General features: G+C 37.5%; 1 pseudogene; it reads left to right on the top strand.

Moving 5' to 3' along the window:
• Nucleotides 1-47,762: 47,762 nt before the first annotated feature.
• Nucleotides 47,763-47,861, top strand: LOC138832765 (U6 spliceosomal RNA; annotated as a pseudogene).
• Nucleotides 47,862-72,089: the final 24,228 nt, after the last annotated feature.

The following is a 72,089-nucleotide window of genomic DNA, read 5'->3' as shown; positions in this document are numbered from 1 at the left end:
TTTTTTTCCAATCCTGAAATGCTATAATCCTCTTATTCTAGGGATGTATATGGATATTTATGCAAGAAATGCATAATTTAATAATAACCTACTCTGCTTCTTGTGGGCCTCAGCTTAATGCTTTCCTCCATGGTTCCTGGAAGAGAAACAAGCATTGTCTGGCCACAGGTGTTCTGTGCCCTGGCTTAGTAATGAGGAAGGAGGAATTCTCCAGACAGGAGAAGTAGAAAGTAAATTATCTGGTTTTGTTCAGAGACCATAGCTCAAATAAGAGGCACCATCTGTGCAGCTTACTCCCTACTTCTCAGTGTTGAAACCCTATTAAAAGAGCCACTAGAGCATTGGCATAAATATTTCAAATAGAACTTCACAGGAAGACAGTATTGTCGGAAAACAATGGGCGTGAAAACTTGATCAAGCCCTAAGGTTGTTCATTTAAGCCAAGACATTTTTCAATGCAATTTGTTGGGCAAGGATTGTCTTGCTTCATTTTGTTTAAGCCGTATGACTCTCTTAAAATCCATGCATTTAGTGCCTACGAACTAACTGAATTTATAACCACAGAACCAATCTTTTCTGATTTTGTTTCCAAGAGTCTCGCAATTTGTAAACATTGCCTCTAAATTGGGCTGTGTAGGGGAGCTGGTTGAAGCCATTAGGGAATTTAACCCTAGATAAATCCTTTGCCACCACAGCCAGCAATAAAAACACTATAAATTGAATAGAGATTTGTCATTTTTGCGATTCGTTCTCTAATGGGCTTAGTGCTTGTTGCAACGAGTCCTCAGGGGCCCTCTGGAGTGTAATTGCAAAAAAGGCACTGGCCCAGCGTTATGGCCAAGCTAGGGCAGCCAAGGGACAAGTCAGGTCAGGCCACTGTCCTCTCTTGGAGGGCTCACGGTAATCTGGTTCTGCTGTCACACAAATATAGATACTGTTCTCTGACACTCTGCCATTGGTAATCTCACTCTCCCAAACAGTCTGCTACACTGTAGAAAATGCACGGTGAAAATCACTGTGTACATCGATACGACACAAGAGAAAAGAATATGAGCTGTTACAGTCAAATCAATGACTTCCCATTTGGACATTTAAGCATGTTCTTTTCCAGCATTAGCTTTTCTGCCTTCAGGGCATTACATTAAACATTTCTTTCCTACGTGATATTCCACAAATTAAACTGGGGTTATCTAGGCAACGTTTGGGATTCAGAGGAAGAAAACAAACAGCGAGCGTATTTTACTGGTGTCCTTTCTCATGCAGAACTAACTGTAAGTCATCAGATCTTTCCAGAACCAAGTTTAGAAGAGGACTCACTGCCCACCAGTGCCCATCCCAAGGCTGAACCAGGTGCCTTAGTGTAGGATTCACTAGGAGCAATTAGAGCTGAGGTCTCACAGCTGAAATGGCTGCCCCCCGCCCCCCCCGCCACACACACACCTTGAAACAGCATCCCTTCCAAATAGAACTGCCCATGCAACACAATTTTCAATCATGACACATACATGACAGTGTGCTGGGCATTTCCCAGGAAACTTCTGTGGTTTTTCATGGAAGAAAACAGGTCTGGCTAGAACTTAGCTCTCTTCCTTCTTCCTACCATCAGCTGCGGTTTGATATCTGAAACCACATCAGTGTTGTTTGCTTGCTTGTTGGTTTTTGACCAGATGTCCAGCCTGAGAGGAAAACAGAGCACAACGCTGTTGCTTGTGGTGGCATGATGAAAATGTCTGAGTGTTCCGTCCCTCACTGGCAGAGGCACACCAGCAGCAGACGCTCAGAAGAGAAAGGAAGAGATGGGCTCCTGCTGACACGATAAACCATTTTAGACAAAATAAATAATGTCTGTGGTTCCTGAGAGTTTATCCTAGAGATACACTCCTAGGCACAAAGATATTATTTCTCTATACTCTGTTTTTTGTTTGTTTGTTTTGGGGTGTGTGTGTGTGTGTGTGTGTGTGTGTGTGTGTGTGTGTGTGTGTGTGTGTATGTATGTGTGTGTGTGTGCGCGCGTGCTTGAACTCTGGGCCTGATCATTGTCCCTTACTCTATGTAGCATTTTTGCTCAAGGGTGGGTCTCTACCACTTGAGCAGTTGAGCCACAGCTCCACTTCCTCCACTTCCGGCTTGTTTATTTTTTGGTGGTTAATTGGAGATAAGTTTCCTGTGGACTTTCCAGCCTGGGCTAGCTTCAAGCTGCAATCCTCAGCTCTCAGCCTCCAGAGGAGCTACAAGCATGAGCTGGCCATTGGCTCCCAGCTACACATGCTCTGTGTTAAGAGAAGTAAGTTTGGAAGGATATGGCTGATAGTCTTGGCCATAAGGAAGGATGAAGGAGCTCTGACTTTGAAATATTCCTGGCATGAGACTGAAGTCTTCCTTTGCCTGTCATCACTGTGGGGGCTGGGACACATGCGTTTCCAGACTCACTCACATCATCTCCATGATGTGTTCAGTAATACTGCTTCTCAGCAAAATTGCTGAAGCTGCAGATAAGGTATACAACACATTCAGACAATGACGCTGCATGGCATCCACTACAAATATACAGGCCTGAATTTTCAGGCTTTTACCATGTTTACTATTGACTTGACTTACCAGTTTGTTGTCAAGAAAGCATATATAAAAGGTCTGACTTCATTATGCATTGAATTTCTACATGACATAACAATTATTAAAATTTCTAAAATATTTGCATTGCAGGAGCTATAAATATTAAAAGACATTGCATTTGGTTGCATTTTCTTAAATTTAATAGCTCATATTTTAAGTTCCACTTAAAAGAACAAATACTCTCTTTTGGCTAATAGTGAACCTCTATCCTTGGCAATTTGCACTTGAATTTGGAAAGTTATTAGACTATAAGGGATATGGGTCCTCTTTGTACAAACCTATTATTCAGATAAACATTGTCATAAATCATAGATTTGCTCCATTCACTCTGTTCTTATTCATGGTGATTAAAGTCCTTCGGGAAATACATTTCTGTCATAGCAAAGAGAGATGTACCTTATTCAATCCCAAATTTAGTTTCTTATATGGCTGTCTTTAAGCATTCATATTTTCAGCTTAATTGTAGAAAATAATATACAGATTAAAAAAGATATTATGAATATACAGATTAAAAAAGATATTATGAATTAATTCTGTAATATAGTGGCTTGCAAGAAGCTTTGGTAGGTAGCATTATTGTCAGCCTAAGAGTGATTGGCAGCATCTTCATGCCCCACTACATGGTGTCATAGTTGGATGTCAACACTATTTCTTGACCTCAAAATAACAACTGTTAATCATTCATCTTATTGCATAGACATTGTTCTAAGTCACTTCAAGCATTCTTGAAAGCTCAATTTTATTTTATTTTATTTTAAAACAGGTCAGTAATGAATATAGTTGTTAACTTCAAATGCAAGCACATAAGAAGTTTAAAAAAATATTCACCAAACTATTTTATGTGGTGGCATTACTGTTAAAAGGCAAATAAACTCTCTCAAGTCACATATTGAGAACCTGAAGTAAATCAAATAGGAAACAATATATAAAAATTAATAAACTGAATTCAACTACCTTTTTCTTCTATGATCTACCAGTATGATTTTAAAGAAAATAAGGGAGCTTACCTGGAAGGTACTGCCTCAAACAGCCACAAGTGAAATAGTATGAGACAGCTACAGGAACCAACTACCAAAGCATGTCTATACTTGAACAGAAAAAAAATGTACATTGGATTGGCCATGAGGAAAACTAGACTGGTGGCAAAGCCTTACTGTCAGCAGCAGAGACTGCTAATTCATTGTTCTTGATTCTTGAAGTATGCTGAAAATAGAGAAAACCTACCATTTAGTACTAAACCAACAGCGCATGAGCCCTAAGGACAAATACGGCCACCAATGCCCAGCTAATCATAATTTTAACTTCAATATTTTCCTCTTACATTCCCATGTAACAGAACAAAGAAGACTTTGTATTTTAATTTTACAAAAAATATGTATTCTAAATAATGTCTTATCCTAGTACGAGATGCCCAGAAATATTTTCTAGTGATTGCATGTAGTGTATTATCTGTCACTGAGCATTTTAATGCACCATTGATCTGTATATTGTTGGATATTCTTCTCATGGAAAAGTCAACAAAACATCAAAGTTAATTGACTTGACTTTCTTCAGATATAGTTACATAAGGTAACTCCTCTTAATGAACATATGCTCTTCAAATAGTCTACCATAGCACTGAGATGATCATCAAATGGGAAAAGCAAATAAAAGGAACTAAATATAAGTCTTAAAGATTGTCAGTGAGTTATCAGTCATCTAACTTTTCCCAATGGTCTAAGCATGGTCTGTCCCATATGAAGAACTTGTTTGAGTTCAATTTAATTTAATTTTAATTTTCATTCCACTATGCATATTTCAGGTGCTCAGTAGCCACACATGACCAGGGGCCACAGAATTGGACAGAGCTGATATAAAAGCGTGATCACCCCCACACCCTGAATTTCAATCTACTTCTCAACACAAGCCCGGATGATCTAGGAACTCAAAGTTTGAAAACACTGGCAAGCCCACTGAATTACTTATCATTGTCTTCACTCTTATTGTGGCACAAAACACTGAGTTGATTTACAGCATGCTGAAATATTCACTTCTGGGCCAGAGACAAAAAGGCAAACTTAAATTACTTGATAGTAGTAAGAAGAACACAGTCTTCTTAAAAAGAAAAAAAACTACAAATTTCCTATTTTTCTCTGGTTTCCTATCAATGAATCAGCCTGTATGTATTGTTACTGCTCTTATAAGGACTTGTAAGAAAGTTACTAGAAATTAAATGTGAAGTCTGTGTTCTCCTCCTTGCTATTGATCTACTGGATGTTTTGTTGTTTTGTTGCGTATTCTTTTTTTTCTTTTTTTCTTTTTTTTGTCAGTCATGGGGCTCAAACTCTAGGCCTGGGTGCTGTCCCTGAGCTCTTCAGCTCAAGGCGAGTAATCTACCACTTGAGTCACAGCACCACTTCCAGTTTTCTAGTGTTTATTGGAGATAAGAGCCTCACAGACCTTCCTGACCTGGCTGACTTTGAACCATGATCCTCAGATCCCAGTCTCCTATGTAGCTAGGATTACAGCTATGAGCCACCAGCGCCCAGATTGTTGGGCATTCTTTATGTTAAAAGTTGTTCACATGTTTAGAAATAATACTCCTATAAAAGTGCATGTAAATTTAAGAAGGCTAAGAAAGTCTGGGAATGTAGAAAATGGTGGTGACCCATAGGAAGTTTTGAAGCAAAACATAGGCGCCCTACTCAAGGAAAATATTGACATAGATTCCCATCAAGACATTTTCAGAGCTTGGATTTTCTGCTGTTCTAGGAAGCCAGGGAGAAAAGAGCTGGTGAGTTCTTTTTGCCAATATAAGGATATTAATCCAAATTTGAAAGTAGAAATGGTTTAAAAATCAAAACTGATAATGTTGGTGTTCTAAGAAACACAAACTCTTACAAGCCAGGCGTTCTTCTAAGAGACAGATGTCTTTGAGGATAGCTTCTATATATCAAGTGCCCATGCTAGTGCTTATAGCAGAGCAGACATTCATTAAATACCATTGTCTCCTCTAGAAAGAACTTGCTACTCTATCTTGTATTTTCACATAAAAGACAGGCATAATCAAGCATTTGTTTTCAAATATTCTAAAATAAAATTAGTTTCCTAGGGTAAAAACTGAAAACTTCTATAGCTCAGAAAATGGAGTAAAAAGTGAACTACCAGCCCTTAACCAATATAGTTGAGATGCATCATTTACATCCGTGAACACTTCTGATTTATGTCCAATATATAAAACTCACTGAAAATTTGTTGGAGTTCCTGCCCTTCCTTAAAGAAAAACATTGAGAAAATATTATTAGGGAATTTATTCTTGATGAAGTAAGGTTTGAATTTTTAAGCAAAAGTTCAGTGCCTTCTTCTATAAATTTGACTTTTACTATGAGATGTATTTAGATATTCTCTAAATATGTGAGCATCTGTTGTTTTTCTATTTTTACTGACCACAGTGCTTGACATGTAGAAAGGTTAAACATGAGGCCAAATGTCAGCACCAAAGATGGGTCTGTGATGCATCGCCTTTGCTTGGTTTGTTATTGATGTTTCCCTCTTGACATATATGATAATATCTTCCCTATGGATTCCCTTGGAGACCTTGGAAGAGTCACAATTACTTTAATTTCCTCATCTGGTGAAGAATACATGACAGATTGGACAAGGAAATGATAAGAGGAGAGGACAACATACAGTAATCATCTGTGGAATGGAAGAAGGTGGGTCCAACTAATTTTTCAAATGGTTCATTAATACCATTATCTTATTTATGTTACAGGTTCTAAGAGTCTAGAGTCTAGACAGACATTAACACCTCCCTGGGTTCTGGTCCTATCTCATTCTTTTTTTTTTTTTTTTTGTCGGTCGTGGGGCTTGAACTCTGGGCCTGGGTGCTGTCCCTCAGCTCTTCAGCTCAAGGCGAGCGCTCTACCACTTGAGCTACAGCGCCACTTCCTGTTTTCTAGTGGTTTATTGGAGATAGGAGTCTCACGGTCTTTCCTGCCCGGGCTGGCTTTGAACCGCGATTCTCAGATCTCAGCCTCCTGAGTAGCTAGGATTACAGGCGTGAGCCACCGGCGCCCGGCTCATATTCTTTTTGAAAATGTAACACAGAAGGTAAACAGACAGATGGGATTCTGCAAAGAAGAATAATGAACATTAGTAGAACTGGCTCTCAGTTCCCCTAAAGCAGATTACCCTTGACAAATCTTCACTGCAAAAACAATATTCCACTTCACTGCTTACTTTGCTAACAGCTCACATCTATTTACCCTTAACTTGGCATGTAGCCGGCATTCAAGCTCCAAAGTCGCTTAGAAATGTGAAACTCATAGAGTGGAAAGGAAAGAGCTTTTTAAAAATCAACTTGGCCTATCATCAATCCAAATGACTCTCAGATGCTTGAACAATCCCACGGATGTACAACTCACTACCTCCTCAGGCAACTATTCTATCTCTGGACCAAGTCCTTGCTCTGGGAAGAATAAAAGTAATAGCTGTTCTTAAACTTTATTTTTATGTTAGATTGATAAACTCTCCTCCCCCAATCCATGGTAGGTTTCATGGAGGAGTTGACAGCATTCTGTGAAGAAATGAATAGTTTCCAATTCAGATTGCTTTGACAAAACTCCAAGTTGTCCAAAACAATCACATTGTAAATGAAATTTTCATAATATTACAAGCAATCGTTTATCAATAATGATAAAAATTATTGCCCATAACTGACATCAAGAATTATTGAAGACATTATGTGTGGCTAGTGATAGTTTAGTTTCATTCTGCCACTTTTAGCAGGCCTTAAGATACCTCTTCTCAAACCAGCTTGGGCAGACAGGTAACTGGAAACTACTCTCTTCTTTCTAGGCTTCTGCAAGAATTCTTTGTCTACTTGCTGTAGATTTAAAAACTCAAAATGCATCTCTCTTTTTGGTGACATAGCTGTTACCAGTGAACCTTGTCTAGACAATAGCCTAGAGAAAAATTGTGTCTTTACTTGTCCTATACACTTGTGTCTTCCACACTGATTTGTTTTGAGAAGTTGAACATACAAGCCAACAATGACCAGAACCTATGTAGGAATAGAAGTAACTCATAATCTTCAGCAAGTTGTCCTGGGAGCCAGCTAGTATCCACACAGCCAGGTTGTAGAAAGCCAGATAGTTCATTAAAAGCAGGGAGCTAGTAATCTTCTACCAGTTAGTGAGGAAGTCGAAGAATAAAGTCTGTAACAATCAGAGTCAAATAGGTGAGACTTGGTTAATAACGGAAATCTTAGCTTTGTCCTTGCTTACAAATGAAGACCAACATGAGGAAGTACCCCCTCTCCAATGATATGTAATGACTCTTCTAGTAGGCCTCCCTCAGGTTCATGATGACCATCGTATCCCAGGAGGTCATGTCTGCTGCCTGCCATTTTTCCCCCTACCATCAAGTTTTCCACTCCTCCAACTGTGCTATATCTCTACAACAAAGCACAGTGATGCTAATAGCTCCCTTCTCATAGCAGACTGTTTATATACAGACTTTATATGTTCTTCATTTGGTTGATAGAATTGTACTAGTGAATTTCTAAATCTCTTGGCATAAGTAGTAACATCACAAATGATATTATCAAAACAATTTAGCTTCTATAAGTGGTAAAGTACTTACTCTAGCTCTTTTGCCTATATCCTAATCAATATATTTAATGCAATATTTTCCAAGGCATATAACACATGATAAGTAAATGATGGAAATTGGGTCTAGGAGCTCAATTCTTTGATTCCTTTTTTTTCCAAATATTTATCTGGATCTAATTATTTATTCTCAATAACTGCTTGGCAGGAGTTCTTATCTCTGTTGTACCAGTGCATATTTTTTCAGTGAAATTGGCAGGATGTTGTATCATCATGGTTTTTCAACAGATTAATATAATTTACTGATGAATAAGCATTAGTGTAGATCACTTCTTATTGAACCTCCAAATGCTTTTCATTCAATAATTTTCCATAGATATCTATCTATGAACCAACCAGTTTTTTGAGTGGGGGGAGAGTTCTTGAGCTCAGGGTCTGAATGCTGTCCCTGAGCTCTTTTTGCTCAAAGCTAGTGCTCTCACATTTGAGCCACAACTCCATTTTCAGATATTTGGTAGTTAACTAGAGATCAGAGTCTCCTGGACTTTTGTGCCCAGACTGGTCTTTGAACCTCAGCCTACTGAGTAGCTAGGATTACAGCTATAAGCCACTAGTACCTGATGCAACAAGCTTTTTTTTTTTTTTTGACAATCTCAAGGAAGTACCTTGTTTAAACAGTATTATACCAAATCTGTTCTCTACTGTTTCAAACTTTGCAAGATCAAGTTCTTGCCACAGAAAGAAGGACATTCATTTCATTGCTTCTTTTCTTGGTTGCCTACTGTGACAGTTCTGCCTGATTTCAAATGGAAGATTAAACGATGATAGGAGCAATAACTCCCATCATGCTAGCAGAGCAGCATCTGTTGAATTTCCTCTAGCTTCTCCGAAGCTCTAAGAGAAGGATATGTCGATCACATATCCTATGTTCATTTCCACTTCGCATATATCACAGGACTTTGTTTGCTTCTATTAAAATGTCTACAGCTAATAAGTTGGTAAAAAATGAAGAAACTGCACAATCAATGACATTTAATTTTTTTATCTCATTGGTTTTCTACATTTCAGAAAATATTAACAATAAAGACTTTACCATCTTCATTTTCAGTCAATTTACATCCCAACAGGTCGCTGTTTTAGGAAATTGATGTAACCAAGTTGTTTGGGGTGTTCAAGTTGGAAAAGCAATAGAGAAAGACTTTGAACAATAGCTTGCAGTGGCATGAAAATAGACTTAGAACATTTCTATTGCTGTATGAGTGCATGTCTTGGTGGAAATGTCAGCCAAAGTTCCTGCGGGGAAGAATCAATTATATGCATCTATAGATGGGTCAGACATCTACATTTACTTGTGAAAGTCAGGGAGGCCAAGATTTCTGGAAGAAGTAGCTATTATCCAAAACACTTTCTCTATAAAAAAAAAGTTCTAATTATTATGGTCATCCTCATTCTTTTCAGTAGTAGGTTCACCAACTCAATAATAAACTAAATCAACTCATTTCTTGGATTCCTTTTCTCCAAATGTTTACTTCCATCAAATGATGCATTTCCAATAAATGACAGGAATGCTTTGATGGGAATTTTGATTCTCAAATTTGGTTCTTAGATGTTTAAATCCTATGGCATGCGTTCCTACTTGTTTAAATGTTTTTTTTAAATTATCTTTTGGCAGGTGTAAGCACAAAGTGTAAACTCTGTGGACCAGTGCCTACTCTCTCCTTTTTGCTTGTTTTCAGAGCCTACATGACATTTATTTGTACTAGTAGCAGAGGAAGAAACCACCTTGTGCTCAGAGCAGCCCAGAGATCACACTAGTCCCTGTGCTCACATTGGCTGGCAGAGATCTGTATACTGGAACCTACCTGAGGGCCTCGGCACCTTTAGGAACTGAAGAGCTGATGCTGAAGAGACAGCCACAGCCAAAGCCAGAGACTTGGTTTTACTGAGTCTCAGCCTTTAGCTGGCAGAGCCTGAGACCACTAATGATGTGGACATAAGCAGGCTCCTCAAGCTTGAGGTGGGCAATCGAGGCAAACTGGTCAAACTCAAGGCTGATGTCCATTGATTCCTTGGATGTGGCCTCTTTACAAGAGCCTTCACAGCCTTAGCACTAGTACTCCTGGCCTTGGCATGGTTTGTCTGTTGTTTTTACTTCTCCTGTTATTCCTCTTCTCCCTTCCCCTCCTCCTCTGCCTCCCTCTCCTCCTCTGCCTTCCCCTCCCCCTCCTCCTCTGCCCTCCCCTCCCCCTTCTCCTCCCCCTCCCCCTCTCCTCCTCCTCCTCCTCCTCTTCCTCCTCTTCTCCTCCTCCTCCTCCTCCTCCTCCTCCTCCTCCTCCTCCTCCTCCTCCTCCTCCTCCTCCTCCTCCTCCTCCTCCTCCTCCTCCTCCTCCTCCTCCTTCTCCATTTAACAAAGCAGTTTATGAATACAAATATCCTGATCAATGCCACTCTGTAAACTTTCTCATCCATCCCTCCCCTACCTACCTTTACCCTCACTCTTCTTAATTTTGCACGATATATATTGGATTCTTGTCTCCATTTCCCCTCTCTCTTCTTCATCCTCTGTGATGAGATTCACTTTTTAAAGTGAATTTGTGATTGAGATTTCTTGATGCTGTTACTGGGTCATTTCTAAGACTAATTGTGTGTGATTTAATCTTTGGACTTGGTCTTTTCAGCATTCTACCCTGTGGCTTATATATCACATCCGAGAATGACATATTTAAATAAAAATAAGGCATAGGATATGTTTATATCCAGTGAAAAGCAATTGAAGAGCATAATATTCTAATATAATCAGAATAGAGAGGATACAACAGTATAGTTTCAGTTGTACAATATGAAAAGAGTTTTAGAGACTGGCTGAAGTACAAGGTAAATATATTTAAAATTATTGAACTCAAAATTTATGAAAGTGGTAGTTTTAAATTTCATATACTTTACCACATAAAACATAAGAAAATAAATAAAAACAATTAGAATGTAGTATTTAATAACTACTGGCTTAGTAAAGCTCTTCGATATAACTCTCCCTGGCACACATGCAAATGGCCAGGAGACCATTAAGTCCTAGCTGTCACCTGTCTCAATCTTCATTAATCTTGAAAATCATCTTTTTCCAAACCACTGTCAAATAAACTATTCAATTGACATATGCAGGTTATCCAGCAATTGGGGAAAATTCCTTTTAACCTAGATCAGCTACGTTTTTCTCTTTCAGAATATCTTTCTGCCCTCTGTGAAGTTACTGGGTTATTGATGAGAAAGAAAATGAAATTGTAGTAGAAAGAAGAGCAAGGGTGCAGGGGAGATTTAATAAAACACTCAAAGAGTTTCTTCTTTCCTTTTGGGTTCCCATCTGGCTTATCCAGAGAAAGAGAGACTCATTAAAAAGTTTATTTCCCACAGAGTTTAAAGTCCTGGGGAGCTACACTCTATCTTTCTTACCCAAAGACAGAAGATAAATGTGTAGAAAAACTGGGTTATAGCACTCATTACTCTGGTTTTTCTTCAGGTTATACTATTTCTATTTTGTGGTCACATATTTTATAAACTACATTTGCAATCTGTTATTTCAATTGATTTCATAGCTTCTTTATCACAATCTTGAGAGATAGATAGTATTGCCTTTATCTTACAGATAAGGTAACCTACACTCTAAAGAATTACTTATATGACTTAGATCTAGGGAGTGGCAGAAGAATCATTTTGGGTGTTTTAATTCCAAACACCCTTTGTTTCTAATCAGCTAAAAATAACGCATGTTGATTTAGCCTTAGTTTTTAACATTTCCCAGAAACTGCAAAAATGGCCTGTTCCTTAGTTTGTTTATTTTCCATAAAGTCCTAATACCTTTGCTGGTAAAAATGACTTTTCTATTCAAACAAATAAATTAACAGGTTGGGGAGGGGGCTAGGTACAAATCACCACGCATTTAATGTAGCATAAATTAAGAGTAGTTAATGCAAAGCCTTCAGGAGAGATTGTCCAGGTGTCAGTTACAAAAGGTATGTGTTATAGCTGGGCTGTGCCTTGACCTATATCTAGAATTGGAGCTTGAAGGACCCTTGGTGCCCCTGACTTGACTGTGCCTAGGGACTACCAGGATGGGGGTAGCGCTCCATTCCAAGCATCGACATTCAAGTTTAGTTACTCACAATGAGAGACATGTGCTTATCATGTTCTAATCCTCCATTTCAGAGAGAAGAAGTGCTGAGAACCAGCTCTCATTGAGACTCAACAACTCACTCAATATGTGTTGACCATCGTGATCACAGTAGATATTTCACTTGTTGGTAAGTAAGCAGGTGAACAGAATGAATGTGCCTTCTGGGTTATGGCTTGTTTCTACATCTGTGTATCAATTTAAGCTGACGTGCAGGTTGCTCTTAAAAATGAAACAAAAAGTCTCTGCTAAAATATACATCAGAAATATGCAAGTTGAAGAATCCTACTTAACAAGCATCACTTTGGCATACACAGAGAAGTCTAAATATGTCAAGCATGCAGGGAGACGGAAAAGGCAGGAACTTTAAGCAATGATGCATCACGTTAACAAGACATTTCCCTATAACTATAAAGCTGCAAACCAAAAACATTCCTTCTGATTGTAGTCCCTGGTAAAATTCTTGCTCCTGTGCTTTGCATGCATAGGCTAAATCTCTCGGAATGGTGCCTCAGGAAGTGGAGACTTTGGAAGTTGAGGATGAATAAAGGACACAAGTGTTTTGTTTTACACTTTTCATAAGTAAACTATTTAAAGATATAATACTAAGATGTTAATGTACTAATTGAATGGTGAACATGAAATCCTTGATGTAGTCAATATATACTTCAGCATTTTGTAAAGTTGAAGATAAAGATAATGGTAAAAAAAAAAAAAAGCAAGTAAAATAAACAGAAAACACTTTCCCTTTCAGAATACAAAGAAGTCATGTTTTCTCATCCATCAATAATTTATCAAGCATGATACCCCTCTCCAAACCTGAAGCTTCATCATTAGGACCACCCCCAAGGAATTTCAACATGCAAATACGCATCAGAAGTAAAAAGGACCTGTAAAGAGCCCATTGTTCTGGCTTGCTTTTGGGGGGAGGTTGGGGTGCATGATCCACTGATTGGTATCTGGATACCATAACTAGTAGGAACTAGCTTACAAGACCAAGCTCCTAATGTATATTTTGCATTGGTTCCAGTGGGATTTCTAGCTGCCCCAAGCCTGAGTTCCAGGTAGCATGTATGAAGTCTCCATATGAAGTCCTTCATATGAGTATGAATACTTCTCTATCAGGTAGTTATGCCATACAATCTTAACATTGCTTTTGGACATGTAGCCTCAAATCTAGAACTTCCCTTCTCTCAAAAATTAATGAATCATACAATTGTCATTTAACTTTTCTATTGCAAAATATAATACAGATTCAAGAAAGTAAAAATCAAACTAGAGTTTAGTGAATTGTTACTCTTTAAAATACACTTAGCCACCACTACCTCAGTGAGAAGAAGCACCATTCTTCCCTGGCAGCCAATCACTACCTCTCTTAATTAAGAGTTACAGCCAATGTGGCTTTTAAAGTAATTACTTGCTTCCTTTCCTTTATAGATTTATCACCAATGTTTATCCTCTATGTACAGTATATGTGTGTGTATATGCTGGTACTGGTACTTGAGATTCAGGCCTGGGCACTGTTTCTGAGCATTTTTGCTCAAGGCTAGTGCTCTATCACTTGAACTGCAGTTCCACTTCCAGCTTTTTTGGTAGTTAGAGATAAAGATCTCATGGACTTTTCCTGCTTGGACTGGCTTTAAACTGACATTCTCAGATCTCAGCCCCCTAAATAGATAGGATTACAGGCATGAGCCACCAGAGCCTGGCATCTCTGGATTTTGAATGCTTGTCCCAGACCTCAGGAATCTGACATTATTCCAACATGCCTTTGTTTGTTCATTTGTTTTAAGAGGAAAATTGTGTTTGGTAAACTCGACCTGGGTTCCTTCAATGGGCAAGTTAAGATATTCTCTCTCTCTCTCTTTCCCTCTCTTTCTCCCCCCTTCTCTCTCAGTGAGGAAACACACCTCATGTTGTAGTTTGAATATATCATGTTTCCTATGAAACTTAGTGTGTAACAGTGTAATAGTGTTTGAAAATGGAGCCTTTTAAAGATGATTAAGTTACTAAGATTGTACACGATTAGTTACCAAGAGAGCTTCACCATACAAAGCTGCTCCTCCTTGTATTTTGTCTCTTCTGCATGCATCCTCTTTCTCTTCCACCATGAGGTCTGCACCAGAAACATAACAAATGCTGCTCCCACATTGCACTTCCCAGGCAAATAAACTTATTTTCTTAATAATGAGCCAAATCTTAAGTGTTTTGTTATAGCAACAGAGAACACTCTATGAAATCTAATTATTCCAAAATAATATTTTCAATGCAATTTCAGGAAGAGAGGGTGTTGACAAAAGTTTATTTTAGTGTTGACAAAAGTTTATTTTAAGTGTATATCTCATTTCTCTATCCTGAGGAGTTGGTTTTTAGATCATGAGGAAAGAGAAATAAAATGTAACATTTTTATTTTTCTTGTTCAAATTGACATTGTATTTACAAATATCCCTGAGGAACAATATGAATAGCAATATGACCAATCAAAACAGTTGCTGTTATAATCCCCTACTCAGGAGGCTGAGATCTAAGGATCACAGTTTGAAGCCAGCCTGAGCAGAAAAGCCCATAAGAATCCTCCATCACAGGAAAAGTAGTGAAGTTGAGCTGTGGCTCAAGTGGTAGAGCACTAGCTTTGAGCAAAAAAATGTTCAGGGTTAATGTGTAGATTTGTAGACATATTCTAGTTATTATGAATGAGGGAAACTATGTAGCCTATGTATCTTTGGGTCTGTCTTACTTTGCTTAATAATTTTTTTACAAGTCTTTCCATTTCCTTACAAATGGGGCAATGCCATTCTTTCTGATGGAAGCATAAAATTCCGTTGTGTATCTATACCACATTTTCTTAATCCATTCATCCACTGAGAGGCATTTGGGTTGATTCCATATCTATGGTAAAAAATGCTGCAATGAACATGGTTGTACTGGTGGCATTAGAGTAGACTGGTTTGTGACCATTTAGGTAAATGCCCACAGTGGGATTGCTGAGTCCTAGGGGAGCTCTGTGTGGAGTCTTTTGAGGAACCCCCATACTGCTTTCCAGAGGGGTTGAACAAGTTTGCATTACCACCAAGAGTGTAGTAGTGCTATTCCCTTTAGATGACATTCCTGCCAGCATCTGTTATTATTAGTTTTCTTGATAATGGACATTCTAACTAGGATGAGATAGAATCTCAATATTGTTTGGATTTGCATTTCTTTTATGTTGAACATTTCTCATGTGTCTATTGGCTGCAATTAACTAAACAGTACTCTAAGCATTTACACAGTGAGAACAAAGGGGGACAATCTTAGGAGAGGATTGCAATAGCTTAATAGCTATGTGTATATGAATATAAAATGATGTTTATTAAATGAACTCCAAGAAATGAAAATAAGAGCTTTTTTATTGAACTGCTTCAGTTATTTCTTTTTCCTTTCTTTTTATTCTTTTAGTTTATTTCCTGTTGTCTCTGTTTTTGATGTTTGCACCCTTAGTCTTTTTTTTTTGGTCCGGTTCTGGGGCCTGAACTCTGGGCCTGGGCGCTGTCCCTCAGCTCTTCAGCTCAAGGCTAGCCCTCTACCAGAGCCACAGAGCCACTTCCAGCTTTTTTATTTTTGCTTATGTTTTGCTGAGGAATCAAACCCAGGGCCTCAGGCATGCAAGGCAAGCACTTTACCACTAAGCCACCTTCCCAGACCCAAACACCCTTAGTCTTGATATAAGTTTATCTGATTTGGGGAAGGAAGGGGGAATCACAGAAACTGTGGGACAAAGGGTGAACCAATTCAATAGTGACACTCACTAGACACTACGCTGGAAATCAACTTTACAACTCTGGGGGAGGGGTGTTAGTTGGGGAGCATGTGGAAGAAAATGAGCGAGGGCATAACACTGTTCAAAAAGAAAGGTACTCATTACCTGACTTATGTAACTGCAACCCCCTGTACACTACCCTTACATTAAAATTTAAATTAAAAAAATCTTAAAGGAGCTCAGGGACAGTGTCCAAGCCCAAAGTTCAAGCCCCAAGATGGTACAGAAAGGGAAATTACTTATAGAAACCTAAAAATCATCACAGAGAACACAGCATACATCTAAGCTTATTTTTTTAAAAAACCTTTATTTTAACCTCATTGCCCTGTTAACTAGTTTATTTGGTCATAAATTTAATTTCCATATCACAGGAGAAATTGGATATACCAGATTCTAAATTAACAAATTACTTGGAGATCTAAGGAAACTGATAACAATTTCCTTTATCTATGAGCTAATTCTCTTCTTTAACATGTCTCACATTCTCGATTAAGTATTTTCTCTTTAAAATGAGAGGCCTCTGTTACTTGTTTTATTACATTACAACACTGTGTGCCATGAGGGATGGGCAAAGACTTGGAATTCATCTGGAACCTTGCTCTGTACTCAGCCTCAGGTCTGCTTGTCCCTAATAGCCTCCCTCCTTACCCGAATCTAGTTCTTCGGGATTGGCTACAGACAGATTTAAATATCACTATTTCTGTGCTTTCAAGTTTGCATTTGCTAAGTTCTAGTGGGGGTCTCTCAGAGTGGGAAATATGAATCTGTACTTTGTGTGGTCATTGAGTCATGTCTGTTCTTCCTTCCTTCCTCCCTCCCTCCCTCCCTCCCTTCCTCCCTCCCTCCCTCCCTCCCTCCCTTCCTTCCTTCCTTCCTTCCTTCCTTCCTTCCTTCCTTTCTTTCTTCCTTCCTTTCTTTCTTTCTTTCTTTCTTTCTTTCTTTCTTTCTTTCTTTCTTTCTTTCTTTCTTTCTTTCTTTCTTTCTTTCTTTCCTTTTCCTGGTCGTGGTGCTTGAACTCAGGATCTAAACACTGTAGTTGAGCTGTTTTGCTTAAGGCTAACACTCTACCACTTTGAGCTATATAGCAACTTTGGGTTTTTTTGAGTGGTTAATTGGGTATAGGAGTCTCACAGGGGCTGGGAATGTGGCTTAGTGGTACAGTGCTTGCCTAGCCTTGGGTTCAATTCCTAAGTACTACATAAATAGAAAAGGCTGGAAGTGGCATTGTAGCCCAAGTGGTAGAGTGCCAGCCTTGAACAAAAAGCAGCTCAGTGACAATGCTCAGGCCCTGAGTTTAAGACCCAGGACTGTTGTTTTTTTTTTAAAGAGTCTCACAGTTTCTGCTCAAGCTGTCTTTGAACTATGATCCTCAGATCTCAGCCTCCTGAGTAGCTAGGATTATAGGTGTGAGCCACCAGTGCCCAGTGAGCAATGTCTTTTTAAGTCTTTCTTGACTGGATGTGGCACTCTAAACCTAACAGAAGTGTTCACAGAAATAATCTTAACTTAGTGTATTTGTTATTTCCATTCCTCCTCTGCAATTTCAAATTGCTCTATTTCAAAATTTGCAAAAGTGGTCCTTCATCTGTAGTCTTTCCTGGGTATCTCATCTTAGCAGGGCTCAGAATGTTTGTTCATTGTTCATTGTTCTTTTGTGAATCTTCAAATTGCAGATAATAGTTGCTGTTATCAGGAGTTATAGGACACAGTCCGGGTTTCTAACACATCAGCTCTAGCCCCTGGCTATACTAAGCCAAACAAAGAAAAAAGTACGAATGACGATCAGAGAAAGGAGAGTTATTATACACTCTGGGCAGGAGAATCATGATTGGAGACCAGTAGAGGCAGAAAAGTTAAATGATAGTTTAGTGGTGTGCTGTGCTTCAGTCATCATACTTACATTGGGAAACATGCAATAGGAAGACTGGTTCAGGTGTATACCCAGATAGGAAAGAAGACCACATTTCAAAACATAACCAGTTCAAAAAAGAGCAAGAAGGGCTAGAAGCCTGGTTCAAAGGTAAAATACATGAGTTTAAACCCTCTAAAAAAATTAAAACACACTATTCTGCAGATATAGATGTTCAATTCAAAATGCAATGAAATATGACAGAGTAAACAGGACTCAAGAAACAAAGGACTGCTTCTTAATTTGTTGCATGGTTTTTAGATGACTCTGTTCTTGACCCTACATATAATATATACATATCCATGTAAGAGGGAAGGTAGGTAGAGGGAGGGCACAGAATCAGAGGAAAATACAGCAGAGAGGCCCATCAGCTGCACTGGACATTGATGAAAGTCAGCTAAGCAACTTAAGGGCAGCAATGGGAGAGAGGGAATGAGAGAGAAAGAGGGAACAGCTTACACTAAGCAAAAGGAAAGAAATGTACATATCACCCAATTTGGAAGAGATAGTTGTATTGTCAAAGTTCATAGAGTTCATAAGCTTTATATACCAAGAGAATGACAATCTACCCTGTGACGGTTAAAATGTGTTTTTAACTTTAGCTAAGTATCACTATCACTAAGTATCACAATACTGTAAAATTTATGTAATTACTTAATCTCAATAAAGAAATGGAAAAAACACACACTATGTTGTAGCTATACCACTATAATTTTAAGAAATGTTGAATAAGAGAAGAATAAACAATTCAAAAATCCAAAACCTTTTCTAGCTCAAATAATGTGTGTGTATGTGTGTGTGTGTGTGTGTGTGTGTGTGTGTGTGTGTGTGTGTGTGTGTGTGTGTGTGTGTGTGTGTGTTACTGGTCTTGGGGCTTTAACTCAGTACCTAAGTGCTGTCCCTGAGTTTTCCTTGCTCAAAGCTAACTCTGCCATTTGAGTCACAGCTCCACTTCTTCATAGTTAGTGGGAGATAAGGGTCTCATGAACTTTCCTGCCTGGACTGGCTTTGAACCATGATCCTCAAATCTCAGCTTCCTTAGCTAGGATTATAGATGTGAGCCTTTGGTGCCTGGCTAACTGTAGTATTTTTTTAAAGTTATGGTTACTGAATTGTCCCTACTCAAGGGCAATACAACTTTCATTGCTATATATTCATGGTCTAAAGCTTCATTATATGAATTAAATAAATGTTTGGTTAGTTAAATCATGAATTTACAACTTTATAGTAGATTTATGACTACCCACAACATTAAAAAATGACTCACACCTGCAATCGTAATCAGGAGGCTACATTTTGAGGATCATGGTCCAGTGCTTGACTAGGCAGAAAAGTCCAGGAAGCCCTTATCTCCAATTAACCAGCAAAACCTGGAATGGAGACTTGGCTCAAATAGTTGAGAACCAGGCATGAGTGAGAAAAAATAAAGGTAAGCATAAGTACAAAGCCCTGTATTCAAGCCTTGGTACCAGGAGAAAAAAGCATAAACAGAAACAAAAATATTTGTTCTTTATTTTCAGCTTAAAGTTTCCTGGGGTTAATGAGGTAAGAATATCTCATTTCCTGGGGTTGTGAGATAGGAATCTCACAAACTTTTCTGCCTTGGCTGGCTTCAAACTGCAATCCTCAGATGTCAGCCTCATGAGTAGGATTACAGGCATAAACCACCAGTGCCTGGTTCCATGAAACTCTTTTCTCCAATTAACTACCAAAATAGCTGGGAGTTGCAAGCTGTGGCTCAAGTGCTAGAGCTTTAGACTTGAGCACAAAAACTCAGGGACCCAGTCCCTGAGTTTAAAGCCACCATCCAACACCAGACAAAGAAGGAGAGGAGAAGGAGGAGGAGGAGGGGGAAGGAGGAGGAGGGGGAAGGAGGAGGAGGAGGAGGGGGAAGGAGGAGGGGGGAAGAGGAGGGGGGAGGAGGGGGAGGGGGAGGAGGAGGAAGGAAGGAAGGAAAAACTGTGAGAATCAATGAAAAGAACAGTATTGAATTATTTCCTTGAGGAAACAGAAGGTAACTGGAGGCAGGGACCTATTCCTTTGTTCTGGTTAAGTTAAATAGTATCTTGTCTATTCTCTACTACTACAAAGGCATTTCATTTTGTCTTTTTCATAAGTAACATTTTAGAACTAAACGCAGAAGTCTTTCTCCCTCCCCTCTTAGCGAAACCTTCTGCTTAGTTTCTCCTGGGAGAGTTTGTGTGAAGAGACTGGCATGAACCCAACAGGTAAATCTGGCTGACTTGTCACCAGTCAAGATGATTTAACGCTTTAATCTGACATGAACATTATGTTTAACTTTGCAATGTAAAAATTCCATATTTTCTGTGGTAAACCAACAGAGATGCGAGGGGTTTTTTTTTGAGTATGTATTAGGGTGCCCTCTCGCACAAACCACTCTTTTGAGTTCTAACATTGTCGCTACATTAACAACATCTGTCCAACTTAACTGATTGTATTAATAAAAGAAGAGATGATAAGAAGGAGGAGAAATGGATAATAGTAAGATATGAAATTAATACTAAAATTCTAACTGTCTTGTCAACATCAGAATAGTTATAAATCTTATTTGTAGCACATCAAAAGTAACATACAACCAGAGGTAACTCTTCTTATAAATATGGTATTAAAAGGTGGTTTCCAGGCCCAGCACCTGTGGCTTACGTCTGTCATCTTAGCTAATCATGAGGCTGAGACCTGGAGGACTGCAATTCAAATACAGCCCAGGTAGAATTTTTTTTCATCTTAAATAAATCAGCAAAAAGTCAGACTGGAGACATCATTCAAGTGGTAGAGCATCAAGCATGAGCAAGTAAGCTAAATGAGAACACAAGGCCCCAAGTTCACATCATAGACTTAGCAAAAAAAATTTAAGAAGTTTCCAGAAAATATTAAAATCGTGATCTCATAAAGATATAAAGATTAATATGTGTTAAAGATTGTATTTTACTCATTTACTATAAATGAACCAAACTAATAGTGTTACTTGTTAAAAGAAAATGAAACTAACACAAATTCACATGAAGTAAGGGAATGCTAATTTTGATTTACAAAAGTGAAATGGTCCAAATAAAATCACTACTGAAGCCAGGTGACAGTGGCTCACACCCGTAATCCTAGCTGCTCAGGAGACTGAGATCTGAGGATTGTGATTGGAAACCAGCCCAGGAATGAAAGTCTATGAGACTCTTATGTCCAATTAATCACCAAAAAAGGGCCAGAAGTGGAGCTGTGGCTCACAAGAACTTAGAGAACCCAGGTCCTGGGTTCCAGTACGCAGGACTGGCACAGAAAAGAAATTAAAAATAAAAATCACGCTAAAACAGACCAGCAGTTAGAAATTAACCAGATATCTAAAAGTAATAAATAATTGCAAAAAATATTTCAAACAAAACGTGCAGGAGTAAAATCAGATGTCCTGGAAGTTGATGCTGTAGATAACGTATCATTTTCTATTGAAACATATACAAGATCATTCTACAGTATTTACTTATATTAAGAAAATGGTACAAACAGGGGCCATTGATACCCACTTCTCAATTTTAATGTGCTAAACACACTCAATTATGGATATTTTCAAAGAACAAAAGATGTTTTAATGTTTTATTCATTCTTATCTCCATTTTTATCATCCTCCATGTTTCCATATTTGGCTTCATTATTTCTTCTTCTATAATATGAGGGAAGGGAAACTAAGGGACAGGAAGATAATCCAAAATAAAATTGAAATGAGAATGTATCTAAGTAATAATTAATGCAAATACATAGGGTTATTGCAATGTTCTGGATTCAAAATATTGTTCAAGATAAGGCTTTGTCAAATCTTATCTCTTAACCACCAAAAGGAACTCATTTTAAAAATCAACCAAAACACAGGGATAATTAAAACTTAGCCATGCTAAACTATGAGGGAATTTAATATTAACTGAAACTAGATGAGTTTACACAAGATCATGGCTTATTCAGTTGGATGATTTGTTATAGGTTTTTTTCCTACCATAAAAAAAAAAATCTGTGCCTGGGCTCCCATTTTACTTAATAACTTCAAAGATATTAGCTAAGGAAATTGGAATACATGGAGAGAATTTGAAAAAGACCAAGATGTATGCTAAAATACTAATTTTATTGTGGAGAGCATAAAAAAATCGGGCTCAGAAAGAATTTAGCTTTACTTCAAACAGATCATTCAGACTACTTCACAACTGATGTGACAAGGCCTGTGTTAGTGGAGGAAGCAGAGGCTGAGGAGAAAAGCACAGGCATGAGTCCATAGGTTGTAGATGGTTTCCCAAATGGATCATCACAAGTAGAGCGATCGTGACCTTGTAGTATTTTATTTTCTGTGACTCACAGATGATTTCAACAAAGCACCTGAAATATGAGAATTTCTGAGTGAAATTTTATATACTTCATTTTACTCTTACCATAGAAATGATATGAAAAATAATCTATTTCTCTGCCTGAAAATTTTTTTAAATATCCAGGAAATAGGGGAGGATTATTAGAAATAGAGTGGCAACATGGTCCACATGGTTCAAAGCACGTATTCTTCAGATCTCAGAGTTCTGTATTGGTTAGCTGAGATGTGGTATCGGTCTATTATCTTTTGCAAGGTCCCAGGCTATTTCTACAAATTTGGGGGTGAATTAACAACCAAGGTGAAACCTATTTGCCACCATGGATTTAGATGATCAATTATTGATTCTGTACTGCAGAGACAAGAAGTTCAAGGAAATGGTAACTCAAAACCTAACTGGGGGGGAAAATGAGTTCTCTTTGCTACATTTCCATGAAGTTTTTTACTGGCTTCATATCACCTTTGGTTTAGGGTTCATTTGGCTGCTCGAACAATTATGACTGATCCCATGGGATCTCCTGAAGGGGTCTTTGAGTATCTTAGGAAACTTGAAAAAGAACTCAATTGATGTAAGTGGGTAAAGTTGACAGCTCCTATGCCGTTAATACCTATATTTAGCTTCTCATAATGGGAGACCACATCTTCTAAAACTACTCAATTTCACACTTAAGTGCTTTCCCTTGCTCTGTGTCTTTCTTTCAAACTATAGTCAGACTCTGTCTGATGCTAGCAGATATTGTCACATTAAGTCAGCCCCTTGTAATCACTGTGCTGATAAAGTCTGTCTTTAGCACAGTGCCTACAGCACACTTCTTCATCTCCTAAACTGTGAAAAACATGGTATCCAACTTGATTTATTTGCTGCCACCTTTATAAAGCCATTTCTTGACTTTAGAGCAAAGCAGCTCAGCCGTTATGTTTCTCTCTTATGGTTTTCAATCCTACAGTACCATTCCTATATGCTATACATAATTGTAAGCATAATTGTAGTAGCTCATAAAGACTTTTCTCCCATGTTCATTTTCCAGTCCTACATTTCCCAACAATTACAGATAGTATGAGACATGAATCTGGGGCTCAGTCCTGAGACAAGGGGGCTGACAGAGAGATCAGCCATGATGGAGGGCAGGAGGGAGCTAGTGGATATCCTCATTGCATAATACTCAGGTTCAAGCTTTGTCACTGAAGAATAATTCAGGCCTTGGGTATGTCTCAGGAGATTTTGCCTTGCATCCCCTTCTTACACTCTTCCATGCTCAGCTCTTTCTTTTCTCCATTCATTTGTTCGTCTTCCTCATTGTAAACATTTATAAGGATATAGAATGTGCTAAACATTTATAAAGATATAGAATGTGCTTCACACCCACTTCATAGAGGAGATAATGATGTCTTTGCTTCTATCATGCCATCGTTCAGTGGAAGAACACAGATTAAAAAAAAACAAAAACACAACTAGAACTTGAGGCAAGTGATGCACTGCTCTCATAGAAACCCTAAAAATGCTAAGATTACAATGCTGTAATCCTCTAATCGACTAATAAACCATTTAAACAAAGCACTTAAATGTGGGGTTTTGTTTCCCCAAGAGTGAGTATGGCTAAAGGGAGGGAGGAGATAAGGGCAGAGAGGAAGGTTGGTGAATACAGTAATTATATTCGGTGTATACAGGTAAGAAGGAGCCAGGTGATATGAAGGTATGGGTGTGTTTGGGAAAGATGAGGGAGAACAATCAAAGGAATCAAGAGATGCATTGTACTCCCAAACGAGTTTGTTGAATCATATTCCTTTTGTCCTGTTGTATAAAGATCATAATTAAAAATTATATAAATATATAAGTGGAACTGTTTGAGTGGGAGGCCACAGAGAGAGGGCAAAAGAAGAAAGCTGTAGGCCATGGGTAAAGTAGAGGACACATACTCACACTCACAGACGTGTGCACACAAACCAGGGGTGGCTCAGAGTAGATAGCTGAATAAAGCGAATGTCCCTCAGGCTTAGGATCACCGGCCTGTTGTAGAGCTCTTTTTCTGGGAAATCACTGTTTCTTTAGGCAAGAAAAGATGGAAAAGCTTCATTTCGCTTCCATTCTAGGATTATTAGTTAATTGCCCCAAGTGTTCAATGCAAAAACAGCTATAAATAGCTGAACACCAGTGGCTCAGGCCTATAATCCTAGCTGCTCAGGAGGGTGAGATCTGAGCATCACGGTTTGAAGCCAGCAGGGGCAGAAAAGTACCCGTGAGACTCTTATCTCCAATAAACTACTCAGAAAAAGCCAGAAGTGGAGCTGTGGCTCAAGTGGTAGAGCACTAGCCTTGAGCACAAAGAGGCTCAGGGATAGCACCCAGGCCCTGAGTTCAAGCCCCACGATCAGCAAAACAAATAAAAAATAAATAAAAATGAGAATACATCTATAAATTGAAGTAACAGTGACACAAAGAACTGAACCAACAAGCAAGGAAACAGCCCTGAGTTGTAAGTTCTACTCAGGGAACCCTTGTAGATGTCCCAGACTGCTGGTATTAATACACAAATACAGCCCAGCAAATGTAGAAAAAAAATGATATCGCAAACTGAAGAGCCCTTGGACACCTTTAAGAGTTCCTTGAAACATGTAATGAAGCCGGCTAGCTTGACTGGGACAAGGATTCTGTGAAGGCTCAGAAGCAAACAAAGGCAAAAAAGCCTTCCCAGTATACCACAGTGCATTAAGGTGTTTTGTATTCAAGTGTTGTCAACAGGAAATTACTACTGATCTCATGTAAAATGAAAACAATGTGAATCATCAACCATCATTAAAGCCAAAGAAGATGGAAATAGATTTTTTTTTGCAGAATCAAAGAGCCATTTACAACCTGAAAAATACACCTGGCCATCTCATCCTGCTGAGGAGGTTTAAGGTGAAGAGGATCTATGATTGTGAAGTATGGGTTCTCCACTTTACCACCAGCCAAGTCAACCCCTAACCTGGATTTGCAATTACAAATTAGGTTGATGGAATGGATAAATTGCAGAAAGCAGGTTCTTTTTCCTTCAGCTTTACTAGTGGGTGGGTTGAGGCCAATCATTTCATCTATGTTTCCCAGTTATTTCACGAGAAAAAAAATACTGACTCCTACACTATAAATTGGAAAGTTCTAAGGCATTATGATTTTCCTCTGATTATATAAATTTATTAAAAAAATAAATCATGTTATTTGGATTTAGAAAAAGGCATACATTATGTTATTTAATAACTTTCTAATCTCTTAAAGCAATTCTAAGCTTTTCATAGCCCTGTGACATCTTTCAACAAATCTTGTTTCTCTACTGGCTACCAGGCACTGTAGGAAGGAATCTAGAAGAATAATGTCATATCTGGTAGTTGAGATCAAATAGTTCAGTAAGCTTTAATTATTAGGAAAGATGGAAGAGGCAAAAAGGCAGTGGAAGTTTGGAGGGAGTAAGACAGCAAACATGGCATTCAATTATTTTCTGTAAGAGATATATGTGTATATTACATGTGATTTCATATTTTTTCTCAAGCACTCTGTGCACATTAACCTTGATTCTCTCATTGGCATTAGTTCCTTAGTAACTGAGAATAGATTGCACACAGTGATGGTGACAGCAGACTTTCAGGTTCTAGGCCCAAATTCTTAGAATTTCACATGTCAGGTCTAACCGCTCACCACAGTATGTCAGACCTATGAAGACAGACAGAGAAAGGAGGTTTGTTGCAAGCCACAGCCATGGGAAGAGGCAAAGAAAGCACTTCAATTCTGTTGCAATCTTTGTGGTAGAGACATAAGCATTAGGCTGAAGTAGACAAAGAACTGAGGAAAGAAAGGAGAAAGATGCATAATTATTATAGACTCCTGGTCAAAGTGTGGTCTGCTTGATCACTCTGAAGGGGTTCTGAGAAGTTTCTTGTACTTCCATTGCTGGCTAGGATAAAGAAGTCATCATTGCCTAGTGGGTGATCTGTGCTATGGACCTCTGCTCTTTCTTGCCTGGGAGGCAGTTTTCTCCATCCCTGATTATAAACGTGCCATCAATAAGGCTTGTCCTTCCTGAATCCCACAGTGATTACAAAGTGATTGCAGAAAGGATGGTTTAGGGCAATGACAGACACAAAATGTAGGCAGAGATGTCAAGCTTTTCTCGTGCTTTTAGTTCGTTCATGGGCCCAAGTAAGGAGTCAGTGCTTTTCAGCAAAAGTACCTGTTATAATAGATAAGTATTTCCTGAGTTATCAACTAATGATCTAGCTTTCATCTCAGAATATCACAAAAGTGAACACATACCTCCTATAGCTCCTTTGACAATACCCACTCTTTTTCCTTTTCCTTTTCTCTTTCGCTCCTCACAGGATGACCCCCTCTACCATCCTTCTCAGGCATGGATGAACCGTGCAGCTGAGATTGATTGAAGTCAGCGCCCTGCTGTGAAGAAACCATTCTGGGGAGGTTCTCTTTCACCACGTGGCCACTCAGGATGGCTGACATTATCCATATGTTTCACATTGCAATAAAAAAGTAGAGATTTCATTGCATTTAAGTCTCATACTGATTTGTAAATCTATAAGATTCACCAGTTGCTAAATGAGTAAACAAAATCTTTTCTCTAATGTAACATACATTTCAGGGCCATGTGTCTGCACTGGTTGTGAAGCCCCAGAAGTCATTCTCCCAGCTTTTCATTGTGATGTTTGACACAAAGAAAAGAAAAAAGAACAGTACAATGGACTACTGATATACTACTGCTTCAAATGAAACTTGGTTTACATTTTACTGTATGACACAGAACATATTTTTACTATATGACATATTTTGCTATATGACACAGAACATATTTTTTCTGCACTTTTCAAAAGTATGTTTCAGACATCATGATATTTCAATTCTAAATACTGGAACACACATCTCCCAAAATAAGTTACTTTTCTAGTAAACTGAGGAAGCAATTTTCTCCACGTACCCATTGTATCACTCAGTACCCATTGTAACACACATTGAGTGTTACCTCTAACACCCAAAATTCCTCTTATACTGTTTTTTATGGTTTTTATTGTAAAAATACTGTACAGAGGGGTTGCAGTTACATGAGTAAGGTAATGAGCACATTTCCTATTGAGTGTTGTTACCTCTTCCTTTGTTTATCCCCTCCCGTCCCTTCCCTCCCACCTCCTCCACTCCTCCCTCCCTCCCCAAGTTGTGAAGCTCATTTTCAACATAGTGTCTTGGACATCTTATACTGTTTTGCACACTAGTTTTGTATAGCATTACACCCTAGTTACACTTTGAGTGTCATCTGAGACGATATTCATCCATATCCTCATTCCTTTCAAGACAATGAGTCCGGAGCTTCTTCCAGGTTCTCGTTCTTGAGCACTGTGACCCTTCTCCTCAATACCTCTCATCCCGAGTCCCTAACAAAACCAAGAACTTCACACAGGCATTTGGTTGGGCTTATTATTTACATAGAGGCAGTTAATTTTGTCTGAATAAGGATGAAATAAACCACACTTAGATTTGATAGTGCTACTGACTTAACATTAAGTTGAAGAAGTGGCTGAAAGAAAAACATGTGTCCATAGGTGGAGGGTGTGTTGCATCCTTCACCTTCTAGTTAGAGTCCACGCTGGATGTTTATGGACTTCGTGTAGCAAGTGTGTTGGGTCTGTGTGGAGCCACGGCTCAGCACTGATGATATTCTTAAATAAAATGAAATCCTACAAGCCAGAAGCAAGACATAACAGATCGCCAGCTGTGAGCATACTGTTTCCAGACTGAACTTGGGACTGAAACCATAATATAGCATAATTTATTACAGGACTCAACAAAGTATGCTTCAACAAACCAGAGATTATAAACACAAGAAGAAAGGAAAAAATCTAACTGTATCAAAACAACATAAAAACCAGTAGTGAACATTCCTCAGGAGAATAGACATTCTCAATGCTTGTCTGTCTTCCAATCACCTCAAAGCTTAGATCTCACACTGTATAAATGTTTTGTTTTGTTTCTTCTTTAGAAATAAACAAGGGCTAAGACAAAAAGCAGCTTCAATCTATACATAATTGCTTCAGGCTTTCTGGAAATACAACCTCATTTCAAATTGCCAGGGACAATGTTAAGGCTTAAAATCTTAATACATTTTATTAATCTTGCCTCAGAATAATTTGCCACACAAATAAATATCACTAAGCACTTTAAAAATTAAAGAGCTGTAAGTTATTTTGTAGTAATTCTAAACTCAGGGGTTGAATCTACGTAGCAAGACCAAAACTGAAGCCTTAGAGGCATTACATGAATAATTATGGTAATTTCATCAACTATTTGTGTAGTTCATGTTTCAATAAATGTACATTCAGTGCTTTAAAATTGGCTCTTGTAGCTGGACATTGGTGGCTCTTGCCTGTAATCCTAGCTACTCAGGAGGCTGAGATCTGAGGATCATGGTTTGAAGACATCCCAGCAGAAAAGTCCATGGGACTCTTATCTCCAATAAACTACTCAGAAAAAGCCAGAAGTGGTACTGTGGTTTAAGTAGTAGAGAGCTAGCCTTGAGCATGAAGAGGCTCAGGGACAGCACCCAAGCCCTGGGTTCAAGTCTCAGGATTGGCAAAACAAACAAACAAACAAACAAACAAAATGGCCCTGGTAATGAACATGTTGATTCAGGAAAGCAAGAACAATTTTCATTAGTTACCTACTTCCACATTTGTACTAAGTGAAGCACTAGGAATACAAAGATGTGTAAGATGCTGCCTTTGCTGTGGTAGCTCAGAGTCTACTGAGTTATTTTCATAAGTCACTCTGTATTTCAAAAAAATCCTACAGGCAATGTTTTCAAAAGTCATAGAAACTTAGAATTTAGAGCCAACTCAGTAACAGTTTTAATGTTTCAGGGCACAGATTATAAAAAGGGGGAGAATTTATTGCTGAAAATAAAATTAAAGACATCTACTACCTTCTATACAGAGTGAAAACATATTGAGAGAATAAGAAAAATGGGCATTGTTATCTTCTTCATTATATCAGTTGTTTGCATATCCCATTAAGTGACTGAAAGCCCCTAGTTATATTTGAGTGGCTCCATTTCTTTCCATGTTACATGGACACATATAAGATGGCTAAATATCACAGTATGTTGCAGATAACTTTTTCATTCATGATCTCTCTCTACTTTCTTTAGTACAACTCCAATACTTTCTTCAAGAACGAATAACCAACTACAGCAGGGGATGATTTCATAATTCACTAAAAAAACACCAGAATTTACAAATATTTTATACCTTTAAAAATTAAAACAAATTGCTGTGTGCAGTAATGCCTGTAATCCTAGCTAGTCAGGAGGCTGAGAGCTGAGGGTTGTGGTTCGAAGCCAGCTTGGGCAGGAAAGTCCAAGAGACTCTTATCTTTAATAAACTACTCCAAAAAAGCTGAAAGTGGCACTGTGGCTCAAGTGGTAGAGCACTAGCCTTGAGCAAAAGAAGCTCTGGGACAGCTCCCAGGTCTTGAGTTCAAGCCCCAAGACAGAAAAAAAAAAGTAATACTGTAGAACTTAGAAATTGGGTAGATGTTCTGCAGAATTACTTCCCTTAGTGATATGAGTGGAAGTAAGGACTTTAGTATCATGAATGTAGGAAATTTCCCCCAGACACCAGCATTTCAAGTTGTGCTTTTATTTGAGAATCATTTAGTATTAGGAGGATGTGCTAGTAGAAGAGGGGTGGTAGTTCCATAGGAAAGGAAAAGGAATGTGGAGATGGACAGATGATTGACACTTCAACACGAGGCACTAGTACAAATACATTTTAGAAGAGAAGACATAGGGAAATTGAAGTGCTAAAAATGGATTCTGTTAACACTACTAACATCAGGGTACCCTAAAGAGGGGCCTCAAGTACACCCAGACATAAGGATTCCTCAGTCTGAACTGCTTCAGAAGGTATAACCTAGGAGGTTATTCTGCCCATTTTTGTTGTTAAGAATGGTTGGTATTGGCTGAAGACCAAAACCAAATGTGAAATGGTTCAAAAAGGAGGTAGGTACCAAGAAAAAAGAAGTTCCATTAAAGGAAATTCCAATAATTATCACAGATGTACCATGTTTGAATAAGATAAGTGCAAGTTTCTCATACAATTATTCATTTGGAACTCCTAAACATAAAAACAAGTGAAACTCTTGCAGTCTTTGAGAAGAATCTGATAAAATAATCTCAGATGTAGAAGGGAAAACATAAAATCAGGGGAAATTCTCCTTAGAGAAATAGTCTGGGAATAGTCTTTGTTTGGTGAATCGTTTATTAGAGTTGTTGTTTACGATACTGGATTTTTTTTTCATATAAAGAAATACCAGAGGGCTTGGAGCGAATCATCATTTATCTTATGTCTTGTCACACTAGACTTAATTATCTTTCTGTCAATTATTTTAAAACTACTTTGCCCTCCAGCTTTGTATATAAGTTGTGTTGGCATGGTTACTGAACACGTTATTCCAAGTGTATTGATCCTATAACTCTTCAAAACAATAAATTCCTTTTCCAATACTAGTCTGATCAAGGTTCAAAATTATAGGCCATGATATAAGTTTCTGGGTTTAGAAATTCATTACTATGATGAGGTTTTTGTAACTAATGGCTAATTTCTCCAAATGGCTATTAGCGATTCAACAAAAAAAATTCAAGAGATAACATAAGATAATATTGAATCTTGTAAACAGCTGAATTAATAGTGAACAAAAGAATAGTTGCTAATAAATACATCAACTGTCAAGTAAGTCTAGCATCCTCAAAAAGCCCTGGGCTCAATTCTCTAACAATAATTCTTCAAACAAGGAGTGTTAGCTCAGTACATGTCGAACTCTATCCTTTCTATCCTTGCCTCAAATGTACCTTGGCTGACAGAGCTCTATCTCTCTCTGTCTCTCTGTCTCTCTGTCTCTGCCTCTGTCTCTCTATCTCTCTATCTCTCTGTCTCTCTGTCTCTGTCTCTCTCCCACACTCTCTCTGTGTGGAGGTAAACAAGTCTCAAATATTTATTTTGGGAAGTGGTGCTGTGGCTCAAGCGGTAGAGCGCTCACCTTCAGCTGAAGAGCTAAGGGACAGCACTCAGGCCCAGAGTTCAAGCCCCATGACCAAAAAATAAATAAATAAATAAATAAAAATATTTATTTGGTGGAAAGGGCATGAAAAGTCTGGTGAGATCACTGTTGCCAGAATGAGAGCTATCACTAGAATAAGAACACACAGTTCTGTTTGAATCCTATTACACAAGGAGAGACCCTGGAATTTGGAATAAACAACATGGCAGCTGCTAGATTTCAGTCAAATCTCAGCGCTTCCTGCAAATCTGTTATTTTATGTGAACCAGAAATGTTCATTTTTGGAAATGAAAGGGGACATTTGCCAATATCTGGAGTCAATGGTTGTGACAACTTGGTAGTGAGCTTGCTGGTATCTCGTGTGCACAGACCAGGCCTGCAACTCAGCACTTTGCAATGGGCAGCAGCATGGTAACCACAGCTAAGACAACCTGGTCCACATATCAACAGTACTGAAACTCAGCAACTCTAAAGAAAACAGGTAGAGAGATGTCCAGCCCGTCCTGCGTGTATAGAAAGCGATGAAACTTTCAGCAATCCCAACCAACAATTCACGTCATTGATAGTATTAGAATTTGAATACTATTTAATCCTGGCGAGGCTTAGAATTTTTTCCCTTTGACAAAAATCACCAAGCTTACCTATTCTTCCCTTTTCAGGAGGTTTGTTCTCTTTAATCCAACTCCTTATTTAGGTCCTTCTCTTCAAATCCTAAGTCTCCTAACTCTGATGATTTATTAAAATAGCTTTGTTAAATGCCTCCAAATATTTTTAAATAATACTTTTTTTCCTGAGAATCCAATTTTAATTGACGGCTCAAAAATTAATTGTTAATGGTTAATTCCACTTGGAATTGGAAGACTTTCTAAATGAGCAGGGCTCAGAGTCCACTACTTTAAAATGATTTTCTAAGTATCATTTAGCATTAGAATATATATATTTGTAAAATTTTATAAATCTAAAACTTGATAAGTAATGTACTCATTACCTTGCCCATGTAATTGTAACCCCTCTGTACATTATTTTCAAAATAAAAAATAAAAATTTTAAAATGATTTTCTAAATCATATGGCAGAAAGAATCACAGTGGAAATTTGAGGGGTAAAAGACAAGGGAGAATGGGCTTTTCCCCAAGTCCTTAGTCACCTTTAAAGTTGAAACAACTCAACCTTTTATTTTTTTTATTTTATTTTTATCTATTTTTTGTTGGTCGTGGGGCTTGAACTCTGGGCCTAGGCGCTGTCCCTCAGCTCTTCAGCTCAAGGCAAGCACTCTACCTACCACTTGAGCTACAGGGCACTTCTGGTTTTCTGGTGGTTTATTGGAGATAGTAGTCTAATGGTCTCTCCTGCCCGGGCTGGCTTTGAACCTCGATCCTCAGATCTCAGCCTCCTGAGTAGCTAGGATTACAGGCGTGAGCCACCAGTGCCCGGCTTCAACCTTTTATTTATTTGGCATGCTGTAGACTTTGGAAAGTTTTAGTTGACAAAAGTTTTAGTTGACATTTCTGAGTAAATGTCCAGATATTCACTAAGCTTCATCCCTTTCCTTTTTTTTTTTTAATAAAGAATCCAAGGCTTGAGAGAAAAGCAAGAAGATGAGAATATTAAGTCCTAGAATGAGGTTTTCTGATTACCACTCAATTACCTTTGTAGTGCTCTTTGTTGGCTCAGAGATCACCATTGCATTTCAGCATAAAAAAAGGAAGGAAGCCAGGTGCCACTAGCTCACAACTGTAAACCTAGCTACTTAGGAGGCTGAGATATGGAGGACTGTAGTTTGAGGCCAGTCCAGGACTCCTTCTCAACCAAACAAACCCATCATTTTAGCTATGTGAGAAACACATTCACCCATCCAAGCTCAAAGGATGGACTCAGAGACAAGACGTACAAGGAAAGCAAGGTAGGGTGTTAAGGGTGGGCTTGCAAGGTCGAGTGTTTGGTAGTGCGGAACACCCAGAGCAGTCACAGCCAGCACTTTATCCATTTTCTAGGCAGTAGGCCTTGGCTCCTCACTGGGTGAGTGGATGATGGGATGTGCCGTGTTCCCAGACTTCACCTGACTTTCACTGTTTTCCTATCAGTTACCTAGCTTAAGACTTCATTTCTTTACAATGGCATTTTGTTTGTCATTGTCACTTGGCCCTTCCCTGACATCCTGTTTGCGGAGGGGCTTTCGAAGGGCTTGAACATTACAGCTTTAACTATGCAAGCAAGCTCCTAGGAACTTTTAACTCAGGGTCTGGTCAGATTTGAAAATGGATCACTGAGGAAGTTTGTTGAAGCGTTATCAGAATCTGTGCCTGAGAAGCAGCGTTAGAATCTCCATGGTGATGGCTCAGAAATGTATGTTTTTGTCTTAGGCAATCATGAGCATCACGGGTAATAATGCATTGGTTGAAAGGGTAAATTTTGAAATGGGGAAATGTAAATAGTTGATGTGATCAGTCATTTATTGGGAATGTCATTTAATCAATGAGAGATTTTAGTAATCCACAGGCAATATTATGCGCTGTCTGCTCAATGTAAAGGACATGAGAAATGTCCACCAGGTGGCCAGTGTGTGCTCAGAGTCCTTAAAACGTGGGGCCAATCATACTAATGAAATGATCACCACTCCTTTCTGCTTTTCCTCCCTCTAGAATTTAAAACCTACAACTGCAAATGTTGAGCATCCATATGGCACTTTATGTCTTTACAATGTTTTATTTCTATTTTTATTGGTCATTTTAGCAAACAACTCTCCAAAGTAGGTTTGTGTCAACACCGTTAGGTGACAGATAAAGAAATAGAGCCACCATGGAAGGTCTGGGTCAAACAGCAGGAAGAAGACTGATCGTATCTCCAGGTTCCTGCAGCTCCTGTCTGATATACTGTCTCTTGCTGGGCTGCATAGCTTCTGTTGGCCCATAGCCTTTCTCTTCTGCCCGGAAGACTCGCCTCTTTTAATAAACTTTCTTGACACTAGCTGGCATTTGAATTTGGCTTTTGCTGAGGACCAGAGAATTTAATGGAGAGAGGAGATTAGGAATGATTATATATATAGAGATTTACATATATATATACATATACATGTATATATACATATATATATATATATATATATATATATATATATATATATATATATATATATATATATATATATATATATCCCCAGTTCTCTTCCTGAAGGGTCACGTAGAAATAGATGTAACCTTGTCCCAAATGTTACTGTTTCTTTGAAGGTCATGATGGTGTCCTTGAAAATATAGTAATGACTCCTCCTCATTTCTTCCTTAATCCTGAACATGGTAATGAGTGCTTTGTCCTCATTAGAAGCCTAAGAATGCTGCATTAGTCCTTGTTCTCCTTTACCATACAAACAAATTTGTAAATTATTCCATGTTAAACATTCACCAAAGGACACTGAGTTTGTAATGTACATTTGTCTGGGCTCCCAGTGACTCAAGAATTCACAATTCATATAAGGACACCACAAATTTGCAGGTATAACTTGTTTTAAGAATCCCCAATATAATACAATTTATCAAACGAAAGTTTTAAGATAAATGAATGCATCTTCTCTAGAATTTCTTAGAAGCTATATTGTTTCATTCCCAAGGCTCATACACACACACACACACACACACACTTACTTTAGGTTTAAAACAATAGTTTACAGACTACTTGAAGCTCATCTGATGAAGGTTAGGAAAACAAACTCAAGAGATTGTATTTAATGCACAAAGAATGAGAGGCATATGTTTCAGAACAATAGACAGTTACTGGCAGAAATGAGACTAAAAGTCAGACTTACCCTGAATACTCAGTCTAATGCCTCTCCTCTATCATGCATATAAATGTTAAACTGATATTGGTTATTTCAAAAAATTATTGAGGTATTTGTGCAAGCAACATGCTTCCCCTGTGTTTTTTTCCATTACCCTTAAATGGATGTGGTAGTTCATAAAATCAGGCACACTGGTAAGCACCTCTCTCACAAGAAATACATAGAGCTGATGCGAGTATAAAGATAAGGGAAGTTGGCATTTTATGTTCTGTGTTATTTAGATGATCAGCAAAACTCAACCATGACTTTTATTTTTGATAAATGTAAGATTATCAAAGAGGCAAAGAGACATTTATTGGCCCAGGGTCTGCACTAGAATCTGTCCAAAGAGAGGGGGGAAAAGAGAGAGAGAGAGAGACAGAGACAGAGACAGAGACAGAGAGAGAGAGAGAGAGAGAGAGAGAGAGAGAGAGAGAGAGAGAGAGAGAGGGAGGGAGGGAGGGAGAGAGAGGGAGAGGGAGAGGGAGAGAGAGAGAGAGATTTTGAAGAAAGGTAAAATATGTTCCTCTGAAATTGTATCACAGTTTTGTAATGGTTGATGACATTCGGGAACTGGGGTGGATAATCCTTTCCCACTATAGTTACAGTCACCTGGACTGTACCCATGATTAACTCTGCATTCCTAGAGGGTGAGATCCATAAAGATCATTGGCAAGAGAGTTGTTACTTGGGCTTACATCACGAAATGAGAAAGACTATGCAGCTGCTATTAGCAACTGGCTGATTGCCTAAAGCCAGTTTACAAGCAGGGTGGTGTGAGAAGACATTTTGCTAAAAGACCTCGGGAACACAATTTTATTATATTGCTATTTTTGTATGGCATTTTATCATATTAAAATCTACCCTAAATTGGACTGAAGCTATTTGTAAGTCTAGTGTGACTGAACATAATTTTCACTGCAAACTATTATCTCGATTTCTGAATATTTCTTCAGTCCTTGCTAATAATATTATAATATGTAATATATATGTGATTGATATATTATATTGCTTTTCTAAAAATGCTGACTTCTGAAAAACACCTGTTTCTAAGGCTTCATATAATGTAAAGTAGAACTGTATTTTCCATGAGATATGGAGCTGGAAGTCCCTAGAATGGAAAGGGCAAAGAAGAATTGCCTGCTTGCCAGGCTTAGGAAAGCAATCCTGTGAGTATGAGCTGGCTTAGAGCCTTGGTCCTCACAGTCTCAGCCATGCATTTCTAACGCTGGAAATTCAACAATGACTCACTCTAATTCTTAAAGGCTATAGGGTTATTTGTGTATGCATTGTAAAACAAGGAAAGCTGTCCATGAGGACATCTACTGACTGAAAGAGTACAAGACATTATGTTGAACAATGAACTTTACAATTTAGGCAGGGAGGCGGGGAGGGGGAGAGGGGAATATAGTTGTGGAGGTGGGAGGGAAGGGAGGATAGGGGAAAAACAAAGGAGGAGGCAACAATGCTTGATAGGAAATGTACTCATTACCTTGCTCATGTAACTGTAACCCCTCTGTAAAATATTGTTACAATAAAAAAATGTAATTAAAAAGAAAAGAGTAGAGCAAGTGGCTTTGTAAAAGACAGCACTGTGCTAAATTGGAAAACTATTTCATCTGTGAGCATCTGTAAATCTGCCCAGGATGAAGCATGACCTAATATCAAAAGGAAAAGCATCTCAACTCCACATGTATATATGACAAGGGTCAAGAACACCCTTGAGGATGCTCTGTGCCATTTCTTTTTGGAGTCCCATGATCAGAATAGCTTGTCTCAATATGTCGAAGAAGATACTATCAAGATACAAGCTAATGCTAAGACTGCTACTTTTCAGAGTGATTTTATTCACATGTGTATAAATTGTTTCCAATTTTTCCTGATGAGTGATAGTAGAGTGGACCACGCTGTTCCTTTGATTTGTGTATCAAAATTCTAATGTGCTCCAACATTTCACAAAGGTCCCATTTCTATTATGGTAATGTAATGACTTTTGCTTAATGAAGTTTACAATTAGCTTTGTACTGTTGCATGTAATCAAAATGACAGGCTCCACCATCCTTAGCAGAAGTTGGAGAAAAAACAGTCAGGTGAAATTCCTGATTTTATCTTATTGTCTTTGCTTTAAGTGAGTTGTGTGAGTTAAGTTGAGGTTTATTTGTTTGAGGAATGATCTTACCCTGGATCCAGGCTGGCTTCAGGCTTTTGATTTTCTGTGTTAACTTCCTGAGAACTTGGATTATGGACACATACCCCTACACCTTGTGTTAGCTGATGATTTTGAGTATATGAAGTATGGCATACATAGCAAAGGTGACCATCCAAGTGATCGTGTCCTAGCATTTCCAGAGCATTTCCAGATGGAAAAATGGGCAAGGCAGATTAGTAAGAATTTAGAAACAACATTGATTCTCAGAGTTGCAACATACTGGAAGGAATTTTGCCTAAAGCATGGGACAGCAGGTTAATTCCCTCAGGAATAACCCAACAAAACCCAATAATGATCTATATAATCACCAATAATCTAAATAAGCAAAGGGAAGTCATGTAGGAAGAAAATTCTGAACTGGCTCTTTGAATATGAGTCAGAATAAGCTTTGCATTTTAACTCATTTTTGAAATAATCCCAAAGATCAGAAAGGTGCATTTAAATAAAATTTAAACAAGAGCAGAAGAGGATAGTGTATATTTTTACCATTTTGAAATCTTTCTTCTTTTCTAAATGCACCAATACTCTTTGCCATTATCGTTTATATTTCCTGTAAAGCTCCAGTTTATCTCATAATATAGTGTGAAATCTATACCACTGAAAGGAAATACATTTCCTAGAAGTGTTCACTTATTTACTCTAAGTAGGACACAATCAAAAAGTGCCCAAGGACAAATCCCTTTGAAGTGTTGGTTTCAGATTGGGTTCCTACTGGAAGTCACAAGTCAAAACCTCATAAAAACAAAGAGAAAAAGAGAAAACGGAATTGCTTTCTGTGAAAGTGTATCCAATTTTCTTCCCAACAGAGGAGCAAATGAATGAAGGTTCTCTTTGACAAGATCCATTCCCTGCAAACTAAATGAAACCAGAGAAGGGAATAGATGATTGATTGTATTACGACATCATCTAGAATGGACTATACAAAATACTTTTCCAGAATGAAAAGTGTGGAGGAAACATGCTTCATTCAGTGTCGTCCATTCTGTTGAAGTTCCATGAACTTTTCAAAAACTTGCCATCTATCTATCTATAAGAGCAAGCTTATGGTCTATTGACTGAATAAATATGTAGTTTTTTTAATAAACACTCGCATAAAAATGCTCTTGAAATGCCAAACCCAAGATATGTTAACTTGCCAGATGAGACTGAGAAGAGATAGATAAGATACAGATGGCCTGAGTTAGTAGAAATCACAGAAAATCAAGCTTTTCAGAGCTGGAGTGACAACTCAGGTGCAATCCTTGAGAAGATTTCTTGGCTGTTGTTTTCAGAGATTCTGTTTTCAAGCCTGTTGTAGCAACCACCCAAAATGTTTCTTAAAGGCAGAATATATTTTATCTTGTTGATCTAGCCTTCAGTGAGCATGTCTGATGGTATTAGGATGCCACTCTGTAATTATAATATCAGAATGAATTAAAATTATACTTCTGTACATCCCAGCTGGTCTATATAATGGTAGCTAGCTTGAAAAGACATAATTTCTGATTCTTGTCACCAGGCTAGTCCTGGTAACAGCTGTGTTTAATGTTAGGTTGAAATTCAAGAAGAGTCTTCTCCAATTGTTTCTGGCACTTAAAATGGAACTTATTTATCATTTCTTGGGAGAAAAGACCACAAATAAGAACACAAGTGACAAGAGAAAGCAAACATACTGTAACCCTATTCCTTTAAGCCCTAAGAAAGAAGTTAAAAATGTTTTTACAATCTAATACCAGGAAAGAAAGCAGGGTTAAGAATAACAAAGCTATTAAAGATACCCATTTTAAGTACCACTGGCATTTCCTCCACCTCTTGCTTAAAAACATTTCCCATCTGCTGTTTTTATTTGGGTGTATAACAGTGAACTTCACTTCTAAAGAATTCTTTTCCTTGTGTTTTAAGAACAATCACAAATTTGGTTGTAACTGCAACATTTGTTTTTTAATTTTTCTGTAGCTGGAGGAGACAAAAAATCAAAAGCCTTTCAGATGGTGTTCAGATGGTGCTCACACTTCAGGAAAGCCAGGATTTTTTTTTTTTAATCCCTGAGAAGCCTGTTGTCCTATTAGTTATTAAAGCAATGTCAGTGACAAGATAAACAGTCACCTGATGTATTGGTTTGGCACTGTCTCTTGAATCCTGGAATGGATAACTAAAAATGTTACTAAATGTATTTGGTCTACCAGTATTAGTTTGGCAGAATTTGAACCTGGAATGAAGAATATTAAAAATACTACTAAATGTTCTTGCTCTGCCTATGCAAAAACAAACCTGTAAAACCTACAGATTAAATACTTGAAAGTGACATTTAGGAAATACCTTGAATAAAATATTTTTAATGGATAATTTAGGGCAGCCAACTATAGGTATTGGCACATTGAAAGAAAAGCTTTCTAGTGGAAGAAACATGCCATTCTATAGTCAAACTTGCAAATACCAATATTCAGATCTGGTTTCTTGGTTTTTTAAAAAAAATTCTTTCATGAAAATTAATACCCAGGAAGGGTTTTATTTTATGTAAATAAAATCTGTAATATGCTGGAAAAAGCCAAATTTTAAATAATAAAATGAAATATCAAACTTTAATATTAAGGAGGACACTCAGAAAACTTTGGATATTACAAAAGACACAAGAAAATTAAAAAATGCTTTAGAAAAGTATAAAGAAATTAACTGTTTAAGGATTCAAAATAATTAATTTAAGGCTGTGCTGGTGGTGTGTTAATATCATCCTAGCACTAGGGAAGTAGAAATTGGAAAGATTCTGGTTTGAGGATATTTTGCCCAGAAAGTTCCCAAGATCCATCTCAACAAGAAAGGCTGGACAGGGTGACATGCATCTGACATCCTAGCTATCTATGATGGGTATTATCTAAGGTGGAGGATTATAGGTCTAGATAGGCCTGAGGAAAAGTATTGCCAAAACAAAAAGTAAATAAAATTTTAGGAAATAGTCTAGAATGTAATAAGGTGGTGTAGATGTCGATCATATTTTCTTCTCAAAGGAAATGGGGTCACTTTCAAAGTTCTGATGTGTTGGTGTTATCAAGTGTCTTGTAATAGTTTTGGATTTTGGACGTAATAAGTTTTCTATTGTTTGTCTGTTTGGGGGTTGTGGGGCTTGAACTCTGGGGCCTGGAAACTGTCCCTGAGCTTCTTTGTGCCCAAGGCTAGTGCTCTACCACTTGAGCCACAGTACCACTTCCGGTTTTTGAGTGGTTCATTGGAGATAAGAGTCTCACAGGGACTTTTCTGCCCCGGCTGGATTTGAACTGTCATCTTCAGATCCAGCCTCCTGAGTAGCTAGGATTACAGGTGTGAACCACCAGCTCCTGGCTCTCTATTGTTGAGTGAGTCAAGATGGAGAGGATGGTCTGCAGACTTAAGGTAAAAATGAAGATTGGTGATGTGTACCTGGTACCAAGTTTGGGGTCCATATTGTGGATGAACATGTTTCCTCTCAAGAAGGCCTGACCTCAGGATTGTAGTGGACTTCCCCAGGAAAAGCCATCCTGTACACTGTGGGAACTCTGGAGCCCAGTGGGGACTGTGATTGGTGGCAGGAGATTCCTATCAGGACCACACTTGTCAAACATTCACCTTGTTCTACCATTTCCTCACCTATGTGATCTTCAATTAGTTCGCATCCTGACTCATGGCTCATTCATCTTCCTAGTTCCCTTAGTTTGAGGATTATCAACAATCTCCAGATAATGAAAGACTAGGGATTTCCCCCTAGTTCTCATCTTACTTCACTTCTAATCATCCTTCAGGGTGGATTGAGTATTGCTTACTAATTAAAATTAACTTTTGGAGGATTCCTTGCTAAATAGTTTGCAGACTTTGTTTTTTAGCACTCTGATTGTCTTTGCCAAATTTAGATGCTGCTTCTCTTCAGCTTAGGCTATTAAATACTGAAATTCATTGAGACCTAACCTTGAGTTCTCATATCTTTTCACTCAATACTCTGTGCCTGGGAAATCTCACTTGTTTGCACATTTAATTACTGTTTACCAACAGGCAACTCATAAATACTTATTTTCAGTCTAAGCTTCTTTTCTCAGTTACAGACTGCCAATCCAAATGCCAACTTGAAATCCCTTTTCAATAACTCAGAGAAACATCAAAGTAAACATGGTCAAAATAAACTGTTTTCTTTTTTCAACCTTTTTTCCAGTTTTTCATCAGAAAAAGTAACTACAATTTATCCAGTTTTACAAATCAGCTATGTCATATGTTTGGAGGACTATACTTGATTTAGATCTCTTTTCCTTACAATATTAATTGTAAAAAAGCCCTAAGCACAACCCCTTTCCTGTTTGTTACTAATATGTAACATAGTATTATTGCTAGTATTTAATATAGGGTTAAAACACTTAGCTGACTTTCTTTAATTCAACAAATATTCCATGCTTATATTGGATATAAAAATACCCCAAAGTTAATTATCTTATACGTGAAGATACAGAAATATACACACATTCACATCAACTTACTATTTACAACAAATAGCTGTCATATTTTATAACATAGACAAGCAGAATTTGTATCCCTTTGCTATGGTGCTTAGTAACCCTGGTTTCATGTTGGGATCACTTGATCAAATTAAAGAAAGTAGTAAGAGTAGGTTCTGATTCCTTGAGACTTGCCTGGAGTATAGTGATTTAGGGCAATAGTTTTTTCCACTAGTGACTCCATCAGCCACTTTCCAAAGACCCCGTGAGGATGGCTGATGTCAGTCGGGATGAATGAAGAAGACTTGACGGAAACTTTAGCACTCCAGTTAAGGCCGAACTGAAAATTTCTTAGATTGTCACTTTCTAACATTTTTTTAATGGATAACCTTTCAGGAATTATCACCTTAAAAAGTAATTCAAGGTAACTAATTTGATAGCTTCACACATTAAGAAAATGCAGTTAATTTCTTCAAGAAAACATGAAACCGTCTTTATTAAAGCCCTCATTGTTCCAGAACAGTAATGCTACTGTGATCAATATTTTTTACAATATCTTCCATGGGATTAGAAATATTGAGACAGAGACAGAGATATAGCTCAGTAAGAGATTACTATCTAACCGTCCATATGGAAGGCCTTGGCTTTGGTTCTTAGCACCACAATAAAATAAAAACAAATAACAACAAAAGAATAAAAAACAAAAGTATATGCCTTCTTATCTGTGATCATTTCCTTAATCTCTTATTTATGGCTCTGCTATTCATTTATAATCTCAAGACAAATAATTCTTTAGGTGTCAGCTATAGGTACAATTAAACAGTTCTATCTTTATAGCTTATTTAAAGGAGTGATTCCTCAAAGAACAAATTTATAGACTAAATTTTCCATACATGAGAGTCTTTCAATCCCCTTCCATTCTGAAGTGATCGATTCTCAAAATTACAGTATTCACATACTCACACCCCAGAATCCATAACTAATGATGCTCTCATTAACATTTGTATATTTAATCTCAGGCATTTTTCTCTTATGTTAGAACCTTAAATCACACTAATTCACATTTATTAATTTATTACTCATCTTTATAATTAATCAAGTAAATGTTCATTAGACTCCATTCCTTGTCAAGATTTATACTACCTGACAACATAAATAATTCTTACTTTGACATGCTTTTAAAACCTGCTTAGTATTAAAAATCAGATAAATGCACTGCTTCTATATAATCAGTGCTATAGAATCCGAAATGGTGAGAAATCATGAACACAAAAATTTCTTCAAATACAAAATAAATAACAAAATATAAAACCAGGCTACTTCTGTCAGAACTGAAGATAATTTTCTTGGCTATCTCTCACTTGCTAATAAAAACACATTCTCTGTGAAGATGAGACTGGAGTAATTGATGAGAAAGGTTCCCAAATCCTAGAAGAGATGAAATTCTGGAGATAACACAGGCAGGATGAAAAGATAGATAGGAATAAGGCAACTGACTCAGGACATGTCAGACATGATCCTTAATGAAAGGACATCTAATCATAGAAGAGAGAGAGTCCTATCTTGAGAAGAATATTAGAGTGGCTCTGTGGATCAAGTGGTAGGGCGCTGGCCTTGAGCACAGAGGCTCAAGGACAGCACGCAGGCCCTGAATTCAAGCCCAGGATTGGGGGAAGCGGAAGAGAGGGGAGAGAGAGATGGAGAATAATATTAAGAGATTGGGAGGTCTAGTAGGAAAAGTACCCAGTTTCCATCTTTTTCTTGAAGAAGACTGATTTGGTTGTCTTGATTGTTGATTGAAATGATAGGTACATTTGAAACTGAAAAAATACTTCAAAACAATGCTTGAACTTGTAGAAACATATATAACATGTATGTATATATGTATATATATTCACTTTATAGGAAAATTTTATATGAATGAAAAGATATTAATTTAAGGATTAGGCAAAGTAATGATCTGACTCAAGATTAAAGTATAACACGTTAGACTCTTTCCATCTGGCACATAGAAATATTGTGTCCAAAAAGTTAATAGTCTTTCTGGAGAATATCAGAGGATAGAAATAGACTACATATTTAATTTGTTATTATTTTTTAAAATATATGGAAGCTTGGCATATTGTCGACATTCTTCATGCTGTCTTTTATGCCATTTCACCTTTTTCTTTCTTTTTAAAAATATTTTATTATCTTTAAGTAGCTGTGCAAAGGAGCTGCCATTCCACAAAGCGGTGCATGATCACTGTGTCTTGATCAATGTCACTCCTTCTGTCATTCTCTCCCATCCCCCAACCCACCCCTCCCCCACTTTTCTTAATTTTATAGGATATGTATTGAATTTTTTGACATTTAACAAAGCAGTTTGTAAGTACAATGCATCTTGATCTGTGTCACCCCTTTCAACTTTCATCCCCTTTCTACTCATCTTTCCCTTTATTTTTCTTAATTTTGTGGCATATACAATGAATTATTGACTGCATTCTCTCCCTTCACCTTTTCATTCCCCCCCTCCCTCCCTCCTCCAATCCCCCCTCTTTCTCTCTCTCTCTCACACACACACACACACACACACACACACACATTCTCTCCATTCCCTTCTTCCCCCCATAACTATCCATTTCCTGGTGCTTATTTTGTGGAGTTTGTTGTTTTTTGTTATTTTTTTTAATGTCCTGACCTTTTAAAACCAGCACCAATGAGCTAATCACTATTGAGTAGTGATTATCCAACTCTCCTTTACAGACACATTTGCATGACAAACAAATTAATTAGAGTGAATTACACCTTTACCTCCTGAAGGTCTTACAAGGAGCTACAGGGAGTTCTTTTTGTTGTTGTTGTTGTTTTGGTTTTTTGGTAGGTCATAGGGCCTAAACTTTGGGCCTGGGTGCTGTCCCTCAGCTCTTCAGCTCAAGGCTAGTGCTGTATCACTTGAGCCAGAGTGCTACTTCTGGATTTTTCTGCTTATGTGGTTCTGACAAATCTAACCCAGGGCTTCATGCCTACAAAACAAGAACTCTATCACTGAGCCATCTTCCCAACACCTAGGGAGTTCTGCCTTAATACAATCAAAAGGAAACTATCTCCCCCCCCCACACACACAGACGGAGAGAGACAGAGAAAAAGAGAAAGGGAAAGAGACTGTTATAGACAAAAAAGAGAATATTTCTCTCCTCTTATGTCAGTAGGATTCATTACAGTTTATTTGGGTACTCAAGTTAGAAATCTGAGTCAACTTTAACATTTTCTTATCGCATCTAATTATTCCTGTAAAGTTTCTGTTTTTTTCTCTTTGAAAATTATGCCAACCAAGGGTTAAAAAAAATCACAGAGTTACCTGCTTCTATTGCTCTGCCTTCCCATACGGATTCAAAAATCACAATATGCTTTCCTGCTGCTCCTGATTTCACTACTACATAATACCTCAAAATAGCACTACTTATAGACAGCAGCAACTGACTGGAGTTAATGCTCCAAAATTTCTCTTTCCTCCTCTCTCTCATTTCTTCCTTACTTCTGGGTATCACTTCCTTTCTGAGTTACTGAAATGACTCCATAGCTAGCCTCTTTGCCTCTAGTCCTGACCATTTCCATCTTATCCTCAACACCACTGGCAGAGAATTTTCCCCCATTAAAACTCTCCCTTGACACCATCTCTCCATCAAAGAACTAGAAATCTTCAGTACAGCTCACCAACTTCTCCAAATCTCCTCACCTTGCCCCCTCCTTCCCACCCACCATATATCTTTCAGTGTGGCCAAACAATGTGCAGTACCTTGAAGCTGTCATGGTTGTGTTGGTCATGCCTTTGTCCATATTCTCTCTAGACACATCCCCCTCCACGTAGGCTCCAATTCATTGCTTCTTTGTCTTTCACTCTCTGCTAGAGAACTGATTTCTCAAAGGAGCATTCTCAGCTCTGCTCCACTCCATCCCTTCCTCACAAATACTGTTTGATGTGCCCCCACATACCCACCCTATGGTGCATAGATCAACATTTTCTAGTGATTATTAAATTAGCATCTTTTGGACAACTATCTTATAAGGATACACACTAATTTATGGAGATTGGAGTCCCTATGTCTTGCCCCATGATTCCTTTATCAATGATCCAATAAATGTTGATAAGCATATTTATAAGCATGACCTAACTGGAAATGAAGGTAAGTGGTCTATTCTTCAGCTTCATATATAGAAGTTTATAATCTGTTAGTATTCATTGCTAAGCATTACATTATAGCCTGGGAGATCACCGATTTAACTTGAGGCAGTATTACCCAGAGCAGAGGCTCCGACTGAGATTTTCCATTTGACATCAGGAAGAGAAGGCACACATGGTGACAAATTATAGCAGCTAAGGTTACAGTATTTTATTTTTAAAGTATAGATAGCTGAAATAACACACATTTATTTTCTCACAGTTTTACAAGTTAAAATTCCAAAGTCAGGATGCCAGTCAGCTTTATTTCTCTTGCTTATGGTGTTGTCATAACGTTATCTCATGGGTGTGTGTGTGTGTGTGTGTGTGTGTGTGTGTGTGTGTGTGTGTGTGTGCATTTTAATCTCTGCTTATCAAAGCTAGACTCTATTAAATTATGCCTTGCTCATAGGGCCTTATTTTAATTTAATCATCTTAGCAAAGATGCTGCGGGGTGAAGGCTTTGATATATGAATTTGGGGAGAACACAATTCAGCTCATAACACAAGACACTGTAAAAACCATGAGTATCCTTTAATAATCTCATTCCTAAAAGGATAGATTCTCTGTGATTCCATTTAGCCGACACTCTGGGAGAGGAACCGCTACAAGGAAGAAACATTATTGAGAACTAAAAATTAAAAGCTGATAGAGGATATGATGGCACGAGTCAGCCTGGGGAATATTCTCGGGGACAGGATGATTGAATTGTTCTGTATTTTTATTTTGTTGTTTCTATGAGTCTATTTGCCACTACTCACAGTTCTGTACATTGGAAGGATGAATTATAGAAAGTGGAAGTTTAAAAAAACAGAACACATGCAAAAATGTGGATAATACATGTTCCCCACCATATTTTGTTTTAAAATATATAATCCATTTCTGTAATTATATATCATCAAATTTGCACAATTATGCATGTGTGTTCTTTTCTATAAACCATTTCTGATAATATATAAGAAACTACATAGAATGGCCACCCCTCAGGAAATAGAAACCTCGAGTTGGAAAACTTGATTTTCATTGTGTATTTCCTATGTTGTTTGAATTGCTTGTGGTTTCTTACATTGCTCAAATAGAGTACTAGAGCAAAAAATACATAAGTGGTGTGATGTTGTAATTTTGGAGTTTAAGTAAATTTTATTTCTTACCAAACTCTAAATATCCTCTTTCTTTGAATATCAGGACAATTTCTCAACAAAAAGATTCTCAAAGTTACTTGGCAATGGTAGAAGGTGAATGCCCAGTTTGCCATCTTTCTGTGCTTTATATGAGAATCCAGAAATTGCACCAGGTGGGTAGCCAAAGCCCGAAACCAATGAAGGTAAACACAGCAGGTGTTCCATGGTGGAATGGCCCCAGTTTTTATCAGTAGAGTCAGCATAACCTTTAAAAGTAGAGGAGACTCAAAAAGAAATACATAGGAATTTAGTTCATAGAATGTTCAATGTGGGAGAAGCCAAAGTTATGTGTATACATACATAGCATATATATATTGCATACTTAAATATGAATATATTCTTAAATATATATTGTATACTTAAATCGTGTGAGACCTGGAATTTAACAGACACAAAAAGGTCAAAATGAGTGTTCGCTTCGGCAACACATATACTAAAATTGGAAGAGAAGATTAGCATGACCCTGCACAAGGATGACACGCAAATTGGTGAAGCATTCCATATTTTATGATAGGAAGAGAAAGGAGGTAAAACAAAGGTTAATACAGGAATATCATGAGCATGAGGAAGCTACTCAACGATTGATACAGGAATTGCGTGACCAGCTCAAAGAGAAATAAAGGAATGGCATGAGCAGGATGAAAACACTCAAAGAGAAAGTCAGGATTGGTGTGAGCAGGCTGAGAACACTCAAAGATAACTGCAGGAACTGCATGAATGTGAAGAAGCTAATCAAAGAGTAATACAGGAATTGAGAGAGAGGGACGAGAATAGAGAAAGATCACTAAAGGCATTCATGGAATCCATAAACAGAGAGCTGAAAGAAGGCAGGGAAACCACAAAGGGAATGCTGAATGGAACCCAACAGAAGGAATGGGAGTCCAAGGAAACCATAACCAATCAACTAAGTGATTTGAGAATAAACACTGAACACCAAATTAAGGAAGTAAAGAAGTTCATACAAGATCTAAAACAAAGCTCCAACAAAGAATTTGAAGCCATCAAAGTGGACCAACTAGAAGAAAAAGAAATAAAAAACAAAGTAGAAAGTCTTGATAGTAGTTAGACCATGCAGAAGATCGAATCTCAGGGATTGAAGACAGCCTAGATATTATAGAGAAAGAACATAAAACCATCCAAGACAAATCCAAGAAATATGATAGATCTATTCAACACTTGGAAGAAACCATCAGAAGGCCTAAGCTGAGGATAATGGGTGTAGAGGAACACCTAGAGACAGAAGTTAATGGTCTAGGAAATTTGTTTAACAGGATCCTAGCAGATAACTTCCCAAACATACAAAAAGATAGGCCTATTCAGATACAAGAAGCTTTTAGAACTCCAAATAGACCAGACCAGAATAGGACATCCCACCGTCACATTATAATCCACACAGGATCAATTCAGACCAAGGAAAAGATCCTTAAAGCTGTCAAGGAGAAAAGATCAATCACCAATTAGAATCACCTCAGATTTCTCAGCGGAGACAATCAAAGCAAGAAGAGCCTGGAATGATGCCATGCCCTAAAGACAAACAACTATCAACCAAGAATTCTGTACCCAGCTAAGCTGTCCTTCATAACCAAAAGTCAAATAAAAACCTTCCATAGCAAAGAAAAATTGAAACACTATTATTTCCACCAAACCAGCCCTACAAAAGATTCTTAAAGATGTCCTACACATAGAAAACCAACAAGACCACAATAAAGGCCAAGAAACCACACCCAAAGTGAGAATCCAAGAACCATAGGAAGAACCCAGTTGCCGCAGCCCCCAAGAAGGTGGATAAAATGGTAGGAACTCCCAAATACCTCTCAGTCCTATCTCTCAACATTAACAGAGTTAACTCTCCAATTAAGCGACATAGACTGTCTAGTTGGATTAAAAAGCAAGATCCTTCTATCTGCTGCCTTCAGGAGTCACATCTTGCTCATAAAAACAAACACATTTTCAATGTGAAAGGGTGGAACAAAATCTGCCAAGCAAATGGCCCCCATAAACAGGCGGGAGTTGCAATCCTAATATCAGATAAAATAGACTTCAAATTAAAATTTGTGAGAAGAGATAAAGAAGGTCGCTATATACTAATTAAGGGATCTCTCCTTCAGGAGGATATTACAATTCTAAATATCTATTCGCCAAACAACGGAGCACCCAAATTTATCCAAGAAACACTACTTTCCCTCAAATCCCACACAGATCCAAAGACATTAATTGTTAGGGACTTTAACACACCCCTTTCCCCACTAGATAGATCAACTCAGCAAAAATTCAACAGAGAAACTGCACATCTAAACAACTGCATAGATGAACTAGATTTAACAGACATCTACCAAATATTTCACCGAGCAGCATCAGAATACATGTTTTTCTCAGCAGCACATGGAATATTTTCCAAAATAGACCACATTTTAGGCCACAAAGCAAACTTGTCCAATTTCAGAAACATTGAAGTTATACCTTGCATTCTCTCTGACCACAAGGGAATAAAATTAGAACTCAACACCAAAAGCCACCAAAGAAAGTCTGGTAACACATGGAGGCTGAACAACACACTGCTGAATCATGAGTGGGTCATGGAAGAGATTAGAAAGGAAATTCAAATGTTCATGCTATTCAACAAAAATGAACACACAAATTACCAGCTCCTCTGAGACACAGCTAAGGCAGTACTCAGAGGCAAGTTTATAGCTCTGAGCTCCTACATCAACAAATTGGAGAGATTTGAAACCAACAATTTAATGAGACATCTGAGCCTCCTTGACAAAGAGCAGCAAGCTAAACCCCAATCCAGTAGATGGAAAGAAATAATTAAAATTAAATAAGAATTAAATGAATTAGAATCCAAAAAAACTATAGAAAATCAACAAAACAAAGAGTTGGTTCTTCAAAAAAATTAACAAAATTGACAGACCCTTAGCAAATCTTATCAGAAAAAGCAAAGAACACATACAAATAAATAAACTCCGAGATGAGAATGGAAACATCACCACAGAAACAAAGAGAACATCATAAGGGAATACTTCTCAAAACTTTATGCTAATAAGTTTGAGAACTTGGGAGAAATGGACCTTTTCCTAGCAAATATTGACATGCCTAAACTAACCAAGATGAGTTAAACCATCTTAACAAGCCCATATCAAGTATTGAAATAGAAAGAGCAATGAGACCTCCCATCTAAGAAAAGCCCAAGACCAGATGGCTTTACAGCGGAATTCTACAAGGCCTTCAAAGCAGAGCTCACACCAATACTCCTCCAACTCTTCAATGAAATTGAGAGAGAAAGTTCACTACTGAACTCATTCTATGAAGCCATCATAACCCTCATCCCAAAACCAGGCAGGGACTCATCAAAGAAAGAGAACTATAGACCCATTTCTTTGATGAACATTGATGCAAAACTTCTCAACAAAATTTTGGCCAATCGACTTCAACAATTCATCCAAAAAATGATACACCACAATCAAACAGGATTCATTTCAGGGATGCAAAGCTGGTTCAATATACGCAAATCAATTAACATAATTCATCACATCCACAGGAGCAAGGATAAGAACCACATGGTTATGTCAATAGATGCAGAAAAAGCATTCGACAAGATCCAACACCCCTTTATGATGAAGGTTCTAGAAAAATTAGGAATCCATGGAACATTCCTCAATACAATAAAGGCTGTATATGACAAACCTACAGCCAGCATTATACTCAATGGTGAAAAACTAAAGCCATTTCCTCTTAACTCAGGAATGTCCACTCTCTCCACTTCTTTTCAATCTAGTATTAGAATGCCTAGCTACAGCAATAAGACAAGATGCAAACATAAAGGTGATCCAAATAGGGAAATAAGTAAAACTCTCCCTCTTTGCAGATGACATGATCTTGTATTTAGAGAATCCCATAGATTCCACTCCCAAATTACTCAAGCTGATTCAAAACTTTGGCAAAGTAGCAGAGTATAAAATTAACCCTCAAAAATCAATGGCTTTTCTGTATGCCAACAATGAGAAAAATGTGGCTGAAATTAGGAAAGCGACTCCATTTGTAATAGCCCCACAGAAAATAAAATACCTAGGAATTAACTTAACCAAAGAAGTGAAGGACCTCTATGATGAAAACTTGGAAAACTTGAAAAAGGAAATCAAAACAGAACTTAGAAATTGGCAAAAACTCCCATGCTCCTGGATTGGAAAGATCAATATTGTGAAAATGGCAATACTTCCCAAGGCTATCTACAAATTCAATGCGATACCTATCAAAATTCCAACCTCATTCTTCAAGGAAATAGAAGAGGCAATCCAAAAATTCATATGGAAAAATAAAGACCCCGAATAGCAAAAACACTTCTCAACGGAAAGAACACTGCTGGAGGAATATCAATACCAAATTTCAAACTCTAAAGCCATAGAAATCAAAACAGCTTGGTACTGGCACAAGAACAGACCTCAAGACCAATGGAATAGAATTGAAAACCCAGAAATGAACCTACAGACCTATAGCCATCTAATCTTCGATAAGGGAGCTAAAAAAATGGAATGGAAGAAAGACAGCCTCTTCAGTAAATAGTGCTGGCAAAATTGGTTAACTACTTGTAGAAAATTAAAGCTATATCCTTATATATCACCCTGCACCAGAATCAACTCCAAATGGATCAAAGACCTCGGAGTCAAAGCAGACACTGAAAACATTACAGGATGGAATAGGAGAAACCCTAGGTCTTGTTGGCATAGGCCGAAATTTTCTTAATAGAGACCCAGAAACACAACAAATCAAAGAAAGGTTGGACAAATGGGATTGCATTTAATTGCAAAGCTTCTGCATGGCAAAGGACATAGCTAGCAAGATCAATAGAAAGCCCATGGATTGGGAGAAGATCTTCACTAGCCATACAACAGACAAGGGTCTCATATCTAAAATATACCTGGAACTCAAAAAAATTAAACCCCCCAACAACAAATCTTCAAAGAGACAACTGCCCAATAAATAAGTGGGCTAAAGACTTAAAGAGAAACTTCTCTGAAGAGGAAAGAAGGATGGCCAATAGACACATGAAGAAATGCTCAACCTCCGTAGCCATAAAAGAAATGCAAATCAAAACAACATTGAGATACCACCTCACCCCAGTTAGAATGGCAAAAATCAAGAACTCTAATAACAACTGATGCTGGAGGGGATGTGGCCAGAAGGGAACCTTACTGCATTGTTGGTGGAAGTGTAAACTTGTACAAATAGTATGGAGTTTCCTCAAAAGACTCCACATAGAGCTCTCCTATTACCCAGCAATCCCACTTTTGGGCATTTACCCAAATGTTCACAAACAAGCAAACAAGACCACAATAAAGCTACCAGCACGACTATGTTTATTGCAGCCTCATTTACCATAGCTAAGATACGGAACCAACCCAGATGTCCCTCAGTAGATGAATGGATCAAGAAAATGTGGTATATATACACAATGGAATTCTATGCCTCCATGAGAAAGAATGACATTGCCCCATTTGTTAGGAAATGGAAAGGCTTGGAAAATTTATATTAAGTGAAGTAAGCCAGGCCCAAAGAAACATAGGTCCCATGGTTTCCCTTATTTGCAATAACTAGTATATGCCTGAGTCAAGCAGAAAAGGTCAGATAAGTTGATGTTAGGGAAATGAACCCTAAGATATGTATTCAAATGTTTTTTTCTTTCATGCGATTGTTTCTAACACAATTCATTTAAGATTGTTTCTTTGTTGCTTTGTATGTCCCTCCCTCACAGTATTTCACTGTATTTGATGTTGGTATAATTTGTGGAGGGGAAGGGAAAAAACAAATCGTTTAACTAGGGATACAGGTGGACCCATTGCAACAATGAGATGTACAAGTCTTTAGGTCGAAAACAAATTTTACAACTTTGGTGGGAGGGGGAGAGGGGTTGGGTGGGGGGCGGGGGAAGGATGGGATGGGAAGGGGAAACAAAGGAGGAGGCTACAATGCTTGATGAGAAATGTACTCATTGTCTTGCCCATGTAATTGTAACCCCTCTGTACAATATTTTCTCAATAAATTTTTTTAAAAAGGTCAAAATGAATCCTTTCTGGCCTTTGTCATGATTCTTTCCCTTTATTCTTAATTACTGTAAAAGTATGCCTTAGTAGTTTCAATAATTATGCATAATATTAGTGGAGAATATATGTGAAAGAGAATACACAAAGAAGATTGTAAAAAAATCATAAACACATATATATCTTTAGAGAAAGAGTTTATATTCTATTAAATCTAGCAAGTTTCCTATTTAAACTACCACTTAAGCATTACCATAATATAGGATAAATTTCAAGATTATAATTATACTATGTGTAATAAAGGTAGAATTATACTGTATATGTAGAATTCACTTGTTATTAAGGAAACTTAAGCTAAAGGCTGGGCAGGGAGGATTGTGCAATGTCTCTGAGTAATGACTGTTTGAGTAATGACCTTGTCCAAGGTTATGATGTATTTTAGACACCTGTGCTATCCAAAGCAATAGATGATTCCAACCTCAGGAGAAAGTATTAGTACAATGCCTTAAAAATATTTAAACAAGATTTATTCTTTTAAAGAACTTTGTAAGCATAGTCACATAATTTATAGAGACTAATTGTGTATAAAGTTTTAAAGGGAAATCTCTATTCTCTTTTGCCTTTTTCTAAAAGCAGACTAGTTTGGTGGGATATGAAATTGGCTAATTATCCCAGTATGAAATGTCACTATTTTTGTGCAGATACACATCAATCTATACATCATACCCAAAGCAACTCTAATAATTTTACTAGTTGGAATTGTTCCTTCACTTTTTGTTTGTTTAGTCTATTCTCTTCTTTGGAACTTGTCACATAGGAAAGTGCACAGCATGTGGACTACAAATGATCAGCTTTATATCATTTTTTAGTTTTAGTCTTTTGTTCATTTCCTTAGAATCTGGAATTTGATCTGTGACTACTTGTTACAAAACAATACCACTAAGGAAATAGTGAGGGAAGAAAGTAAGTATGAAGCTACTCACTAATTATAGCTTTTTAAAGTTGTCATCTTTGCATAAACTTGCAAGCCTGAGTGACTGAGGAGTCAATGATGTAAGTTTCCACCCTAATCTGTAGGCCTGTGACTCACAAGAGCTGTTACACCAAGGAAGGGATGGATGGCCCAGCTCTGACACAAAAAGGTGTTTTTTTTTTCTTTGTCACTGTTGTATTAATGCGCTATGTGATTTTTTTGTTTCTTTTGTATGTTCTTCCCCCATGGTATAACCCCTGTTTTCACTATATTTGATTCTGGTGCCCTGCATCTTGTATACACATTTTTCTAATTTGGGCAGGGGGAGGGAAATAACAAAATGCTGAAACAAGGACACAGGTTGACCCATTGTAACAATGAAATGTACAAGACACTATGTTGAAAATGAACTTTACAACTTCAGGGGATGGAGGAGGGAGGAGTTGGGGGGGGGTGGGAAGGGAAGGGATGGTAGGAGAAAAACAAAGGAGAGGGTAACAGTGCTCGATAGGAAGCGTACTCATTACCTTACTCATGTAACTGTAACCCCTCTATACAGTATCTTGAAGGTGTCTCAGTGGCAGAGCTCTTGCCTTGCATGCCTGAGGCCCTGAGTTCAATTCCTCAGCACCACATAAGCAAAAAGAAAAAAGCTGGAAGTGGCGCTGTGGCTCAAGTGGTAGAGCGCTCGCCTTGAGCTGCAGAGCTGAGGAACAGCGCCCAGGCCCAGAGTTCAGGCCCCGCACGACCGGACTCCCCCCCAAAAAAATCAAATTCATCCTCCATGCTTTTTCCTCTAGTTAAGTCCTCAGAGAATGTAAGAGTACCTGCTTGTTTTCTTGAAGAAATTCTTTCCTCAGTCTAATAATTCAACTACTCATCTCTTCTAGAAACTTTCTTACCAAAAAAAAAGTTTTACTAGCTATCTGGGCACTACTTAGTCCAGTCAAAATGACACATAAAATCTACCATCATGCAAAAACAATCTTAAAAATGGTTGGAGAGATAATATCTTCATCAGAGGAACTACAAAATCTCCTTGTAAAGGTTGTGAATAAAATAATGAGTAGTGGACCTGGGACATTGTTTGCAACCAGCCTATTACATCCTTAAATCTTGTTAGACCTGGAATGTAACAGACACGAAAAGGTCAAAATGAATTTTTTCTAGCCTTTCTCATGACTCTTTCCCCTTTATTTTTAATCACTGCAAAAGCATGCCTTATAGTTTCAATAATTATGCATATTATTAGTGGAGAATGTATGGTAAAGAGAATATATAAAGAAGATTGTAGAAGTATAAAAATCATAAATCTATTTTTTTTGCAAAATAAACTCTAGGAATGACTTCCTGCCTTCCCTAGCATGCTAATATTTACTGTCTAATTCTTCTATGAGGAAAAGATTACCTACTGCTACATTAAATTTAGCCTGGGCCAGCTACTGAATTTCATGGGGACTATGTTAAGAATTCAAATACATAAAATGTTCCAGAGTATGAAGATGCTTAGAAATTCTGTGTGTATTAAGAGAATTGGGCAGAATGGCACTTGAAACTACCCTAAAAATGATTTTGTCTTTTCCTATTCCATAATCCTCACAAGACCACTACCTCTAAATCTCTAATTGCCTGTAAATGACCAATTATGACTCAATCATTAAGGGATTTTTCTAAAAGCTTCCTTAACCCATTTAAACTTTAAGCCAATACAATCTTCTGGGAGTTTCAAGTTTCATATGTGTCTGGAGAGTTCCTAGCTCTTCAGATGTAATTATGTTTTGTAGGGTGCAATAGGGAAGTGTTCAGTAGTTGTGGTTTAAAAATCCATTTACAGAAAAATTGCAGTCTGCTAGTTTCTGTTTGACACAGGAATTCTTTTAAGTATATATCTATGTCTCTGTCTGTCTAATTGCTAATGTATTTTGTCAGATAAATTAAGGATGACATCATTTCCACCTTAAGGTGCTTTCTTAATTTTGCTCGTTTACTCATATTCCAATAAATTTAGTAAGACTTTTTATTCTTTACTCCAAATGAGCAAAATTGTTTATCAACTGGGTTTTTCCAATGCTCCCCCAGTTCTAGTACATGAAAATAATACAGCAACTTTCCATCTCATAACTGAGCTTTTATTCCTCGTTTAGAGTTACTTTTCATTTTTCTCCTATTGGAAATATACAAAGAAAAAGATCTCATAACTTCTTTCCTTCATGTGGGAGTTAATGGCTGCTAAGGATAATAACCAGGCACAGTACTGTAGAGTATAATAGTGCTTCCATAGTTTCAGGGACGAAAATTTTAATTGGATAGTCAGGAATCTGAACTATGGAGTTATAATAGTAAGAACTAAATGCAAAAAGCTTCAACACGTGACGATTATTGATAGAGAAGGAACAAGACCTTGAGTTCAATCCCCACCAGGGGGGGAAATTTCAAACAAAAATTAAGAAATATATGTCATGATTGCAGACATGACTTTGCTTATGACATACTTTGAAGAAAAGAGCAATAGTTCCCTTTCTACCTTATCTCCTGTGCCACAATCATGCAGGGGTAAAGGGTCAGGGAATGAGCTGTTACCTATACGAGCTGCTATATCTCAGAGATAAAAATCATGCCCCACGGGCTTAATGAAAATGTGTCAGAAGATTGGTCACCTGTAACTAAATCCTGTCACCAGCTAGAAGTTGAGTCTACTGGGAATTAACATCCCAGATGTGGGTCGTGGGACTCTTTCACTCTGTTCAAACATTAGAATGGCCCAAACTAACAAAACATCTGCATTACAGACCACTGTAAATCTTGCACAAGACCGTGTGCTAGTCCCCATTTATTATTTATGCCTTATGTAGTCCATGAGGGGAAAGATTACAATCCGGAAAAGTAGTTAGAGACTAACTTAATGTCCTGATGTTTCACCTACATTGCCCAAGCTTACTTGATAAGCTACCAGTTCCCTTTGTTCTTCTCAAAGCTGTAGGAAACCTTTTTGTGCAAAGAAGAGTTGTTAGCAGAAATCCAAATGTATCAGCTTTATTTCAATTATGCTCGAATTCTGCAAAGATTATCTTTTCAACATGGAAATAAAGAGAATTAAGATGAAAGTGATAAGCCATTCATTTGATTTGTAATTCTAAATCCAAAATGCAATGTTTAGTAAGTACACATACCATTCCTTAGAAATATAGCTTTGAAGGAAAAAGAATGCCCCATTCCTGAATTAGTTATAATTTGTATTGGTGCAGTTATACAGGCAGATATTAAACTTCTACTCTCAATGTTTGGTGTAGTCATAATTACAGGATTCATCTTGATTAGAACATTTCCTGATAGTTTTTGCATCATTTTTCATCCTTTATCAAAACTGATGATGTTGACGGTCAAGATTCAGGTGAAGGTCTACACTGTATTGGATTTACAAACCTCAAGTGTTCCCTAGAGTATACTAATATAGCACTAGGAATACCCAGCTTGCCAAGTTCACAAGAAAAGAGCTCATCCTGCTTTTACAGCGGAATTTTACAAGGCCTTCAAAGCAGAGCTCACACCAATACTCCTCCAACTCTTCAATGAAATTGAAAGAGAAAGCTCACTACCGAACACATTCTATGAAGCCATCATAACCCTCATCCCAAAACCAGGCAGGGATTCATCAAAGAAAGAGAACTATAGACCCATTTCTTTGATGAACATTGATGCAAAACTTCTCAACAAAATTTTGGCCAATCGACTTCAACAATTCATCCAAAAAATCATACACCATGATCAAACAGGATTCATTTCAGGGATGCAAAGCTGGTTCAATATATGCAAATCAATTAATATTATTCATCACATCAACAGGAGCAAGAATAAGAACCACATGGTTATCTCAATAGATGCAGAAAAAGCATTCGACAAGATCCAACACCCCTTTATGATGAAGGTTTTGGAAAAATTAGGAATCCATGGAACATTCCTCAATACAATAAAGGCTGTATATGACAAACCTACAGCCAGCATTATACTCAATGGTGAAAAACTAAAGCCATTTCCTCTTAACTCAGGAACAAGACAAGGATGCCCACTCTCTCCACTTCTCTTCAATCTAGTATTAGAATGCCTAGCTACAGCAATAAGACAAGATGCAGACATAAAGGGGATCCAAATAGGGAAAGAAGAAATAAAACTCTCCCTCTTTGCAGATGACATGATCTTGTATTTAAAGAATCCCATAGACTCCACTCCCAAATTACTCAAGCTGATTCAAAACTTTGGCAAAGTAGCAGGTTATAAAATTAACCCCCAAAAATCAATGGCTTTTCTGTATGCCAACAATGAGAAAAGTGTGGCTGAAATTAGGAAAGCAACTCCATTTGTAATAGCCCCACAAAAAATAAAATACCTAGGAATTAACTTAACTAAAGAAGTGAAGGACCTCTATGATGAAAACTTTAAAATCTTAAAAAAGGAAATCAACACAGAACTTAAAAAATGGCAAAACCTCCCATGCTTCTGGATTGGAAAGATTAACATTGTGAAAATGGCAATTCTTCCCAAGGCTATCTACAAATTCAACGCAATACCTATCAAAATTCCAACTTCATTCTTCAAGGAAATAGAAGAGGCAATCCAAAAATTCATATGGAACAATAAAAGACCCCGAATAGCAAAAACACTCCTCAACGGAAAGAACACTGCTGGAGGAATATCAATACCAAACTTCAAACTCTACTGTAAAGCCATAGTAATCAAAACAGCTTGGTATTGGCATAAGAACAGACCTCAGGACCAATGGAATAGAATTGAAAACCCAGAAATGAACCTACAGACCTATAGCCAGCTAATCTTTGATAAGGGAGCTAAAACAATAGAATGGAAGAAAGACAACCTCTTCAGTAAATGGTGCTGGCAAAATTGGTTAACTACATGTAGAAAACTTAAGCTAGATCCTTATATATCACCCTGCACCAGAATCAACTCCAAATGAATCAAAGACCTTGAACTCAAAGCAGACACTCTGAAAACATTACAGGATGGAATAGGAGAAACCCTAGGTCTCCTTGGCTCAGGCCGAAATTTTCTGAACAGAGACCCGGAAACACAACAAATCAAAGAAAGGTTGGACAAATGGGATTGCATAAAGTTGCAGAGCTTCTGCAGGGCAAATGACATAGCTAGCAAGATCAATAGAAAACCCACGGATTGGGAGAAGATCTTTACTAGCCATACAATGGACAAGGGTCTCATATCTAAAATATACTTGGAACTCAAAAAATTAAACCCCCCAACAACAAATCCTCAAAGAAACAACTGCCCAATAAATAAGTGGGTGAAAGACTTAAAGAGAAACTTCTCTGAAGAAGAAAGAAGGATGGCCAATAGACACATGAAGAAATGTTCAACATCCCTAGTCATAAAAGAAATGCAAATCAAAACAACATTGATATATCACCTCATTCCAGTTAGAAGGGCAAAAATCAAGAACTCTAACAACAACAGATGCTGGAGGGGATGTGGACAGAAAGGAACCTTACTTCATTGTTGCTGGGAATGTAAACTTGTTCAACCACTTTGGAAAGCAGTATGGAGGTTCCTCAAAAGACTTCACATAGAACTCCCCTATGACCCAGCAATCCCACTTTTGGGCATTTACCCAAATGTTTACAAACAAGACCACACTAAAGCTACCAGCACAACTATGTTTATTGCAGCATTATTTACCATAGCTAAGATATAGAACCAACCCAGATGCCCCTCAGTAGATGAATGGATCAAGAAAATGTGGTATATATACACAATGGAATTCTATGCCTCCATCAGAAAGAATGACATTGCCCCATTTGTTAGGAAATGGAAAAACTTGGAAAAAATTATATTAAGTGAAGTAAGGCAGGCCCAAAGAAACATAGGTCTCATGGTTTCCCTTATTTGTAATATCTACTATATGTATGAGTCAAGCGGAAAAGGTCAGATAATGTGATGTCAGGAAAATGAACCCTTAGATGAGTATTTTAATGTTTTTTTTCTTTCATGCATGTGTTTCTAACGCATTTATAAGATTATCTCTTTGTTGCTTTGTATGTCCCTCCCCCACAGTATAACCCCTGCTTTCACTATATTTGATGTCAGTATAACTTGTGGAGGAGATGGGGAAAAACCAATTGTTTAAGGATACAGGTGGACCTGTTGCAACAATGAGAAGTACAAGTTGTCATGTCCAAAACGAGCTTTACAACGTCGGTGCGAGGGGTGGGGGGGTGGGGGGGAAAGGAGAAGGATTGGGATGGGGGGGAGGGGGGAGGCTGGGAAGGGATGTGAAGGGTAAACAAAGGAGGAGGCTGCAATGCTTGGTAAGAAATGTACGCATTAGCCGGGCGCTGGTGGCTCACGCCTGTAATCCTAGCTACTCAGGAGGCTGAGATCTGAGGATCGCGGTTCAAAGCCAGCCCGGGCAGGAGAGACCGTGAGACTCCTATCTCCAATAAACCACCAGAAAACCGGAAGTGGCGCTGTAGCTCAAGTGGTAGAGCGCTCGTCTTGAGCTGAAGAGCTGAGGGACAGCGCCCAGGCCCAGAGTTCAAGCCCCACGGCCGACAAAAAAAAAAAAAAAAAAAAAGAAATGTACGCATTATCCTGCCCATGTAATTGTAACTCCTCTGTATAGTATGTTCACAAATAAAATAAAATAAAATTAAAATAAAAAAGAAAAGAGCTCATCCTTTCCAGTTGAAAAGCAAAATGTATGTATGTATACAACAATCAGAATACTTCTTCTTTCCAGATAGACAGGATAAGGAGAATGTAATCAAGCATGTCCATATGTGCCATTGTCTTTGGTGTGAATGTAAAATATCACCAGCTGATAGGAAGGAGGATGCCTTGTTTTGTTCAGGTAGCCTTCCTTGACAGGTGCTCTTTATCTGGATTGTAGAGCTGGTGAGGAGTTTTTATAACCCATTATCAAATACTTTAAGCTGGCAGAAAATAAACAAATGCACAAATAAAAAGCTCATTAGAAGCTAACACATTGAGGAGTTATCTGTACAATATTAATTAACAAAACATATGTACTTTTATACATTCAAAGGAAAGGACACACAGGATTTTGTGTATGTGTGTTTTCATGAGCATATCCGTGTTCATACATAGAGATTTGGTAGAGAATGCAATCAAATTGTGAAGTTATCAATAATAAATATTTTTTCTGAAACTTAAAATTTTTTGTCTTTACAATGACATTCAAATACTTTTCTTAAGTTCTAGTTATTTAGTTTAGTTGCTTCTGAAGTTAGACATTTCCACCATGAGGAAATGTAAGCATATCTAATTTCCTCCAAAATGGGCCTTCATGCTTAACGTGTCTCATATAATTGACCATTATTTTATCAACTCGATATCTTTCACCAGAAAAATCACCTTATAATATTTTAATTCATTAACCAAGGGCATATTTGACCAACTTGAAGTTCTCTGTCTCTGTCCCTCTGTCTCTTTGTCTCTCTCCCTCTTCTCCCTCTCCCATTTCCCATTTTCTCCTTCTCTTTTGCCCTTCCTCCTTCCTTCCTCGCTCCTTTCTCTCCAAAGAAATCTTCCAAAGAAACCATTGCTGTTTATTGATGCTAAGCAAACACAAGTGCTGATTTCAATCTATCAACATAGAGCCCCATTGTAAACTGTCACTGTTTCTCTTCAAAATTTGTCTTACAAAGCTTTGAAGATTTGAAACAAATCCCAGTATTGGAGCTGGCAGGATGTTAGTTAGTTTGTTTGGTCTGTTGGTCATTTTGTTGATTTAGATGGTTGGTTTGGGTGGTTTATTTATTGGTTTGTATTCTTTTGGATTAGAGGAAAAATGATCACAACACTTTTAATATTACATTCCATTGAGGAATTATTCTATTCAACTACTAGGTAAGCATTCACACTTTATCCCTATATGTGTTTGTGTTGTGTATATACATATAGTACATTTATAATATACAAATATTCTATAAATATGTATACTATACATGAATAATTATACATAAATAAATGTACATAGCTTTAGCTATCTATATTTATATATATTATAACTTATTATTAAATGTTAGCTTCTATTTCAAAGCATCTAAATCAGGAAAGTTCTTCTGCTTTGAAAAAATATTGGACCTAAATAATTCCTCTCTTCATGACTTAGGTAGTCATTAATCCTGGTCAGAAAACTATATTTTTGTTTCTAATAAAAATGAACTCCTCCTCAGAATCAATGAGGAACTTAGTTGGAGCCATGTTAATCCATCACAGAAGTTCATTATAATAAAAATGAACCTCCAATGAGAATTAGGCAGAGATTTTGCTCACTTCCTTCCAAAGAGGAATCCTATGCTTTATGTAGATGTATCCACTTCTTCTCACAGACACATCTGTATTCCAAGGAATGATGAGAGAACTCTTTGTGTGAAACCACACAAAGATATTTCTGTTACATAGCAATGGGCACCTATTTATCTTAAAAGTATTTTAAGAGAAAACTCACAAGACTGTGGCCATTATAACACACATTTGTTCTATGAAATGGATAGCATGATTTTAAAATTAGTGAGAAAGGAAGTGCAGGGAAAGGCTGATCAATGGCTCCTAAATTGTAGTTAGAATTGCTATTGCTACTGTGCTATTGCACAGTAAGGTGCCTGTCATGGAAAAAAAAAAAAAACGTGTTCTGTGTATCTCAAAGTCAGAAGAAAGGATACTGAATTTTTCATCCTGAAGATATGATAAGCGTTTGAATTCATATAGTTAATCTGCACAATTACGTATTGTATAACACGTTTCTATCAAAACATCACATGCTACCCATAACTGCACACTTTTTGTGCATACATGTACCAGTTTAAATTTTAATTATTTTCAATAAGTACATAAAAATAAAGCAAAATGAAATTCCATTTTGCTCATCAGCATTCAATGGCGATCATAGGAGTGCCCATCAATCAATTCCAAGGTAAAAAATCATTCTCGCAACATAACCCAGTAGGATAAACTTGAGTAGACATGGGCGGACTTATATTGGGCTTTGGGAAAATAGTTATTACCTTTTTAATGTAACATAACAATGTTAGCAAAATAGAATAAAAGTAACAGAAGGGTATTAAGTATTGAATTTATATAAAACTCCAATAGTCTTTTCAATTTTTTCTTTAACAAGGAACCTGAGCTTGCTTGTGTGAGAATGAGATTTTATGTTTCATTTTATGAATGAGCTGCCTACAGGCAATTCCTAATCATGATTTTTAATGATAATCTTCCCTCATATTCTTGATAGTCACATCAAAAAACACTCTTTTCATATATAGATAATAAAAAATTTTAAGACCATTTTCTGCTTTTATGGCTGCTTAAGAACTAGTAAATTGAAATTACATTTTTAAAAAATTTGAAAGTACTTCCTTTTCTCTGACTAATGTGATTTTGAATTTTCTTAGAGCAAGGAAAATGTATTTCAAACACAAATAAACATTTGCATATGAAACATTTCAAAATAATAATGCAAAGCTAATTTGCAGAATATACATCCATTTTGCAATTGGTCATATTGCAGCTATATGGGGGGCCACTTTGTCCCATGCCTATATTCCCAGCCATTCAGAATGGGGCCATAGCAAAATCAGTGCTAGGCTAGCCTGAGCAACAGCATGAGGCACTATCTGAACAAGTAACTAAAACAAGGAGGACTTGGGAATATGACTCAAGTATTCAGTGTTTTCCCAGCAAGCAAGAGGCCCCACATTCAATCCCCAGTATAATAGACCCTTGGTATCCTGGTATATGATTCCATGGTGAGGAAAACTTACATACTCAGGATGTAGATTTAAGTGATGTAATGTAGATTGTGGATAAATGATTCATTTTCCCTATAATCCAATCCAACTTCCTCTAATGACATACTTCCTTTCAACACATCTAAAAATTTATACTTTATCACTTAAATTAAGCCTACTACATATCCTTTATGGTTTGGGAGGATTACTGTAATGTGCACCTTGCTTGAGGGGTATGATTTGCTTTTGCAGTGGTATGTTTTCATGAATTAAGAGAACCACTCAGCAAATCACACATGATTTCAAAACACTGTCAATACCACCCAACAGACTGAGAGCCCCGCTGCATCAACTGAGCTGCGTGATGAGTGATTTAAAGATTTTATTTTTGAAAATTTATTTAAGTTTTAGTCGAAATTATTATTGTATTTAACCATGCTTAGTGAAAAACACATGTAATAAATTTGCAAATAAGCAGGCCAGGTTGCCAACAAAAATTTATAAAGATAGATATACATTCTGTAAATGGAGATGGGATGGTTTCTTATCAGAAAAATAAATATGGTTACTGAATATCAAAAAAGTCCCAAACTTTAATCACAGTATAAATAGCTCTTGAATATGATGTAGAAAACACTAAAAGTAGTACATGCTAGGACAAAGTGCACTAGTTTAGCCACTTGGAGAACTTGGTTGGAGTTCTATCCAATTCACTGGATGATATTGCAGAAAGAATCCTATTATTTCAAATAATCAGATTTTCTTCTGTAAGAAAACTTGTCATTCACTGAAAATTATCCTCAAGTATGTTAAGTAAAAGTTTCTTACCAAAAAAGATGGACAGACAGATAGAAAAGGAACATAGAGAGAGCAGAAGGAAAAAGGAAGAAGGAAGAAAGGGAAGGAGGGAGGGAAGAAGAAAGGAAGCAAGGACATATGCACACATGCATGCACATAGAAAGATTAAAATTTTTAAAAAGGAGACATAGTTGAGAAAGGAAAAATGTTTTTGAGAACTGTTGGGTTACTAGGTAAGTGAGATTCTTGAAATTACATTTAAATTTCACTTTTTTTTGGGGGGGGGGGTCAGTTATCGGGCTTGCACTCTGGACATGGGAGCTGTCCCTGTACTCTTCAGTTCAAAGTTAACACTCTACCACTTGAGCCACACTGCCCCTTCTGGTTTTCTGGTGGTTAGTTGGAGACAAGAGTGTCTGTCATGGACTTTCCTGCCTGGGCTGGCTTTGAACTGTGATCCTCAGATCTCAGCTTCCTGAGGAGCTAGGATTGCAGGCATGAGCCACTTGCACCCAGCAATTATCACATTTTTTTAAATGATGAAAATACACATATTTTAAGATCTCTATCTTTTAAAAGATTGTTTCTACCTTTTTTTCTTTTTTTGTGAAAATATCGTACAGAGGGGTTACATTTACATGGGGTTACAATTACATGGGCAAGATAATGAGTACATTTCTTATCAAGCATTGTTGCTTCCTCCTTTGTTTCCCATCCCCATCCCCATCCCCAGCCCCCCTCCTGGCCAAAGTTGTAAAGTTTGTTTTTCGACATAACAACTTGTACATCTCATTGTTGCAATGGGTCCACCTGTATCCCCATTTAAACAATTTGTTTTTTCCTTTCCCCTCCACAAATTATACCAACATCAAATACAGTGAAAACAGGAGTTATACCATGGGAGAGGGACATACAAAGCAACAAAGAAATCATCTTTTAAATATATTAGAAACAATCGCAAGAAAGAAAAAACATTTGAGTCCTTATCACATCAACTATGTCACAAGTTTTTGGCTTGGTAAACACTTCTGCTTCAGAATTTGTCTTACATGGTCCTGAGGGGTAGAATGTTTCTGCACCTGTACGATCCAAATTGGACTCTCCATCAGTTTGTAAGGCAGAAATTGGGGTGTTCTCACCTCCCCAACAGGTATTTGGTTTCAAAAATGGTAGAGCTTCCAGATCCCTCCAGTCCCAGGCCTAGGCTTTCTGTGATTACGATAGTGCTTCTAGTCCTCACTCGAGTATTCTCTTTGAGGAGGGTTTGTGGTCAAGGTCATCCTTCCACAGCCACCTTGAACACTATTCTGGCATCCTGATCTCACATACAGATTTCTCATTAGAGCTTGGCAGTATTTTATGACTCTAGTTGTTTCAACCTTGTTAAAGTTACCATTTTCAGATGAATTCACATGGATCATGTCACATCTACTTAAGGACAAAAGTTGTCATTATTAATTTTTATTGCTATCTTCCCAAGAGAAAAAATTACTCAAGATGTTAGGGGTATTGGGAGTTTGAAGTCATAAAAGGAAATTTAAACATTTAGTGCAACATTTCACAGTGATTTTTTTTCTTGACATTGGGAATTAATAATGAAGATTATTTATGGAGATAACTCCTTTATTCTGTGTTCTATTTGGGACCCTTTTCTATAAGATATACCTTTTCTAACTTGTCTCCCTCTTCCAATCCTTTGCTCAAATGTCACCTTTAAATGACATAAACATAGCTTGAGGACATTATCTAAATTTGCACACATCCTACATTACTTGAAATTTACCAGTGGGAGAGAAGGAAGGAGGGAGGGAGGGAGGCAGAGATGGATGAATGGATGGATGGATGGAGGAGAAAAAAGTGGGGGTGAATTATTATTTACCTAGAACAATTCAATGTTATGAAATTGTTAGTAATCTGCTGAAAAACATAAATATTTTGATTAGGAAAATAAGTCAGACTTAACTGAAGCTATCTTGTGTTTTGTTAGCTTATAGACCATCATTTGAAAGTAAGGTAAAGGTGAATTCTTGCTCGGTATATCATTTTTCTCTTTGTTGGTGTTAATTTATAATTTTGAGTCTCTTTATTTTTAACAAGAGGTAAGTTATACATAAATTCAGTCTTTTGAATACAGAAAATACATTTATGTTCCTCATGAGTCTTGACTTAAAAAAGATGTTATTTTACATAATAAATGTTAATATTAATTAGAATCTTTATATATGCTGAGACTTTGGCAAGTTTCTATCAGTTCTAGATACTCTTTAAAAACATATGATTATTTGATACCATGTTGTAATCTTTTTTTCTAGACTAGATATAGTGATTGTAAATTATTTTGTTGATTATTTGTGTCAGTCACATTACTTTAAGTATTATGCACAGGTAGTATTCTGCTCAAGGGAAACAAGAGTGACAATGGGTAAGTACTTAGGGTTGTTTTTGCTATAAGCAATAATTTGTCACTTGGCCAGCAAGTGCCTTATGGTAGGTAAAAACAGAATAAAAGGACAGAATCTCTGCCTTCATTGTATACTTTACCACATTAAATTTCAGTTTAGACCCCTGAACAACTCTATGTGTAGACATTTTGCTAATATAGAAAGTATACATCTGAAGTTGGCAATTCTCTATTCTCAAGGCTATAATCGTCAAAAGTAAGATGTCATAGGGATATCAAAATTAACAGATTATCAAACACCAGCTTTTACATTATGAGATTTTTTTTCTTTTTTAGACCTCTAGAATGGTTCCTCAAAATCTCCAGTCATTGCCCTTAGGTTTACTAAGAAGAAACCAGCTCCATGTTTACTTTCAGACTGCACTTTCTTCTTAGGCTTTTCTACCTCAAGTCATTTTAAATTACAGGAACAATAGATCTGATCAATAATTATCATGTGACAAATTTGAACGCCCCCCCCTCAAGCATCAGCATTGCTCTTACCCAAAGGTCTGCATGGCTAATTTTGTTTTAACCATATCAATCAATTAATTACAATCTGTCAATTATCTGTCAACATAATTATCAGTTTGACCAAGGCTGCTTACCTATGCATACTTCTTGCTCCCTGATTTTATTTCTTCCCTATTTAAAGTGGGGACACTTGCAAGTATCCTGGAAGAAGGTTTTATTAGGTCAGTAGACATCTATATTTATCCCAGTATGGCCACACTGACAGTAAAGCTCCTTTCCTGTCTAGAATCCTGACTATACCTCTCAGGACATGTGGTTGATTGAACCTGTCTGTTGAGACTTCTAGAATCTTAGCTTTTGCCCTAACTCCAGTACATTAAAATAAGTATTATTATTATTATTATTATTATTATTATTATTATTATTATTATTGTGTGTGTGTGTGTGTGTGTGTGTGTGTGTGTGTGTGTGTGTGTGTGTAGACAGAGAGCAAGGAAAGGGAAGGAGAGATTATATGGAATTGATTCATTTGATTACTGAGGCTGAGAAATGTCAATAACAGTAACTGCAAGATGAAGACCAAATAGCCAAAGGTATAAGTTCTACTCTTATCTCAAAGAAGATCAATATCTATCTCATGTCAAGGTCATGAAGAGAGAGAGAGAGAGAGAGCGAGAGAGAGAGAATATGAATGAATGAATTCTTTTACTTAATTCTTTTACTACATCTTCAATAGACAATGAGGTCCATCCCCATTGGAAAAGGTAACCAATCAGCTTTGATATCTCTACTATTTCAAGTGCTAGACACATCCAGGATGGTGTTTAACCAAATATCTGGGTACTTCATAGCCCACTAAAGTTGGTCCATAAAATTAACCATCACAGTCAGTTTGTAAGTCAGCCTGGCACACCCACAGTCAGGTTCCAGCAGGTTGAGTACATACACCAAGCCACAGCTCACCAAGCAGGCCCACAACACCTTACCTCTAATCAGAAACTGTTGTTCTACTTCAAATTGTGGTCCTGAACAACATCCATATCATGTCGTCACTCTTAAATTTACAGGTGGAGAACAATTTAGAGGCTCAAACATTTAACCTTTATATATGAAGTATATGCTGTCCAATTACTTTGTTAAAACTCTTTTGGTAAGATATCTACCTTACTAATTTTATAGATTTAAAGATTTTACATTAGTGTGACATTGCTAAATTTTTATTTATTTATTTATTTTATTGTGAAAATACCATACAAAGGGGTTACAGTTACATGGGCAAGATAGTGAGTACATTTCTTATCAAGCATTGTTGCCTCCTCCTTTGTTTCTCCATACCATCCCTTCCCCTCTCCACCCCTACACCCCCCCTACCACCACCTCCCCCACCCCCACCCCACCAAAGTTGTAAAGTTCATTTTTCAATATAACGTCTTATACATCTCATTGTTGCAATGGGTCCACCTGTATCACTAGTTAAACGATTTGTTTTTTTCCCTTCCCCTCCACAAATTATACCAACATCAAATACAGTGAAAGTATGGGTTATACTGTGGGGGAGGGACATACAAAGCAACAAAGAAATCGTCTTATAAATATGATAGAAACAATTGCATGAAAGGACAAAAAACAAAAAAACATTTGAATACTTATCTTGGGGTTCATTCCCCTAACATCAACTTGTCTGACCTTTTCTGCTTGACTCAGACATACACTAGTTATTGCAAATAAGGGAAACCATGGGACCTATGTTTCTTTGGCCTGGCTTACTTCACTTAATATAATTTTTTCCAAGTCTTTCCATTTCCTAACAAATGGGGCAGACATTGCTAAATTTCTGAATGATAAACATATTTAAATATATTCATTACAACACTAATACTTGTGCTATAAAGTGAACAATAACATGCATTTGAGGGTACTGTTTACAAGGCACAATTTAAATGTTTGTTCATCATCAGAGCCTACAGGTTATAAAACCTTTATTGTATAAATTTTGGAAAAGAATGTAACATTTTTATGAACATTATTGGAAACTTATACACATCTTTCTCTCAGAACTTTTTATACTACTTGCTCCTTTAGAGTAGAGTAGAGTAGGCAAATGACTTTCCAAAAGTTTCAATTGTTCTGTCTGCAAATCTAATTATTACTAGTTGGCCAGGGGAGGCCAATCAAGTCTCATTCCTTTGTCAATCAGATGTACTATTGGATATCTTAAAAGAATTTGGAAAGGAAGATAATGCTTTTGGGATTAAACTATACATTCAGAAATCGTGAGTGTTAATTAGTAGAAAATGATACTTTAAATCAAAATAAGGATGGTAGGAGTTCTAGTTTTTTAGATAACATTTCCACAGTTTCAAGAGAAAATAGAAATAAAAGAGTGAACGGCTCTATTCACGCTTTTAAAATGTCATCTAAATGCTCCATTAAGTTTCACTTTGCAAAAGATATAAACTATGGCACAAGTTACTGTGTGTGCTTGAATTAGAATGCATATCTAATATATAGCCACATATCTATTATACACAGACACACAGACACACAATGCTGTGCTCAACTCAGGAACCAGGAAGCATTAACATTTGGAAAGAAATTTAAATGGGAAAGATCAACATTTTACTAGAAAAAGTTTTGTGTGGAAGGGCACTAACATTTTGTACTCAAAAAAGTTGCCTTATCTAACATATGTGATCAGTCTCAGCCAAAGGCAAAAGGGGAGAATAAAGGGGGAAAAACTAACAAGGTTTCTTCTTGCTCGTTGTTAGCAACAAGATCACACAAAAGATCTCTACTCTTCCTGGGAGAGATATAAGAGTCATGAGGGTCAGCTTTGATAATAAGGTACATTTCTTGTATCTCCAGCCAGCTCTGAAATACTAGCGGCAGAGTTCATGTGTACTAAGGTCCTGAACATGCTTTGTTCCTGCCCTGTTAACACATTGTAGACAGCTGTCTATGTTCTCTAAATCTGACCTAATGAATGATCATTAATGCCAGCAATACAGCAGAAATGTCTAGATACTGGGGGACCAAAGAAGCCAGTTAAATTGCTGTCCTGTTGGCTCTGATAATTTCTGTGAAAATATTTATATAACATTTTGATAATCCGAATGATATCACTGCCTTTCTACAGAATCTGACAAATAGTTCTGCTTCTTGAATCAGTTTTTATGGTTTTTATCCTACCTACTCTCTCTGGGCTCTTCTTCAAGGCTAGCTGGTTTACCTCATCATCTTAAACGATAAAGATTTAAGTGCTTCAGGCTCAGTCCTCAGATCATCTCTCGCTGTGAATTCATTCCTGAGGTAGTCTAATGAATCCATGGCTGCAAAGTATATCTATAATCTCTGACACAAATTGGATTTACTTCACAAACACTCCCTAAAACCTTGAGCATCATTTTGTTTAAAAGTACCAAACTTTTCCCTGGAATGGCCAATAGGTCGGGACTTTGTAGGAACTCACTGACGTCCAGTGAGTTCCTACAAACATGCCTTCCCCACACCTGCCACACCTTCCCAAGGGTTTCCTCTTTTAGTTGCTCAAGCCAGAACACATTCTGTTCAACATCAGCTCCCTTTCTTCCACCACCCAACCCATGAGCACACCTGTTGTCACTATGGTCAATATCCAGATGCTCCTTGTCTTATGATATACTGTTTCCAGAAAAATCCACTGTACGCTGCAAATACTCTAAATCACAAGTGAATATGAATCCATACGACTGACCAAAAATCAGAGCTTAGCAACACTGAGGCTTCAGAATATTGGTTGTGGGCCTCATAATCCTATGCCTGTCCAGGAGCCGGGGCTTGCTGCTGCTGCACAGACAGTGCCAAAAGGAAGTCACTAGCCAAAGGGAAGATCAAAACTCATCATTAGAAGTACAGCTTCTCCTGGATATTTTGTAACACCACCATGAAGTTGAGAAATCAGGAAGGTGAACTGGTGTTAATGAATGGAGCATCCTCGGTGCACTGAGAAAGCAACGCTTCTCACCCCATCACTACCAAATGGCATAACCCTCCCAGCTGATGGCGGACTGGTCTCTCCTTGCCCATTTTTGCTCACTATCCATTCCATTCCCATTGGATGATCTTTCCTTTCACTCACTACTGGAATGTTCACAGGATCCTGGGAAATTTTCCTCTATCTTCTTTTCTCTCCGGTTTTATCTCCCACAGCTCCTCCATGTGTTCTACTAAACTTGACAAAAGGATTACTCATGAA

The sequence above is a fragment of the Dipodomys merriami genome, unplaced genomic scaffold, assembly GCF_024711535.1.
Source record: "Dipodomys merriami isolate MVZ:Mamm:240054 unplaced genomic scaffold, mDipMer1.0.p SCAF_2, whole genome shotgun sequence".
NCBI classification, from domain to species: domain Eukaryota; kingdom Metazoa; phylum Chordata; class Mammalia; order Rodentia; family Heteromyidae; genus Dipodomys; species Dipodomys merriami.
This window is presented reverse-complemented; position numbering and strand designations above follow the sequence as displayed.